The 72089-nt window shown below is 43.4% G+C and overlaps 1 protein-coding gene and 1 non-coding gene across 4 annotated transcripts; one reads left to right on the forward strand and one right to left on the reverse strand.

Annotated features, from left to right (window-relative positions):
* Positions 1-5250: 5250 nt before the first annotated feature.
* On the reverse strand, positions 5251-42892 carry LOC110523962 (inactive tyrosine-protein kinase PRAG1). Of its 3 annotated transcripts, XM_036977695.1 has the most exons (8): positions 42593-42891; positions 39375-39538; positions 36852-37235; positions 34849-36650; positions 22767-22933; positions 10738-11504; positions 8068-8349; positions 5251-7855 (listed from the first exon to the last, which is right to left on the reverse strand). In XM_036977695.1, the coding sequence occupies exons 3-8, from the start codon at positions 37116-37118 to the stop codon at positions 7055-7057; spliced, it is 4086 nt and encodes a 1361-aa protein (XP_036833590.1). In that variant the 5' UTR covers positions 37119-37235; positions 39375-39538; positions 42593-42891; the 3' UTR covers positions 5251-7054. The 3 variants fall into 3 exon arrangements, with proteins under 3 accessions (XP_036833590.1, XP_036833591.1, XP_021458815.2); XM_036977696.1 differs by lacking the exon at positions 39375-39538 and having other exon boundaries at positions 36852-37168; positions 42593-42892; XM_021603140.2 differs by lacking the exon at positions 39375-39538.
* Positions 42893-64101: 21209 nt separating this feature from the next.
* LOC118964751 lies at positions 64102-64154 on the forward strand. Its single transcript, XR_005051944.1, has one exon. It is a non-coding gene; the product is annotated as a U7 small nuclear RNA (small nuclear RNA).
* The last annotated feature ends 7935 nt before the right edge of the window (positions 64155-72089 follow it).

A 72089-nucleotide genomic window follows, 5' to 3' on the forward strand; every position in this document is an offset into this window, starting at 1 on the left:
CACCCTGGCGTTCGGGGTACGCTTGCTTCCATTCGCCAGCGTTTTTGGTGGCCCACCCGGGAGCATGACACGCGTCGTTTCGTGGCTGCTTGTTCGGTCTGCGCGCAGACTAAGTCCGGTAACTCTCCTCCTGCCGGCCGTCTCAGGCCGCTTCCTATTCCCTCTCGACCGTGGTCTCACATCGCCTTAGATTTTGTCACCGGACTGCCTTCGTCAGCGGGGAAGACTGTTATTCTTACGGTTGTCGATAGGTTCTCTAAGGCGGCTCATTTCATTCCCCTTGCTAAGCTTCCTTCTGCTAAAGAGACGGCACAAATCATCATCGAGAATGTTTTCAGAATTCATGGCCTTCCGTCAGACGTCGTTTCGGACAGAGGTCCGCAATTCACGTCTCAATTTTGGAGGGAGTTTTGCCGTTTGATTGGGGCTTCCGTCAGTCTCTCTTCCGGCTTTCACCCCCAGTCTAACGGTCAAGCAGAACGGGCCAATCAGACTATTGGTCGCATCTTACGCAGTCTTTCTTTTCGCAACCCTGCGTCTTGGTCAGAACAGCTCCCCTGGGCAGAATACGCCCACAACTCGCTTCCTTCGTCTGCGACCGGGCTATCTCCTTTTCAGAGTAGCCTCGGGTACCAGCCTCCGCTGTTCTCATCTCAGTTCGCCGAGTCCAGCGTCCCCTCCGCTCAGGCTTTTGTCCAACGTTGCGAGCGCACCTGGAAGAGGGTCAGGTCTGCACTTTGCCGTTATAGGACGCAGACTGTGAGGGCTGCTAATAAGCGTAGAACTAAGAGTCCTAGATATTGTCGCGGTCAGAGAGTTTGGCTCTCCACTCAGAACCTTCCCCTTAAGACGGCTTCTCGCAAGTTGACCCCGCGGTTCATTGGTCCGTTCCGTATTTCTCGGGTCATTAATCCTGTCGCAGTTCGACTTCTTCTTCCGCGATACCTTCGTCGCGTCCACCCGGTCTTCCATGTCTCCTGCATCAAGCCCGTCCTTCGCGCCCCCGCTCGTCTTCCCCCCCCCCCCCCCCCATCCTTGTCGAGGGCGCACCCATCTACAGGGTCCGTAGAATTTTGGACATGCGTCCTCGGGGCCGTGGTCACCAGTACCTCGTAGATTGGGAGGGGTACGGTCCTGAGGAGAGGAGTTGGGTTCCCTCTCGGGACGTGCTGGACCGTGCGCTGATCGAGGATTTCCTCCGTTGCCGCCAGGTTTCCTCCTCGAGTGCGCCAGGAGGCGCTCGGTGAGTGGGGGGGTACTGTCATGTACTGTCATGTTGTGTCTTGTCTCTGTCCTTTCCCTTCACCCTGTCTCCCTCTGCTGGTCGTTGTTAGGTTACCTTTTCTCCCCCGCTTTCCCCCAGCTGTTCCTTGTCTCCTCTTGACTACCTCGTCACCCCTTCTCCCACCTGTTCCCCTTTTCCCTCTGATTAGTCCCCTATATCTCTCTCTGTTTTTGTTCCTGTCCTTGTCGGATTCTTGTTTGTTGTGTTTCATGCCTGAACCAGACTGTCGTCATGTTTGCTGTAACCTTGTCTTGTCCTGTCGGAATCTGCCGGTCCGTCTGAGCCTACCTATGTTTGGTAATTAAAGAAGCTCTGTTTAAGTTAATTCGCTTTTGGGTCCTCATTCACGCACCGTAACACTTAAACCCGATCGAACATCTCTAGAGAGACCTGAAAATAGCTGTGCAGTGGTTTAAAACATTTATTTATTTGTACATTTATTTAATTTGATTTATTATTTTTTTTTTTTAAATCTCCCCCATCCAACCTGACAGCTTTTCAGTGTATCTGCAGAGAACAATGGGAGAAACTCCCCAAAATACTCCCAAAAGTCAGTTAAGAACAAATTCTAATTTACAATGACGGCCAAACCCTAACGTAACAATGTGGAAAAAGTGAAGGGGTCTGAATACTTTCCAAATGCACTGTACATACATTCTACTACTCAATGGGCATTAAAGGCAACATCACTGGGACACAGTGCTCTTTGCTCCCGCTTGACAAGCACTACTGTCTGGCAGTGGGAAATATCCAATATCAGGGTGAAAGTCACAATAAGCATACAACACATGAAGCAACAGTGCACCCATCAATGCTTTTAATGAAAAACAAACAAAAGTCAGTTTCATAACTGAACACTTGATTGTGTAAAACTAACAGTGCGACTCAGACTCATCCTCTGGCTTAAAAACAGAAGTCCAAACTCTTGCAGTATGGTATTTCAATGTATGACAGTTGCCTGGTAATAAACGGAAGAAAAACATCACGGCTCAATCAAAACCGTCTAACATATAGCAGATCGCTTTCGACACACCCACTCCTTTCCACAGCTCTGCACTGTCCCCCTTTGCTGGCTGTAATTAAACTATGACCTACATGTAATGTGTCCTTTGGACCACTAGGCGTCATCCTTGCATTATAAACACCGGTAACAGGTTTGAAGTGTTCTAGCTACATTGTCATTCATGTCAGTTATGTTCAAGGAAGACGTTTGTTTTGTGTTTGAGCAATTGCATGGCTGGGTATCTGAAAGGTTTGGGGTGACAGGACAATTTCAACTTTGGATGGTTTCTCCATGAGTTCATATACTTAAAAATGTCAATTGTGAAAACATGAGTTTGATATGGTGCTGAATTGAAACGTGCAAGGCTGACTAATACAGAAAATAGTAGAAAGTATGAGACACAGGTCCTGTCTCCCCTACACCTTCTGCAGCTAGGTGAAGTCTAAACATGCATTCCAAATGACACCCTTTTTCCTATATAGTGCACTACTTTTGACTAGAGCCATATGAGCCCTGGTCAAAAGTAATGCACGGAATAGGGTGGCATTTCGGGTGTAGGCAGGCCGATGTGGTAAACAACTGTCTCTCGGTATGCCTTCGCTTATTGTCAAAACAGATTCAGTGGAGTGCAGATCTGGCTTGTACAGGCTTGTTGTTTACAGCTGTGGAACCACTCCAAAAATCCCTCTGTACAGCAGTGGAACATTATGATTTAAGGGTATGATGATTACCTGAACAGAGGAGGAATCGTGATAAATTAGCCTAAAAGGAGCATCTATTCTAAACGTTCTAATTATTGCCCAATCTTCTTGTGTTTGACATGCATTGTGTTTCATACTCAGTAGGAACTTATACATATTCGTACATTCAGTCCTCATGAGATCTCATAGATTTGGAAATCAAAGTGAAGTGAATTGAATCGTGACAGGGGGTTGGTTAATGTTAATCTATAGAGACCCAAAACCTCCCAACAGCTTTTCATCCCACGTCCGACCTGAGCTCTCCCACTCCCCCAGGGTAAAAGTGGAGGACTGAAGGTTGCTGTGGTGTGTGTGTGTGTCTCTGTAGCAGTGGCAGATATGTTGGTTCAATTGAACCATAATGAAGGCATTTCATTTGCACGAAGAGTGCCTTGGTCCTTCCTGAAACAGTTTGTTAGATCTCAAATTTGTATCACATTTTTAACCTCCACATTGTGTAATGTTGAATTACAGAGAGATTACAACCAGGAATGTTAAATTGTCGTTTCCTTGCAGAGACTTTCTGCTTGCAGTGGCGGTCAGTGCTGTTTAAGATGAGGGAGGACAATTGATTTTTTCATGAGCATGGCCTTATTTCTATAACAGCATATTGGTTGACTCTCATTCATATTCCATTCACCCAGTTCAATGTAACAGTGATCGGTTTAGGCTACCTCATGATTATCAGATTTTCCCTATACCCATTATGAGGTTGCTGGAACCTAGCCTATGAATGAAAGTTTACAATGTAGTTGCACACAGGCCAGGCCGAGAGACAATTTTGAGGTGACAGACAGTGACATTCAGTACTGCCTTGCACACTCTTGCCTGCATCTAGCTGATATAGGGTGTAATCATTAGTCCAACAGTTGCAAACAATAGTTTCTATTGGACAAATTCCAGTATAATTATCCCCGTTTTGTTCCGTTTGCTTACGCGTAATAAATATTTTCAACAGAATTGGCAGAATGAATACAGCCCTGATCAGGCGTAAACACAGTTCACTTTCATAGCAGCCACATTGTATTCCTTCTCGCATCCATGCACTCTCATCCTCTCACTTCTTCCCTTTGCTTGTGGACTTCAATGCACAACACATCAGCTGTATGTGGCCAGGCGAAAAAAAACTTACCAAACCGCTACACTCTGCCTACATCGTTGTCACCATGTTAGCTAAAGTAAAGTATAGCTAATATAAGTAACGCGTTAGTAAACCCGCTACAATCATGCAGTAACGTTAGTGTGCAGTCAGTAAGCAGTTACACCGGTGGGCCCCGGGTGGCAATAAATGAGTAATGCCAAAAGCTTACCATAAATGAATTGGAAAAGTTCCATCGTTGTTTTGGAAAGTCATAGCCAGCTAGCTAACATAGCATCCCTCTTTCTGAGCACGGTGTTTCAGTAGGCTAAACTAGGTAGTTGCATTTGCCTGCTAAGTAAGTGAAACTGAAAAAAAATAAGGAAATCTCTCTCTTGCTTCTCCTTCGTTTTGGAAAAAATACATTTGTTCAAAACTGTTCAACTATTGTCTTTCTCTCTCTTTGAGTCAACTACTCACCATTTTCTACACTGCAGTGCTAGCTAACTGTAGGTTATGCTTTCAGTACTAGATTCATTATCTGATCCTTTGATTGGGTGGACATGTCACTTCATACTGCAAGAACTCTGATAGGCTGGAGGACGTCCTCCGGAAGTTACAATTACTGTGTAAGTCTATGGAAGGGAGTGAGAACCATGAGCCTCCTAGGTTTTGTATTGATGTCAATGTACCCAGAGGAGGACGGAAGCAAGCTGTCCTCCGGCTACACCATGGTCGCTACCCTACAGAGTGCTCTTAAGGCTACTGTAGACCTTTTTGGCAGAATTGTGTTTTAATCAGTCATTTGGTGGCGTGTTTTATATTTAGTATAGTTTTATTTTAAAAGGATAACTTTCTAAACATTTTACAATTGACATTTTGATGATATTCACTGAGGAGGATGGTCCTCCCCTTCCTCCTCTGAGGAGCCTCCACTGACTGCTTGGTACCACATTTATACAATTTTGTACAAATGGGCTTTCACATTTTCCTTACAGCTCCCTGACTCAGGCATGTCAAGCCTTTTTTTCTCCATTTCATTAGCAGCTAAGGTCTTACAAAGTACCAGGCCATAATCAGCAGCACACTTATATCCATTCACAGGTTCCACCCATTGATTCAAAACAGAAAGACTGAGACGGAGTATGGTGTGAATGTGTGAAAACATTTACAATTTATTAATAGATGCAGGTGAGGCTCACAAATTCTGTTAATAACATCATCAGAGAAGTGTAAATGTTCTAGTCCCATAATGATAACCGCAGTGGAATAGAACAGTATTTGGACTGTTTCCTTTGCAGCCTCAGGCCATATTTCTCATTGGAGAAAAAGCTAAGAAGTTAAAGTGTGTGTGGAAGCAGTCTGCTGCAGTGCACTGGCAAAGGAGAGGAGACACAGCAAGCACAACAGCAGAAGCATTAAAACATCAACCTCTAAAACAAACAAAGTAATAAAAAGGGAAAAACAATCACAGGTAGCTTCTCAAAATGGCACCCTATTCTCTAAATAGTGCACTACTTTGGACCGAAACCCTAGTCAAAAGTAGTGCAGGTAATATAGTGTTATTTTGGACGTAACCAAAAAAACAAAAAGGCATTCCAGTGACTAATTCAGGTTAAACAATTGGATATCATAAATACTTTCACTATGGATCTTATCCATTGCAATTATTAAGACCTGCTTGAGTGGGGCACAACAGTTGATCTACAATCTCTGTATGTACAAGTTATATCTGTCTCCAGACTAGTCTGTGAAATTCCAGTTTCACATATCGAAGAGGGTGTATAGGGGTTACGATTTACAATGAAGTTCTCAGTCACCATAACACATGGAGAACTAAAGGCACTGTAACAATTTTATAATATCGAAAACAACAATTGTAGATGATATTAAGGTAAGTATTGGCGTAAGTGGGGCCATAGTAGTGGTGGTTCTGGCCATCTTAACTAATGCAATACACACCGTATTAAGTGGCATTAGGCAGTACACATTTTGAATTGGTTCAGGTCAGGCTAGTTCCATTCAGTCAAAACAGCTTTGCCTTTAAAATGGCTGCCTCTCTAAAGACCAATACCCTTACTCCCCATATGGATTGACAAGGTGAGATGCAACATCATACCTTTACACTGAATAGTAAGCATCATTCTAGAACCTGTCGACTCCGTGTCAACACTTTTACTATATGTGCCATTGTAATATAGGCAAATGTAAATACTTGTGTGTGACCCTCTATTTACATTTTGTAATAAGCAAATAAAAGTTAAATAGCTGCACAGGCACAATCAAACATTTATGTCAAGACTTGCTGGAGTGGACAGGGATGAAATACCATCGAGAGCTCTTACTATTTCAAAGGGCAATGGGTATCAAGAAGTCCTATTAATTAAGGACAACACAAGACCGTAACAGTTAGAATGTCTTGGCTCGGCTGTTGTTCATTAGTACTTTGCATTATAGTAAGTGTACATCTTTGTCTGATTTGCTCCATTCCGTGCAAGTCTCTTCTCACAGGGGCTGTGTTTGGGGTGGAGAGTGCAAAATGCTCAGTCTGGCCAGAGAGACCATTCCATGTTAGGCTGTTCTGTCCATCCCTGGCCTGGCTGTGCTTTTGGACAATCTCCAGTGGTCTGCCTTAGTCCACACAGTAAACAAAACAGCAGTCTGTAAACTAGAACACATACAGTTGAAGCTGAATGGTCAGTCAGTGATGCCTTGCTTTCATGCATGTCGTTGTAAAGGAGGCAGGCAGGCAGCAGGTTCACATTGTATTTTCGTATATCCTCCGTGACAGATACAGGGAAACCCAAGGCATTGGTTCATTGTCTCTACACATTGTCCACAAACTCGCCCCAATCCTAAAACTATCCAATCTTTTCAGATCTCATGGAGTGCCTAGGGAGCTAGGGGTTGATTTGGGATTCAGACAGTTTGTCCAGTCAGTGTTTCAGTCATTTGAGTGAGTAGAGCAGTTCAGCAGTATGACACAGGGACAGAGGGTGAGCGGCGCTGAAGTACTGACAACACAGCCAGTCTTCCAACTCTGCGTTCCTCTCCGGCTCCAGAGACCTCTCAGCAAACTTCATCATCAGCAGGGCTCTCTTCACGTCCAGCCAGTTGAGGAGGCCCTCGTGGCATGGCCCTTCTCCGGGGCCCAGCCTGTCTCGGTTCCCCCACCGCTGCTGCTCCATCAGGTCCCTCCGGGGGCCCCACAGAAGGCTCTGCAGCACCCGCTTGGCCTCCTGGATGTGGATGCGTTTCATTGGGTCTGGCTGGAGGAGCAGCTGGGTTAGTCTCTGGAGCCCAGTGGAGTAGAGGGAGACTGGAGGAATGGGGGGCAGGTCCTCACAGTTGTAGTCCTGTTCTTTCAGTTTTGGGCTCACCTCGAATGGGTTGGGCTGGTGGAGCAGCTCGTAGATCAGGATTCCCGTTTGGAACTCGTCGAATTTCCGGTACTGGGCGGCCGACACGATTTCCGGGGCCAGGCGGGCGTGGTCGCGTTTAATGCGGGGATCATTGGCAGTGGAATCCTCAGTGTTTCGCTGCTTGGCCTTGGCGAAGCTGGCGATGACCAGGCGGGGGAGGTGCTTCTGGTCGTAGGGGGCATTGGGGTTGGCCTGCAGGGGGCGACGGTGAGGGATCAGGAGAAGGTTCTCCAGACAGAGGTCGCGGTGTGTGACCCCGTGCTCCTTTAGGTGCTCCAGACCGTTGCACAGCTGCAGCAGGAGGAAGCAGACCCGCCGTTCGTACACCTAGAAAACAATACATTTCAATAGTAGAGCGCTATTCATCAGAAATCACCAAGCTCTGTACATCAAAACAAGATTTTTTTTAAAGGCTGAAAGCTTAAAGCAAAAATGAAGAAAGCTATGAGTGTCCCAAAATGGTACCATATTCCCTATATAGTGCACTACTTTTGACCAGGGGCCTAGGGTGCCATTTGAGACGCAGACAGACAACTGACCTCTGGCTGAGCCTGGTGGAAGGACGCCCACTCCTTCACGAAGTCTGCCGTACTCTGCTGTGGCACCTCCTGGGTGATAACCACCACGCGTTCCTTGTCCCCCTGCGTGGGGTTGGGCCCGAGGGGCAGTGAAGCCTCGTCAGGGGGGAGCATGCTCTGGGGGACGCAGGCGATGAAGTGACCACAGTCCTGCTGGAGGTTGAAGTGGGGCGGGAGGGTTTGCTGGACAGACAAGCCGTAGAGGTGACCCTGCTTGGCTTCAGAGGTCTGGCTCTTACAGATCTGGAGGGAGAGAGGGAAACATACTGGTTATAGTTAGGTAGAGAATGGAGGAGGGGAGAGTCAACGCCATGATGTGGAGAGAATTAGGAAAATGTCTGCCTGGCACTTTCAGAGAACAGAGTGGAGGAGGAAGAGACTGCTTAGACCACAATGTGCATAGTGGGGAAAATACTTGAATTACATTGATAGACAAGAGTCAAAGCCCTGATGTGGACAGAATGTGGAAATACTTCAGTTATAATTGAAGCAGTTTTATAACTTAAAACGTATAGTTTTATATACTATCTCTGCATCCAGAATCAAATCTCGCCTGTGTGCTTGCACGCTACTTGAGACTTTGCAAGAGTCTTTCCCCTTATTGTACTACTTCAAGTAGACACATTAACACATTCTCTACTTGCACTTGGTGAGATTTAGTATTCTCACTCGCTGTCACCAAGCTTTAAATCCTGCATTCATTCTGATCTTGTTTTCAAGCAGACAAACACTGGTACACTAATGGCAGCTATGATGAATGAGTTTCATCATGTACCATACGTGCAAAGCCAAACACTGTGTGTTGCATCCCAAATTGCACCTTATTCCCTATATAGTGCACTACTTTTGACCAGAGTCCTATAGACCCTAGTCAAAAGTAGTGCACTATATTGGGAATAGGGTAAGCTCTGATATGACATAGGGTACTTCCCAAATTGCACCCAATTCCCATATATAGTGCAATACTTTTGACCAGGGCCCATAGGGAAATGTAGTAGACTATATAAGGAATAGGGTGTTATTTGGGACAGTCTGATGATTAATATGAAGGCTGGATTATTTCATACACTATGTGTGTGTGTGTGTGTGTGTGTGTGTGAGAGAGAGGGGATCTTTGATGTGTGTGTGTGTGTACAGGCCTTGACAACAGGCGTGTGTATAACTGTAAATCCTGGCTGGCATGAAAAGATTAATGGACACAGAGACATTAGGAAAGACTATGCAGAGCCTCGGCAGCAAACCTCCCTTAACACACAGGGCCCTGCTCTGGATTTACACGTTGCTAATGACTTTGGGACAAAGGTCAGTCAGAATGAATGCAGAGCAGCATACCCTCCTCCCTCCACGGCAGGCTACAGTACATTCCCTGGAGGTACACTAGAATGGTGGGACCTTCCTTCTCTTCCCTCAGAGAACAAACCAAATCTGTCCCAAATGGCACCCTATCTCCTATATGGTCAAAAGTAGTGCACTACGTAGGGAATAACATGCCATTTGGTACATACACAAAGTGAAGGGGCTGTGGCTCCCTCTGGTTCTCTAAACAGTCAAAAAGCTTGTTACTTCATTGGACAGGTTTTATTGTTTAGCGAGCTAGTCTTTAACAAGGTAGGAAGATGACCGTGATTGATGAGTAGAACTTACACAGTCCAATCACAGGGGAGTCTGAACGTACACAATCCAATCAGAGAAGAGTTTGAGGGCCTCCCGAGTGGCGCAGTGGTTAAGGGTGCTGTACTGCAGCGCCAGCTGTGCCACCAGAGACTCACGCCTAGGCTCTGTCGTAACCGGCCGCGACCGGGAGGCCCGTGGGGCGACGCACAATTGGCCTAGTGTCGTCCGGGTTAGGGAGGGTTTGGCCGGTAGGGAAATCCTTGTCTCATCGCGCACCAGCGACTCCTGTGGCGGGCCAGGCGCAGTGCGCGCTACCAAGGTTGCCAAGTGCACAGTGTTTCCTCCGACACATTGGTGCGGCTGGCTTCCGGGTTGGATGGCGCTGTGTTAAGAAGCAGTGCTGCTTGGTTGGGTTGTGTATCGGAGGACGCATGACTTTCAACCTTCGTCTCTTCCGAGCCCGTACGGGAGTTGTAGCGATCAGACAAGATAGTAGCTACTAAAAACAATTGTATACCACGGAATTGGGAAGAAAAAGGGGTAAAATAAAAAAAAATTTTAAAAAGAGAGGAGTTTGAATTTAAACTACAGATTACAAAGAACCTCTTCTCACGGTAATTATGTCTCTCACCCACACACACACATCCTCGCCACATGCTTGTTTATAATTCCACACGTTTCCCCCCCCCTCTAAATGTATTCTCAGCCTTGTTGCTTTGTCTTTCAGACTTATTATAAACATTAAACACCAGAGTCCTTGATAGCAAAACATTTTGATTATCAAGCACCACATGAGAGCCTTGGCCCCCAAAACAATCCCACTTTGAAACTCAAGAACACAGACAGACATATCTCCCTAGGGAAAGCGTTCTTCTGACCTAAAAGGGGCCTAGATAAAGGTTAACTAAGAAAGTTTGTATTCAGTTACCTTGACTGTGTGTGTGTGTGTGTGTGTGTGTAGTGTAAAACTTGAGAACACAGAGAGCTATGGAGATGAAAGGTATCTAAGGTTGTCACCTTGACAGCGTAGGAGTTAGATGGGTCGGAGGCGCAGGCAGCAGAGTAGTACACAGCATCGCCTGCATTACAGCTGGCTTTGTTACAGGTCAGTTTGAACAGGGACCAGTTGCTCTCATCGAAGCGCAGCGTGTTCTTCTGACTGCGGGTGAAGTGGTCCTCACATTTCAGAGCCAGGCGCCGCAACGACTCAGCGTACAGGCCTCCCAGCTTAGAGTAGATGCCCTCTCTACTGTCTATGTTACTGAGCAGGGTCTGCAGCTGCAGGCTAGAGCCGTGGCTGGGCCCGGAGGCTGAGAGGTGAGGGCCGCTGAGCTGGGGGGAGGAGGAGGAGGTGATGCTGCCCCGGCTGTGTCCTCCGAGTCGACCACGTACTTTCAGGGGTTCGTCCAGGGTCCGGGAGTGCAGGGGGCGACTCGGAGGGCCATGACAGCGCTCTAGGGATTCGGAGGAGTAGAGGGGACGGGGGTCGACAGGGGAGGACGGGAGGCTGGACAGGGATGGTACATCTGGACGAGATGCGTTGCTCTCGGAACCACTGGTGAAGGGGAGGCGGGGGATGGCCCAGAACAGGGGTTTCCCAGCTGCGCTGTCAGGGGCGGAGACAGTGCGGTTCACCATCTTCTTCTCGGGGAGAGGCGGTGGCTGCAGCTGGTTGGAAAGGTTGTTGCTAGGGAACGGGTCAGGGTGAGGAGACACTGGAGAGGAGTCCATGGGGCTTCTGGGAAATGGGGAGGCGCACGACAGACGAGGAGCATCGTGGGAACCTGTAGAGAGCGAGAGAGAAGTCATCAGTATTCATGTTGATATTGGATATCACACAGAGACAGGCTACAGGCACTAGATAAAATATTACATTTGAAGCACATTTCCATTTTTTTACATACTGAATTTACTTCAACACTGGAGAACTACTAGTACCAGCAGCATCAACACTTCTCTGATCAAACAGTTGCCGAATCCATATACATATAATAAAAAACATTTGATCAAAACATCTCACACTAGAAAAAAACTCTGAGCTGAGTGTGTGTGTGTGTGTGTGTGTGGTGTGTATGTAAGAACCCAAGCTGAGCCATAAGGGAGACTGGGCATCTATCACACCACTATCAGATTGGGGGTGGGGGGGTTGGGTAGTGCATGTAGGCTTTTTGTCCCCCTACTTTTGATCTGAAATCGCTAGCACCCACTAACGTGTCATTTTTGCAGATTCTAAGTGTTTGCGCTAGTAATGTATCAATATTTGTCTATGAAATGACCAATGAACATATAGCACAACTTTGGATTTCACCCCTGTCTCGAAATCAAATGATGTTGATTGTTTTGAGGTCTTTACTGAGTAAGCTTCTTTTCTCCTCTTGCTTTGGCAAAGCAGTGCTGCTCGCCAAAAGGGTTTGCTGTCCTTGTTATAGAATGATAATTCGGAAAGTATTCGACCCCTTGACCTTTTCCACATTTTGTTATGTTACAGCCTTATTTTATCCCCCTCATCAATCTACACACAATACCCTACAATGACCACGCTTAAACAGGTTTTTAGAGAATTTGGGGGGGAAATATCACATAAGTATTTGTTGAAGCACCTTTTTTTTTACCCCAATTTGTAGTTACAGTCTTGCCCCATCACTGCAACCCCCATATGGACTCGTAAGAGGTGAAGGTCAAGAGCCGTGCGTCCTCCGAAACAAAACCAGCCACACTGCTTTTTGACACAATACCCAGAAGCCAGCCCACCAATGTGTCTGAGGAAACACCGTACACATCGTCGACCGTGTCAGTGTGCAGTATGCCCGGCCCGCCACAGGAGTCGCTAGAGCCTGATTGAACAACACCATCTCTGTCGACCAAACCCTCCCCTAATCTGGACGACACTGGGCCAATTGTGCGCTGCCCCATGGGTCTCCCGGTTGCGGCCGGCTGCGACAGAGCCTGGACTCGAACCAGGATCTCTAGTGGCATAGCTAGCACTGCGGTACAATGCCTTAGACCATCATGCCATCATGCCCTTGTTGAAGCACCTTTGGCAGTGATTAGTCTTCTTGGGTATGATGATACAAGCTTGGCACACCTGTATTTGGGGTGTTTCTCCCATTGTTCTCTGCAGATCCTCTCAAGATCTGTCAGGTTGGATGGGGTGCGTTGCTGCACAGCTATTTTCAGGTCTCTCCAGAGATGTTTGATCGGGTTGTCTTCTATACTGATAACAAGTTCAAACAGGTGCCATTAATACAGGTAACGAGTGGAGGACAGAGAAGCCTCTTAAAGAAGAAGTTACAGGTCTGTGACAGCCAGAAATCTTGTTTGTTTGTAGGTGACCAAATACTTATCTTGTTTGTTTATATATATATATATATATATATACAGTGGGGCAAAAAAGTATTTAGTCAGCCACCAATTGTGCAAGTTCTCCCACTTAAAAAGATGAGAGAGGCCTGTAATTTTCATCATAGGTATACTTCAACTATGACAGACAAAATGAGAAAAAATAATCAGAAAATCACATTGTAGGATTTTTAATGAATTTATTTGCAAATTATGGTGGAAACTAAGTATTTGGTCACCTACAAACAAACAAGATTTCTGGCTGTCACAGACCTGTAACTTCTTCTTTAAGAGGCTCCTCTGTCCTCCACTCGTTACCTGTATTACTGTCACCTGTTTGAACTTGTTATCAGTATAAAAGACACCTGTCCACAACCTCAAACAGTCACACTCCAAACTCCAAACTCCACTATGGCCAAGACCAAAGAGCTGTCAAAGGACACCAGACACAAAATTGTAGACCTGCACCAGGCTGGGAAGACTAAATCTGCATTAGGTAAGCAGCTTGGTTTGAAGAAATCAACTGTGGGAGCAATTATTAGGAAATGGAAGACATACAAAACCACTGATAATCTCCCTCGATCTGAAGCACCACGCAAGATCTCACCCCGTGGTGTCAAAATGATCACAAGAATGGTGAGCAAAAATCCCAGAACCACACGGGGGGACCTAGTGAATGACCTGCAGAGAGCTGGGACCAAAGTAACAAAGCCTACCATCAGTAACACACTACGCCGCCAGGGACTCAAATCCAGACGTGTCGCCCTGCTTAAGCCAGTACATGTCCAGGCCCATCTGAAGTTTGCTAGAGAGCATGTGGATGATCCAGAAGAAGATTGGGAGAATGTCATATGGTCAGATGAAACCAAAATATAACTTTTTGGTAAAAACTCAACTCGTCGTGTTTGGAGGACAAAGAATGTTGAGTTGCATCCAAAGAACACCATACCTCTGTGAAATATGGGGGTGGAAACATCATGCTTTGGGGCTGTTTTTCTGCAAAGGGACCAGGACAACTGATCCGTGTAAAGGAAAGAATGAATGGGGCCATGTATCGTGAGATTTTGAGTGAAAACCGCCTTCCATCAACAAGGGCATTGAAGATGAAATGTGGCTGGGTCTTTCAGCATGACAATGATCCCAAACACACCGCCCGGGCAACGAAGGAGTTGCTTCGTAAGAAGCATTTCAAGGTCCTGGAGTGGCCTAGCCAGTCTCCAGATCTCAACCCCATAGAAAATCTTTGGAGGGAGTTGAAAGTCCGTGTTGCCCAGCAACAGCCCCAAAACATCACTGCTCTACAGGAGATCTGCATGGAGGAATGGGCCAAAATACTAGCAACAGTGTGTGAAAACCTTGTGAAGACTTACAGAAAACGTTTGACCTCTGCCATTGCCAACAAAGGGTATATAACAAAGTATTGAGATAAACTTTTGTTATTGACCAAATACTTATTTTCCACCATAATTTGCAAATAAATTCATAAAAAAATCCTACAATGTGATTTTCTGGATTTTTTTTCTCATTTTGTCTGTCATAGTTGAAGTGTACCTATGATGAAAATTACTCTCTCATCTTTTTAAGTGGGAGAACTTGCACAATTGGTGGTTGACTAAATACTTTTTTGTCCCACTGTATGTATACAGTGCCTTGCGAAAGTATTCGGCCCCCTTGAACTTTGCGACCTTTTGCCACATTTCAGGCTTCAAACATAAAGATATAAACCTGTATTTTTTTGTGAAGAATCAACAACAAGTGGGACACAATCATGAAGTGGAACGACATTTATTGGATATTTCAAACTTTTTTAACAAATCAAAAACTGAAAAATTGGGCATGCAAAATTATTCAGCCCACTTAAGTTAATACTTTGTAGCGCCATCTTTTGCTGCGATTACAGTTGTAAGTCGCTTGGGGTATGTCTCTATCAGTTTTGCACATCGAGAGACTGACATTTTTTCCCATTCCTCCTTGCAAAACAGCTCGAGCTCAGTGAGGTTGGATGGAGAGCATTTGTGAACAGCAGTTTTCAGTTCTTTCCTCAGATTCTCGATTGGATTCAGGTCTGGACTTTGACTTGGCCATTCTAACACCTGGATATGTTTATTTTTGAACCATTCCATTGTAGATTTTGCTTTATGTTTTGGATCATTGTCTTGTTAGAAGACAAATCTCCGTCCCAGTCTCAGGTCTTTTGCAGACTCCATCAGGTTTTCTTCCAGAATGGTCCTGTATTTGGCTCCATCCATCTTCCCATCAATTTTAACCATCTTCCCTGTCCCTGCTGAAGAAAAGCAAGCCCAAACCATGATGCTGCCACCACCATGTTTGACAGTGGGGATGGTGTGTTCAGCTGTGTTGCTTTTACGCCAAACATAACGTTTTGCATTGTTGCCAAAAAGTTCAATTTTGGTTTCATCTGACCAGAGCACCTTCTTCCACATGTTTGGTGTGTCTCCCAGGTGGCTTGTGGCAAACTTTAAACGACACTTTTTATGGATATCTTTAAGAAATGGCTTTCTTCTTGCCACTTTTCCATGAAGGCCAGATTTGTGCAATATACGACTGATTGGTGTCCTATGGACAGAGTCTCCCACCTCAGCTGTAGATCTCTGCAGTTCATCCAGAGTGATCATGGGCCTCTTGGCTGCATCTCTGATCAGTCTTCTCCTTGTATGAGCTGAAAGTTTAGAGGGACGGCCAGGTCTTAGTAGATTTGCAGTGGTCTGATACTCCTTCCATTTCAATATTATCGCTTGCACAGTGCTCCTTGGGATGTTTAAAGCTTGGGAAATCTTTTTGTATCCAAATCCGGCTTTAAACTTCTTCACAACAGTATCTCGGACCTGCCTGGTGTGTTCCTTGTTCTTCATGATGCTCTCTGCGCTTTTAACGGACCTCTGAGACTATCACAGTGCAGGTGCATTTATACGGAGACTTGATTACACACAGGTGGATTGTATTTATCATCATTAGTCATTTAGGTCAACATTGGATCATTCAGAGATCCTCACTGAACTTCTGGAGAGAGTTTGCTGCACTGAAAGTAAAGGGGCTGAATAATTTTGCACGCCCAATTTTTCAGTTTTTGATTTGTTAAAAAAGTTTGAAATATCCAATAAATGTCGTTCCACTTCATGATTGTGTCCCACTTGTTGTTGATTTTTCACAAAAAAATACAGTTTTATATCTTTATGTTTGAAGCCTGAAATGTGGCAAAAGGTCGCAAAGTTCAAGGGGGCCGAATACTTTCGCAAGGCACTGTATATATATATATATATATATATATATATATATACAGGTGTACCTTTCCAATCAATTGAATTTACCAAAGGTGGACTCCAATGAAGTTGTAGAAACATCAAAGATGATCAACGGAAGCAGGATGCACTTGAGCTCAATTCTGAGTCTCATCTGTTTGCTTTTTTCTGTAAAAAAATTATGGAGTATTGTGTGCAGATTGAGTTTAAATTTTTTATTAAATCCATTTTAGAATAAGACTAACGTAACAATGTGGAAAAAGTAAAGTGGTCTGAATACTTTCTGAATACACTGACTGTTTAAAGCAAAACTATCCAAACTATTGCTGATGGTGAACCTGAACAATCAAAATAAAATCGAACGCAAGCCTCGATCCGCAGGTAGGCTATAGCCAGATCAGAGTTGTGTCTCTAGTAGCTTAATTCTATTCTGGTAAAACCCCATTTTCAACAGCACATTTGATAACAATAAGCTTGAAAATGATATTGGTTGTCAATCAACTAATAAAGCCTAATATTGTGCAAGCCATTTTACAAGCATTTGAATGCTGAAGGTGCCCCGCAGCTACAAGATCAGAAATAGACCTCTCTTCGGGCAGTGCGCGAAGCTGGGCACAGTGTGCAGTTTCACTAGGCTGCTGATATTCCCTGGGGTTGTTCGGCACGCAAAGGGACTATCAACGCATTTAAAAGAGCGGTATTTTCAGAAGGTAGAAAGAAAGTTATTTGAGAAAAAAACTAAACAACAAACCAACGATTCGTAACCTTTGAATTGATTTTCTGACTGATGCATGCTAGATCTGGATTGGATTGGGGTCCCGATCTTAAACATCTGAACTAGGAACCAATGCGTATTAGTGAATCGTTACATGCCCAGTATGAGCAATAGGGAGAGTGAGGAGAGCGACTAACTGCCGCTAGTAGTTACTGTTGAACTAGGAGCCTACCGCCTCAGGCGCCTGTATTGATTCTTATAATTGGAGGTTTGTGTCCTTGTGCCTCCCTCACCCAGAATGCTATACATATATAGTACATTACCAATACAGCACATTACCCCTCACCCACAAACCTACAGTACATTAACCCTAACCCATAAACCTATAGTACGTTTTCCATAAACATACCGCACATTATCCATATGTAACAGATTGCATTCTGTTCTGCCCCGAGTGGGGATTAAACTAGCGATCTTCTGCCCAGCAACTCAAAGCCAACCATCTTAGCCAACAGAGCAAGCTACATTATCCCTCACCCATAGACCTAGAGTAAATTACCCGTCACCCATAAACCTACATTAAAGTACATTATCCACAACAGCATCTGCCTGGGTGACTTTGGCTAGCTGTACCCATCCTATCACTGTGTCTAAGTGTCCCTCCCTTATAACGTCTAACATCTTAGTCACATTTCATCTATTCAAAGTTCCCTGAGAGGGTGGAGTGAGGGAGTTCAATATGATGGTCAACATGTCTGCTGTGCTATACCATTAGGAAATGGTGAATTAAAGAGTACAATATAAAGAATGTGAAACTCCACAGTCTAACCCAGAGAGATGGGTAAGTGTGTGCTTGTTGACAGTAAGGCTGCTTCTCAAATGGCACCCTATTCCCTACAAAGTGCACTACTTTTGACCAGACCTTTGGGCTCTGGTCAAAAGTAGTGAACACTGTAGGAAATAGAGTCATAGAGTCACATTTTTAACACCGACTAAATGAGTGAGTTTCCAGAGCGGAAATCTAAAGGAAAGATGGCATGTCTGCATGGAGCAGCAAAAGCCCGTATTTTCCTCCTTATCAAAGTCCCATAATTATCTCTTCAAACACTTCCCAGGAAGTGAGGCAATTACATACTGTCTGGGAGTGTCCCAAATGGCACCATATTCCTTTTGAGTGCATTACTTTTGACAGGAGACCTGTGGTCATAAGTAGTGCACTACATAGAGAACAAGGTGCCATTTGGGTTGCATCCCCTGGGCTTATATGGAGAGACGAAGACAGTGACGCCAGACAAGAGTGATGGTGCGTCAGACCTCAGCCAGCAGTGTGCAGGGTTAGACACACGCACACACTCACTTGCACTCAAACACACACGCACACTGATTCAAATCGGTCTATCTGGGAAAAGTATATTTCAAAACCAAGGCTGGTCACACAGACAGAGAGACAGGCACACACACAAGGACAGAGAAATGAACGCTGGACTTCTGCTACTATAACCTCATATCTGACGTAGCCTTTTCCTCTTCTGATTGTTCTCTCAATCTCAACCTAGTTAGACGGCTTCCTTCTAGTAGAGCCATGTGACTACCACAAATGGAAAACAAGTGAAGACGTTTTTCCTAATCAGGTAACATGGTATAAAGGGCAAGATTTCCACCAGGACCAACACTGGGGCACAATTCTTTTACATTATTGCAAGAGGCTGCAATTTTCTCCTTCCTCCGTTAATACAAAAAAAAAAAAAAACTAGACTACGGTACCTCCTCCAATAAGATGCACTAGACTCTGTTCATTCACTCTCTACAGATGCAGGATCTTAAATGCAGGAAATGAAACATTTGTAGTGGAGTTGAGATTTCCACTTTGAAATTTCAGACTTGATTTTCCCTTACGAAAAATCTATCAACCCCCTAAAAAACATCAATTTAATTATAATCCGCATAATAATTCACATTTCCTTTTGTGGCAGGATTAATTTCCTGCTGTAGCAAACTGTAGATCCTACGTCGGCACATGCAGAGGATGCTGACCAATCACAAGCGAACTCTCTCACTCTCTGCATGGCTTGTGCATACTGGCCAATCACAAGCGTCCCTGTTTAAAGTGTGCAGTTAGACTCTGGTGAGGAAAGAAAGGGCTTTACCTGTGTGTGTGTGTGTGTGTGTATGTGTGTGTGTGTGTGTGTGCCAAAGAAGGGCGCACCTTCAGTGGTATGGCAGTATTTTGGCTACAGGCAAACCGATGTCAACCAAATTGAAGTGTTGTGTAAAAAGTGGCTCAGAGTTGTGGCAACAACAAGAGACAACACGACAAATGTATTAAATCACTTGAAGAATAACCATCCCCTACTTTACGATGATTGCATGGTGGGAAAAAAACATCTGACAGTAGGAAAGCCCCTCAGCCACAACCAGCCGCTGAAACAGGCATTGATTACAGACATAGAAATCACAGAGGCTATCCCCTATCACATAGCTTAAAGAAATGTTCCTATTTACACAGTCAGCAAAGATGGCTTCAAGAAGATGATGAACAAGCCGGACAGGAGATACAAGATTTCCATCTCGCACATATTTCTCCTAAGTCGCCATTCCCAACACCGTATAACAAAATGAAGGGAGAAGTTGAAACGTTGAATGTCGCGTTGAATGACTGGACCAAACTCCAATGTTTTGGACAGAGGCTGCACCTTGCAATCGGAGACCTATGTGTTACATGTTTTTGTTAAGGCACTTTTGTCTTATCATTTCAATTATAATAATGAGTCTACTTATACATAATTACACAATCATAAGCTTCCTATTCCATCTGTAGCCTATGGGTATCTGAATAAATAATTCACTTACGTTAATTAAGAACTCATAATGGTAAAATAGAAATAAGGAACTCATTATGTTATTCATTAATTAATGAAAATTATTTAGATAATAAAAATGTGTTTTAATACAGTTGAAGTCGGAAGTTTACATACACCTCAGCCAAATTCATTTAAACTCCGTTTTTCACAATTCCTGACATTTAATCCTAGTAAAAATTCCCTGTTTTAGTTCAGTTAGGATCACCACTTTATTTTTAGAATGTGAAATGTCAGAATAATAGTAGAGAGAATGATTTATTTGAGCTTTTATTTATTTCATCACATTCCCAGTGGGTCAGAAGTTTACATACACTAAATTAGTATTTGGTAGCATTGCCTTTAAATAGTTTAACTTGGGTCAAATGTTTCGGGTAGCCTTCCACAAGCTTCCCACAATAAGTTGGGTGAATTTGTCCCATTCCTCCTGACAGAGCTGGTGTAACTGAGTCAGGTTTGTAGGCCACCTGGCTCGCACACGCTTTTTCAGTTCTGCCCACACATTTTCTATGGGATTGAGGTCAGGGCTTTGTGATGGCCACTCAAATAACTTGACTTTGTTGTCCTTTTTTATTTTTTAAAAATGTATTTTACCTTTATTTAACTAGGCAAGTCAGTTAAGAACAAATTCTTATTTTCAATGACGGCCTAGGAACAGTGGGTTAACTGCCTGTTCAGGGGCAAAACGACAGATTTGTACCTTGTCAGCTCGGGGGTAACCTTCCGGTTACTAGTCCAACACTCTAACCACTAGGCTACCTTACACGGAACCCAAACCGGCTGCGCACGTGCGCCATCGTGCGCTATCGTGCATACATTTACTTTGTCCCCCTACACCAAACGCGATCACGACATGCAGGTTAAAATATCAAAACAAACTATGATCCAATGACATTAATTTGGGGACAGGTCGAAGAGCATTAAACATGTATGGCAATTTAGCTAGTTAGCTAATTTGTCCTATTTAGCTAGCTTGATGTTATTAGCTCATTTGTCCTGTGATATAAACATTGAGTTGTTATTTTACCTGAAATGCACAAGGTCCTTTACTCCGACAATTTATCCACACATAAAACGGTCACCCGACTCATTTCTAGTCATCTCTCCTCCCAAGCTTTTTCATCTTTGAACTTATATGGTGATTGGCATCTACACTTTCATAGTATTACCACGACAACCGGCAAAACAGTCTTTCAATCACCCACGTGGGTATAACCAAAGACGAGATGGCACATGGGTACCTGCTTCTATAAACCAATGAGGAGATGGGAGAGGCAGGACTTGCAGCGCGATCTGTGTCAGAAATAGGAATGACCTCTGTTTTAGCCCTTGGCAACGCAGACTCTCGTAGGCGCGCGTGAGCGAGCAGTGTGGGTGCAATAATTGAATAACATATATTCCTACATTTATTTTGCAAAGCTTGCGCACGCGAAGCAAGCGGTGTTGTCAGGGTATTAGGACATTTTGACACAACTTTGGAAGTATGCTTGGGGTCATTGTCCATTTGGAAGACACATTTACGACCAAGCTTTAACTTCCTGACTGATGTCTTGAGATGTTGCTTCAATATATCCACATAATTTTCCTTCCACATGATGCCATCTGTTTTGTGAAGTTCACCAGTCCCTCCTGCAGCAAAGCACCCCCACAACATGATGCTGCCACCCCGGTGCTTCACGGTTGGGATGGTGTTCTTTGGCTTGCAAGCCTCCCCCTTTTTCCTCCAAACATAATGCTGGTCATTATGGCCAAATAGTTCTATTTTTGTTTCATCAGACCAGAGGACAATTCTCCAAAAAGTACGATCTTTGACCCCATGTGCAGTTGTAAACCGTAGTCTGGCTTTTTTAAGGCGGTTTTGGAGCAGTGGCTTCTTCCTTGACGAGCGGCCTTTCAGGTTATGTCTATAGAGGACTCGTTTTACTGTGGATATAGATACTTTTGTACCTGTTTCCTCCAGCATCTTCACAAGTTGTCCTTTGCTGTTGTTCTGGGATTGATTTGCACTTTTAGCATCAAAGTACGTTAATCTCTAGGAGACAGAACGCATCTCCTTCCTGGGCGGTATGATGGCTGCATTTTCCCATGGTGTTTATACTTGCGTACTATTGTTTGTACAGATGAATGTGGTACCTTCAGGTGTTTGGAAATTGCTCCCAAGGATGAACCAGACTTGTGGAGGTCTACAATTTTTCTTCTGAGGTCTTTGCTGATTTATTTTGATTTTCCCATGATGTCAAGCAAAGAGGCATTGAGTTTGAAGGTAGGCCTTGACATACATCCACAGGTACACCTCCAATTGACTCAAATGATGTCAATTAGCCTATCAGAAGCTTCTAAAGCCATGACATAATTTTCTGGAATTTTCAAAGCTGTTTAAAGGCACAGTCAACTTAGTGTATGTAAACTTCTGACCCACTGGAATTGTGATACAGTGAATTATAAGTTAAATAATCTGTCTGTAAACAATTGTTGGAAAAATTAATTGTGTCATGCACAAAGTAGATGTTCTAACTGCCTTGCCAAAACTATAGTTTGTTAACAAGAAATTTGTGGAGTGGTTGAAAAACGAGTTTTAATGACTCCAACCTAAGTGTATGTAAACTTCCGACATCAACTGTATATAGGTGTAATAATTATATCTATTATCATATGTAGCCTATAACAATGTTGGAAAATATTTGTTTCATTTGGTATTATATTTAGTTACCACAGTATGTATGTTTAAAAATCGCAACTCATAATCGCAATTGCAATATCTGGCCCCCCCAAAAAATCACACAGCCTTGTGTGTAGCGCTCACTTAATTATTTTTGTTCTGCTCTTGTATCTCTTGTCTCTAGTTTTTGTGTCCCGGCGGGTGGCTGTACTCACCAGAATCAGAGAGGGCTCTGTTGGAACCTCCAGGCAGGCTGTCAATCGAGGCTGAAGGCAGGCTGCTGCTCCCCAGGCCACAGAGACTGTAGGACAGGCTCTCTACGGAGCCCTGCTGGCTACTCCGGTCCAGCTCCACACTGCTCTGACTCATCTTACCAGACACCCTGCAGAGAGAGGAACATAGAGACTGACTGACTGTGTGTGTATGTGTGGGGGGGATTGTTTAGTGCCTTATCTCCATAACCAGGAAGTTAAATGAATAATAACACAACAGCTTCCCACCATTAAAAACAAATGAACACTCACTGTTATCATGTCTGATGCTTGCACTGCTTAAAAACAACTAACAACATGTCTCTACAATTACAGACAGTGTTCTCTATTCTTCCAACCAGTTAAAAAGAACACAGAATCTTAGTACTCCTGTCTAATTTCAGGAAACTGGTCGAGCGTGTGTTGTTTGTGTGCGTTGTGTTGTGTGCTGCTTCCCTGTCAGTTTTGCTTCAGGGAATGAGACGGTTGTTTACGATCTACTTTTGTTTCTCTTTCATCTTATCTAGATATCGCAACCTGTCTGGATGTAAATAAGACAGTATGGCCACTCCATTAGGTAACTTGCCTCAACTCTTCACAAGAACACAGAAAATATCAGTTAGATTATTCTCACTTTCCTGGCTGACTGAGTGTTTGTTGTTGCTGTGTCTCTTTAGATAAAGAATTTTCTAGCACACAATACTTAGAACCAAAATAATGCCAATTCATGAAAGAGAGACAATACAGACTGTGGTTTGCCGAATTGACCGTTCAACAATGCTGTTTTTGAAAATGTTTGCCCCTTTCCACCTCCTAGCCCCATTTTAATAATTTACCTGTTCTCCAAATCAACCGACAAAAGCTCTACTCTAAAACGATAGATAGAAAATCCATTTTTGGTTTCCCCTGCCATGATTGCGTCTATCTGATTATATCTGAATGAAAAGGAGCTCCATCCTCCTGGGGTAGTTTTTCTGATCATGGGACGCAATTAGACTGAGTGAAAAAGCCGGCCACTGCTATTCAGTTGCTTCATTATAGCTGGTTAATGGGATAACAGAGCTTAGGACCGACCGTCTCCTTCATCTCAGATTGACTGGCTCTATTGCTCTATCCACTGGGCCTTTTAACTGCAATCACCTCGTAAATCACCACAACAAAATGTGTGTGTGTGTGTGTGTGTGTGTGAACCCTACTCATTCTTGAGCAGAGCAGGATCCAGTATTATTTTTCACACCAAAGGTTTACAGTGACTTGCGAATGTATTCACCCCCCCTTGGCATTTTTGTTGCCTTACAACCTGGAATTAAAATATATATATATATTTTTTTTTTTTTGGGGGGGGGGGGTTGTATAATTTGATTTACACAACATGCCTACCACTTTGAAGATGCTAAATATTTTTTATTGTGAAACAAACAAGAAATAAGACAAAAAAACTGAAAACATGAGCGTACATAACTATTCACCGCCCCAAAGTCAATGCTTTGTACAGCCACCTTTTGCAGCATTTACAGCCGCAAGTCTCTTGGGGCATGTCTCTATAAGCTTGGCACATCTAGCCACTTGGATTTTTGTCCATTCTTCAAGGCAAAACTGCTCCAGCTCCTTCAAGTTGGATGGGTTCTGCTGGTGTACAGCAATCTTTAAGACATACCACCAATTCTCAATTGGATTGAGGTCTGGGCTTTGACTAGGCCATTCAAAGACATTTAGATGTTTCCCCTTAAACCACTCGAGTGTTGCTTTTGCAGTATGCTTAGGGTCATTGTCCTGCAGGAAGGTGAACCTCCGTCCCAGTCTCAAATCTCTGGAAGACTGAAACAGGTTTCCCCTCAAGAATTTCCCTGTATTTTGCTCCATCCATCATTCCTTCAATTCTGACCAGTTACCCAGTCCCTGCCGATGGAAAAACATCCCCACAGCATGATGCTGCCACCACCATGCTTCACTGTGGGGATGGTGTTCTCGGGGTGATGAAAGGTGTTGAGTTTGCGCCAAACATAGGGTTTTTCTTGATGGCCAAAATGTTTCTTCCATAGGTTTGAGGAGTCTCCCACATACCTTTTGGCGAACACCAAACGTGTTTGCTCATTTATTTCTTTAAGCAATTGCTGTTTTCTGGCCACTCTTCCGTAAAGCCCAGCTCCATTTTTTTAATAATGGATTTAATGGTGCTCCGTGGGATGTTCAAAGTTTCTGATATTTTTTTATAACCCTACCCTGATCTGTACTTCACCACAACGTTGTCCCTGACCTGTTTGGAGAGCTCCTTGGTCTTCATGGTGCCGCTTGCTTGGTAGTTCCCCTTGCTTAGTGGTGTTGCAGATTCTGGGGCCTTTCAGAACAGGTGTATGTATACTGAGATCATGTGACACTTAGATTGCACACTTTATTGAACTAATTATGTGACTTCTGAAGGTAATTGGTTGCACCAGGTCTTATTTAGGGGCTTCATAGAAAAGGGGGTGAATACATATACACACACCACTTTTCCATTTTAATCATTTAAAATTATTTTTAAAATTTCACTTCAACAATTTGGACATTTTTTTTTAATGTCCATTACATGAAATCCAAATAAAAATCTATTTAAAATACAGCTTTTAATGCAACGAAATAGGAAAAACACCAAGGAGGATGAATACTTTTGCAAGGCACTGTATGATGATGGAAGACGGTGGAAATGTTGAGGTGGAGGTAAAAAGTAAAGGACAGAGTGTGTGTGTGTGTGAGAGAGTGTGGTGGGGGTGGGGGTGAGTGAGAGGTTGAGGTACTCTCTCTAAGTTTCAAACTCTGAGATCATTTGTATCCTAAATATCAGATTTCCCTCATCAGATTTCCCCCCCAGCTACCATAGGAATGTAATAGTGTTAATTAGTGTCCTGAGTAAATGTAAAGACAACCTCCTCAGTGACAGTCAAGGATACATTACAGGGAAGGACCTTGAGCCTTTAAGAGAAGACATGCATGGACAGCCTCCCATCATTACGGTCTCATGCAACAGTGCCAATGTCTTATAACTGGACATTTGTTCTGAATCGTAGGGACACTTAGGATGAGATCCAAACAAACGCAGATAAATGTCCTGTGCACTGCGGTAAACTTTCAAAGGCAATTTCCCAGACATTTCCAGTTATCACGTTCCCGGTAAACACTGCTATTGTAGGCTCTAGCATGAAATCACTTCACCTTCATTGCAGTGTACAGGTAATCCATCTGTATTTGTCTGGATCTCAGTACTTATAACTTCAACTAATATGTAGAAAGTAAACAACAGGGCTAAGAAGCCTTGTGGATCTGTTGACACTCACGATATCATTACATGCATGTGGTATTTTTAAAGAAGCATCAGGGTTGAGGGGAGGGCGAGTTATATGGGGTTGAGGAGCGAGTGAGTTATGAGCGGTCAAGTTATAAGGGGACTACAGATGGCAGTGTTGAAAGATGAGCCTCACTTGCCTGTGGGTGATGTTGTGGTAGATTATGTTCTTCAGTACTGAGTCTAACTCTCTCTTCTCTTTCTCTGTTTCTCTGAGTCACCCAGCCCTCCTTTGAGTTACAAAAGAGAATAGCTGCCTAGTAGCGAGGTATCTTTAAAGTAGGCCGCAGCCTCCATCACTTCCCCTGCCTGATGGTCAGTGAACTGTGACTACGTTGTCAGATGATGGTTGGATAAAAAGGTTACCAAAACAATAACAATCTCTGAAACCTTGTTTATCATGGCATGGCTTCCATTAGCTCTTCAGGCATGTGTCTTTCTAATAAATCACCAGTGTCTAAGGGGTTGAGTAATAGTGTACATTGACGCCTACCTGGTGGCCAACCTGCCTATACTGTGCCCCTCTCCGTCCCTCGCTAGCTCGCAATGAAAGATGTGTGTTTGTGTTCTTGGAAGTACGGCAACTAATCAGTCTCCTCCGTGATCTTGACACTCAGAAATGGGAGTTGACACCGGGTATTATTTTGGAGTCGACTCTCCACCACTACATCATCGTTGTTAATAGTTGGAAACATGGCAGAGAAAGGCAAGCGAGAGCAGCAAAGTCCTGTATGGTAATACTTTGAGAGGTTAAATGAGAAGGAAATGCAAACTTTGCAAGGTGGAATTGGGATACAGTAATGGTAGTACAGGTGCAATGCAAGGATCAGACCCTTTCTTTCAATTTTTGCCTAAAATTACATACCCAAATCTAACTGCCTGTAGCTCAGGACCTGAAGCAAGGATATGCATATTCTTGATACTATTTGAAAGGAAACACTTTGAAATTTGCGGAAATGTGAAACTAATGTAGGAGACATTAGATCTGGTAAAAGATAATACAAAGAAAAATGTTTTTTTTATTTGTATTTGTTTTCATCACCTTTGAAATGCAAGAGAAAGGCCAATATATGACTTAGGAATCTAGGCGCAATTTCATTTTTGGCCATTAGATGGCAGCACTGTATGTACAAAGCTTTAGACTGAGCCAATGAACCATTGCATTACTGTTCAATATGTTGTATCAAGACTGCCCAAATGTTTAACCATGTGAAAGGTACACGTTAAGACATTTTTTTAATTTATCATATCCCTAACTTGAAACTCTAAAACTAGATAGAAAGTATGTATAAATAATAATAGACCTATATATTTCAAATAAGTGCCCTTTTCCTGGCCCGCAAATAGATTTTGAGGAACAAATCGGTTGAACAAAATCTCTGCGGCCCTTTGTTGAATTTTGAAATCCAGATGTGGCCCTCGTCACAAAAAGTTTGCCCACCCCTGATCTAAACTATTATGTACTACATCTGTACTATTACTATACAGTAACATATCTAAAAATTATTTATGTTCCAGCCCGGTCATTATGAATATTTCCATTTGAAAAATGGTGGAATAGGGAATCGAGGAGGACAGTTCTGGTTGAAATAGATTACTGCGAACACGATTTCTCTTCACAGAGCCAGCGGGTGACCTTGGCAAGTAGCCTATTTAGCGATCGATACAGAGTGTTAGAGGATGATATGAGGACCATTGATGGGAGTCATGTGCTGCTATGAATAGCAATAGAGAAGCCCACTCTTATGATAATTCATCATAACATTATTATAGAGTACATTATATGTACATATAGGGTCCCTGAATTCATTCATGTGGGTCTTACTCAGAAAATACCATCCAGATCTATAACTGGCTCATTGCTGTTGGACAATATACAGAAAACTGAGTGAATGTTATGATATGAAGTCAAGTGACAGCCTCATCATTTTGTATGCTACCCTATCACCATGGCTGGCTGTGAAAATAGCATTCCTGTAGCCTTCTTCCAGCAACAGCACTGCAGCATCCGCAAGCTAGCCTGTTAATTAAACATGGTGTTAGGCTAGCGAGGTTATAAATACAACATTAACACAGCCTGATGAGGACTACCTGCTGTGAAGAGGCCACACACATACACCATACACCACACACCACACACCACACACACACACACACACACACACACACACACACACACACACACACACACACACACACACACACACACACACACACAATAGTAGCTGTAGCTGCTGTGATTGTAACTGGGAATGGGGATCCATATAAACGAATAAGACACACAGGCAACACAACAGTTTGTATCAGTTCCAATATGAAATTATCCCATCTATAATAAAGGACAGCAGCCAGTGACACACTGTGACACATACTTATAGCACTACAGACATAGAATGACTAGATTCTGTTTCAATGGCTGAACCGTTCATTTCCTTTTTAAGCATTTAGCAGACACTTCCTATCTAGAGCGACTCACTTGAAGTAAGTGTGGAAGAGTTCACACAACTCCAGGACTGATTCACCAGTAACGTTGGTGTGTTGTAATGCTGTTGCAATGCTAATTTTCTTGCCTTGCAATTGCAGGTTAGTTATTATTTTGAGAAGAATAGTGACCATTGTTTCAGCAACAAGGTCATATGAAAAGCAGGCCAGTCATAAACCACTGCCTTGCTGCCAGGGATATTAATGTACAGCCACAGGGCCCTCCCTCCCTCTTTGGGAAGTATATTAATGTACAGCCACAGGGCTCTCCCTCCCTCCCTCCCTCCCTATCTCCTCTCTCTATGGGCAGCAGTCACTGTACCCATAACACGTGCAGAGCAGAACTACAAGCAGCAGCAGCAGCAGCAGCAATGGGACGTGTGGTGTGGTGCAGCAACGCTTCGTTTCACAGTGCTCCGTCTGCCACCGCTGAGAGCTACACCTTCGAGAGCTTTATGTTTTATGAGTCCTCAAGGTCTCTGTCAGTCATGCTCCCAGGATGGATATAACCCATTTAACGTTCAGATATATCCTACATCCGTCTGTCGCCAACCGTCTTTTATGGAAGATGCGTTTCACCCCATCACCTCCTATCCAGATGACTGGGGCTGCATGCCAAATGGCACCGTATTCCCTTCATAGTGCACTCCTTTTGACGAGAGCCCTAGTCTCTGGTCATAAGTAGTGCGTTATAAAGGGAATAGGGTGCCATTTAGGACGCAGCCTGTAACCTCCATCCACATCCCAACCCTGGAGAAATACACCTGGAAGGCATGACATGGGGAGGTTTATGTAATCAGATAGGAGATGCCCGTATCTATCTGGGCAGCAGGCAATGGATTCACACACAGGGCTGGTTTCAGCTCTCAGCTCTGACAAGCAGTGCCAACCTACACCTGACAAGAGATCGCCTCTGACCTCTAACGATCTCGATCCTACTGCAATGTTATTGTTTCAGTCCATAAGTTGTATGGTTTTGGTCTGACAAAAAATAACCTTAATTTGCAGTACTTCCAAAAACACAATACAGAATCTGAATTTTACCAAGATTAGAACCATCTTATTCAACATAGGGCAACAAAGAAAGTTCACTAAATCATACCTACAAGACCATATTGTTTTTGTTCAACAGAGTTTGGCTAAAGGTATGTTTTCAGAAAAGTCTCATACAGTACCTCAGACTGAAGTATCAGCAAAGGTCCAGGCAGGATGGCCATCAGACACATTATGATTCCAGGTCCTTACTCACGTTCAAAAAAAACCACAAACTATGAAGTATTGCAACACTCCCTCAACAAGAGTCATGTGTGTATTTAAAGTCTCTCTCCACAGAAAAAGCAATGGCACCTTTTAAACGCCAAATAAAAACACCCGTATCTCACAACCTCCACAAACCACACAAACACACTTCTTCACTGCAGCGTTTCCCCTGTACTCTTTCAAACCCAGCAACTATGCTATCTATTCTCTGCCATCCGAAAGGATAAAGCTAATCTCGGGGTGAGACGGGGGGGTTGTCGGATCTTGGCTGGGGGTGGCACCTCATGCCATGGACAGTTTGGGAGTTGCCCCGGGCAACAATCTGCTCTTCCACTACTTTAGGCAACCCCTCCAGGTGTCCTGCCCTGACCTAACTGACACACCCACATCCCATAATACACACACAGGACTGATGGGGGTAAGATGGTAGGCCACACACAACGGTTTGGACCAACTGTCACCAGGGTCGTTCCACCTCAAAAAGCACAATGAAGAGCATTTCAACACCCACCATAATGGCATTGTTTAAAAAAATAAAAAATGACCCTGTAAGCAGTCTATTGACAAGGTATGACAGTAACCCATGCTTTGTTTTTGTTGGTACCATTGACTTGCATTGGATTTGTGCCACATATGCTAAAACGTTAGCATTTGAAACAGTGGCCTTGTAAACTAAACCAAAGCATGGATTGCTGTCATACCTTGTCCACAGACACTTACAGGGTAAGGAAACTAATATAACTTTGTAATTTGGGTGAAATATCCCTTTATCGTTGAGGGGGTGGGGGTATTTTTTTTGTAAATCACCTAATAGCAGGAACAGCACCATCGAGTGGTCAGAACCTGGTAATATCAGGATGTAGGTTGGGACACAAACCTAACAACTTCAATTTCTCTGAACACAGGGAAAAAAACATCACCAAATCCACTGAGAATACATGACCTAGGATGAAGATAAATGCTCAGAGCTGCAGCTCCACACTACCAGACACAGAGAACTGATACTCTATACTCGTTGTTGGGATTAGTGTGGTGGGTCCGTGGGTGACTTACACCATTTCTTTGGATTCCTCATGTCTTACTCATTGTTAGTTTGGTCCAAATTGGATGTAAGATACTATATTTACTGAATATTGTGTTAACCCTAGAAATTAAAATGGCCAATTTGGGTGTAATCAATTAGCTTAATTTTCTCAAATATCAAATTGCAACAAAAAATCACGTTTCAGGAATGCTAATCTTTTATGTTTCCATCTACAGAAACAATTGCAGAGCAATCTGAGATGGCGGGTATCATGGCTTGCGGAAATCACATGGAATGACCCACTAAGGATGAAAGGACTGCATCAAAAGTATCACCTCACACAAGGACCTCCCAGTGAGGACGTTTGTTTGGTTCCTCACAGTGATCAAAGAACTGATGATGATGATTCCCGTCGTCAGAAGGACAGACCTCTCAACCATCTGGTTCTTTAATGATTCATTACACAAAAATGCTGCCTCATCAGGGTTTGGTTGGTTTGCCTGTTTTCCTCCTTCTCAGCCTTGTGGGAACACCACTGCATCACTGGATGTGTCTCAAATGGCACCCTATTCCCTATGGGCTCTGGTCAAAGGTGTAGGGAATAAAGGGCCATTTGGGACACACAAACTGTCTGTCTTCCACTTTCCTGTGTTTACACTCTTCTCAAAGGCTTTCTAAGACACTTTGTCTCTGTGGGATTAAAGTCTGATGTTTCCGGAGTTATATTGGGTGAACTGTGAGCTGTGAAGTTGAATCTGTTGTCATCTGGCTGTTTCTTAGCAGAAGACAGAGAGAGGGGAGATCTTGTGAAGCTGACAGAGCTTCATTATTTAGGGAAAGTTGAGTGTAAAGTCTATGTGGGGGTTAACGTGACTCTGAGGCATGTTGTTTAAACACAGGAAGAACTGGCGTGGCAGTTCATGTCTAGTCCTACTGTGCGCTATAACAGTTAAGCTCCCGGAAAACAAATACGAAACGGAATACCCAAAAGCATAACGGTTGCTAGGGCAAGGCATGTTCCCGCATGTGTCTCTAGAAAGTGTATTTGTATCAGTAGCAGCATGCTAGCAATGTCATAATATAATGGGAGAGATGCATCAGCTTACTAGTATTACAACAAAAATAAGGGTCTGGGAAATGCAATCAGCAACAGGGGTTCTAGAGTTCCCTTACAGCCAGCCAAAACAAAAGCCGCTGCTTTGACTCATTTGTTTCATATTGAAAAGTTTCAAATGTCAAACTTTAAGTTGCCAAATCATTAAGAGGAGGAAACGTGTCTGGGATCATCCTGATACCTCAATGACCTTGCTGCCCAATAACGTAGCCCAATGCTGTATGGGTTTGACACCCTTTTAACACACGTTAATATGAATCCACAATTAACACAGCTACAGCTTCCCTGCAGTTTAAAACCTAGAAATTAGATGTCGAAATAGTCACCTACACAGAAAACCAGCAGAGAATCAGCACATTCTTGTTGACCAAACAGCGAAGGCTGCTCTGTTCTGAACTCTGCAAGGACTTGAGGAATTTGCAGTTGTATTCTAAACCTACAGCATGCCCGACAAAAGCAAGGTTTATTTTAAAATGACCACTTGACGTCAACATGGCGGCAAACTATGTCTCCTTCTGCTTTGGGTATATGAGTCAGAAACCTCAGGGTGTATTAATAATCTGAGGTCTAAATAGTACATGGGGAAATGTCACTAGAGTTTAACAGCTAGGTTATTTTATATCGCCATGTGACTATATTTGTTTCATAGGTAGGTCACAACTAGCTATTACCAATGATGGAAACATTGACTCGTTTCATGAACATTTGAATTAGAGCTTAGTTAAATGCATATTCGCATCTTAGACAGATGCACAATAACATATCACCATCTTAGTTAGTTGACAATGTTTTCTTTGTGTGTGCCTCTGTCAGTGTCATTGAGACAAGTGCACAAGGACCCCCCCCCCCCCCCAGTCCCATCTATTGTGTGGTGGCCAAAACAAATGTAGAATATGACATCGAACATTTTTACTGCCCATTTTGTTCTTGACTTTTAGAACAAAAAGTTAGGCTGCAGTTACAGGGCTCGACTTGCACGCAGTTTTAGTTTGCAGCTGCAGGTTGCAAGTGACATCATCTCAAACAACTTTGCTGTTTACATGAAGCGACTCCAACGCGGTTCAAATAGCATGCAACAGCCAAATGAAATTGAAGCTGCTTCTGTCATATTGTTTGAGAATTCTAATCTCACCCCATGCCATCTGCTGCATTAGGCCTTGTACATTGTGACAATGGGGCAGCAATGAAAATGAATGGGCCTTTAGCTTTTGTGATAGCATCAACATCCCAGAACACTGGCTAAACAGACCAAGCAGTCCAGGCTGGGGTTTGAGAAGTCAACGAGAAGTGAAAGATTCGTCCTTAGTTGTACATTTTCTTGTAATCTAAGTTTTGAGATTTGAGCCAATGTCTTAAGTAATTGAACATGTTGTTACTCCAACCTCGTGAAAGTGACAAGCTGACTCGTTTTCATCTTTGTGAAAAACTCCTTTATATCGAAGGAGTGCCTTTTTTGATTTTGACAGGGAAGCCTGCGCAGTTCGGCGCGAGACGACTGTGAGACTCAATTTGTGTTTCTACGCATGAGCTTACAAGTCATGTCATCGCCTACAAGTGTGATCAGGGATTTCTATTGGAGAAGCAGTTTCTGCCTATCTTCATAATGTACTGTCTGTGTTGTTGACATGACAACTGGGCCGGCGTTCCAAACCTTCGAATGTGACAAAAGCATAAGTTCTCATTGGCTGTTTCTTACGACTAGTTGCATAAAGTTGAAAAGCTTTCAACTGGACGTAACAACCTTGCAGATGAGATGCTAATTAGTTGCAAGGGGTGTTTCACTGAGCACTCAAGAAGCAACTCAGTTGCAAGCGACTAAAATTGTGTTCCGAGTTGCGTTGTGCAACCCCAGCCTTAGACTACTACAAATGGAACAAGGAATGCATTGAGACTGGTTCCCGGAACAGTCTGAATGATCCTACGGGTTCTAGAATGAGAATGGAGGCTGATACCGGCTGAGTAATCTCACAATGAAAGTCGAGATCACAGTAGGCCTTGCATCACTGCACAAGACGAGGGAGCGACATTTAACCATCACACGCAGAGAGAGAACCAACCACATGGCTGCTACAACAGACCTCTCTAGTCAGCTGATTAGGTACACCAAAGGGGGGGGGAGGGGGGGGTGAAACTATTCATCTGTTGTGTTGACATTCCCAAAATAGTCTGACAAGTGAATAGTTAATTATCAAACAGCAAAAACCTTTTAGAGTACAAGGGACATTTAAAATGTCTACACTACATAAAGCAAGTGTTAATGCCCTTGCGTTGCTTAATTTATGTACTGCCTAGTGATGAATGAGTTCCATTACTGTAAAGACTTGAACTCGATTCTATGGTCTGTCTGGCATGCTGTACTATACTATGCCTGAACCAGAGCAGTGCATTGGGTAAGTGAGGAGCCTTTAAAAGCTATAAAGAAAATGACAGAGTGGAAATCAAACAAGCACCTAACTGAACTGGTACCTTAAGAATCACGTTTGCCTAAAACGTTGTCTCATCAACATGAAGCAAGCCATCTAATTCCAACTCGAATGACTTACACACGCAACTCAATGACAACACTGTATATTCAACTAGTAAGCTGCAAAGACCAGCCATGGCCTTTGCTCTTTCAGACTCGCCATCGTGCATTCTACACTCTCAGGAACACCATCCGTGGCTCAATGCTCAGTGTGAGGGAAATAATCCAGGTCCGTACAGTACGAAAGAGTGACTCAACGACAAAGATGCGTAAAGATACTTCACCACAGTACAATGACTGCTCTTCATTCTACCCTCTCAGGAATGCCATCCACAGGCCATACAGTGTGTAAAAACAAAAGGCCCAGGCCCAGTTTCTTACCTGTGGTGTTTCTTAGGCGGAGGGGGTGGAGGAGTGGGGCCCTGGCTTGAACTCTTCTCCTCTGCTGAGAGCTGCACCGGACTGGAGACGGACGACGGAGTCAACGGCTGCGTTTTGGCCAACATGCCCCTGCTATGTTTGCCCTCCTCCACGCTGCCGCCGCTGCAGCCTGCCTGCTTCCGTTTCTGACTGGCACCATTGTTGGCCACGGTGCCTGGCAGGGTCTGGGTGCTGCCCTGCAACCCCCCAGCGGGTCTCCAATCCCTGGCCTCCCTCCAGACAGCCGCCCCATTGATGAGCCCCATCACCCTGTTCCGAGAGGAACTCTCCTGGGCATGGCCCTCCTCCCCCTCCTCCTCCTCCTCGATCCGGCCCTCCCAGTTCCAGGCGGTGGTGTGGAGCTTGTGCCTCCGGGCCTCCAATGAGGCTGAGTTGTGGGGCTCCATCTGGGGCTTCACCTGCACCTGGACGTCGCTCTCCCTGGGGGATAGAGACAGAGCCTGGATGCTGAGCTCAGGGAGAGGGACAGGGGAGAGACTAGAGGTCCCGAGGAGTGGTTTGGGGGAACGGTTGTTCCTCTTGGGGGGGATAGGGGGGCTGTTCTGGGGCTTGGGCTGGAGGGAGGCAGGGGAGGCTGGGGATGGTGTGGAGGATGTCTCTGTGACAGAGGAGCTAGAGGGCCACTTGAAGGCTGGACTCCCAGGGTTGCTGAGGGCCGTGGGGCTGAAATGTGACCACTGGGTGCTAACAGCTGAGTCCGGGCTGCTCAGGTAGAAGGTCCGGTTGTTCTCCTCAGTATGGGCGGCCATGACAGTTATCTTTGCCCTATGGTTCTGACCCTCTCCTGTGAGCTCCAGCTCTGAGCATTGCTTTTGGGCCTGGGGGGGGTTGGGCTTCCCGTTCCCCCCAGCGCTCTGAGGCCTCCTCTTCCTCTTGGTGCTCTCAGCATAGATGGGCTCTAAAGACATTGTCTGTCCCTCTGAGGGAGGGCTGGCTGAGGAGGCTGAGAGGTTCTGAGGAGTGGGACTATCTGGCCCCAGCAGTCTGAAGCCATCGGGTCCCGTGAGGGAGTCTGTGCTGCTGCGATAGGAGCAGGAGTCTGACAGAGACAGGCTGGAGACAGGCTCAGAGAGAAAGGAGTTGGTTCTGCCACCTCCACAGGGTTGAAAGTTGGGCACTAGTAGGCCCGGAGAGGCCCCTGAACCCATGGTGGTTAAGGCTGGGACGAAATAAGTGCTGGACGAGTCTGTGGTACCAGACGTGAGCCCGTTACTTGGGGCGGCTGTGGCGGTGATCAGACCGTTACCAATGCTGTTACAGGCTGTTGTGGTTGCCGTGGCGATGATGTTGATAGCAATACCCAAAGGTGCTTGTACATCCTGGACGACCTGGACTTTGGAAGACGCCCTAGTGTCGACACCATTCCCATTGTAAGTGCTCTTGGTGGTTTTGGTAGTCTTGGTGATTTGTTGCCTGTAGGAGAATTCCCCGTTGCTATTCCCATTCTCCTTCAGACTGTGGGCACTATGAGGCCCCCGGCCGTGGCCATCCTCCTGGGTCACAAAGATACTGCTGATGATCATACTAGAGTCCTTCTGCAGGGCAGATGGGGACAGAGGGGACAGGGGGCTTAGAGGTCCAGGGGAGAAGTGGCTGCACGGGTAGTCCATCTTCCCAGGGGTAGTAGCACTGTGCAGTACTGCTTCTCTCAGGGCCTTGTTACAGCCGTTACTGTCTATGTAGATAGGGGACAGGTCCAACATCTTAAGACCCAGTCTGTCCCCTGGACTCTTCTGATTTTCCTGGTGACACATGGAGGGGAAACACAATTCATGGTTATAGAAAACATACAGTCATTTATTGAATCACTTTAATTAAGTGACTCTAAAACCTATGGGTTTCTATTGGGTATTTATTATATATTGACATGGTTATTACATAGGAAGGTAAAATGCAAAGGCGTGCATTGACACAAATCTGTATTTGAGTTGACGAGATCTCACCTGCTCTATGTTCATGTTGACATCTGCCAGCATGTCGCTGGTGTCAGGGTGCATCATGGTAGGGCGGACAGCGATGGTGGGTTTCGAATAGAGCAAGGGCACGGTTACCCCCTGGCCATCCTCCTCCTCTCCACCCAGACTGGCCCTCAGGGCACCACAAGACACGATGCTGCCCCCGCTGGCACAGTGGGCGCTACGCGGGTGGAAGCAGTTCTTACACGATCCGGGTTTCCACACGTGTTCTGCAAACTCGCCGCAGGCTGACATGTTTGTCCGAAAACAAACGTTTAGCGGTCGTCACTGATGGGTTGTGGAGGCTATGGAAAGATCCGACATGGTTGACTGGTACACAGAAGCCTGGTGTCACAAGATTGTACAGAAGATCTGCAGAGAGGAAAGCAGAAATCAGAAATGGATAGTGAACAGATTTGGATTTTACTGTGGCGATTCTCAGTACTGTTTCTTGTCTGATCTTCAAGAGTTAATCAATAACCATTTTAACCGAAAGGAATGCTATTGGGAGCATACATACAGTTCTTGAGCAGAGGTTCAGGGAGCTGAGCATAACAGTGAAGGTTATGAAGATAAGGCGTTGTTGAAAGCATTTCCTACAGCATACTTATTTCAACACCAACTGAATTAAGAAATACAACTTCATTCATATCAACGCAATGAATTACACTTTTTAGGAACAGGCATTTGATAGTGGATTGTGGTGTTGCTCAATGATCATTGAGTCAGGATGAAAATACTTCACACCCACTGGTGAAAACCAAAAGGTGCAATCCTCTCCTCTCCTTTCCTCTCCTCTAACTAACAGAGTTGGCATTATGTCTGGTTCGGGAATCACCAAACTGTCTTGTCTGCAGGATGAACTCGGATAGAAAGACGACAGTAAACACCTCATGATCATGTTGTTCAAGAGTTAATAGGATATATTCCATCCCGTCTATGACACTGTGGGAAGCTACAAGTGTTCCCATCGATTCTAACCCATTACTTAGCTAGACCAGTCTCTGACTGTATGTCAGAGACCAGTCTCTAACTGTATGTGTGGTACCAGGGCCGGAATGGCAAAATGTGTAGAATAGCAGGAACATTTCTTAAAAAGAGCTAAATGTTCTCTTAGCCTCATGGCAACATATAAACAATAGCATGAGATGAGCTATAAAACAGCATCATTTTCTCTCTGACCCACGGCAAAAAGTGTGTGGTACCAGAAAAGGCTTAAGCAATGACAGTAATCAACCTATGTCCCATTGGTTCCACACTAATGCACCATTGATTCCAATCGATTCTAACCCATTAATTTAGGTTAAATCCATCAAGTGTTTGACTGTGTGAGGTGCCAGTAAAAGTTGAAACTATGACAGGCTTCAGGCTCTTAGTGGTAAACTCAACAAGCCCCACCACTATCACTCCACTCCAGTGTTGTCTGTAACTTAAGACGCTCTCAGCTTTGTCCTCGTTCCCAGGGCTCCTAAATTAGAGGATCCTACTTTCTGTTCAGCCCACACGACCCCCGGGAACATAAAGGCGTTTAGAATGCAGTCTCACGTTCTAGAATGTCTGAAACATCACAGAGGTCGGAATGCCTTGAATGTAGAGAGGCGCAAGTCGCACCAGGGTGAATCTCACACCACCACCCCAGCACTAACACCTCTCCCCGTGTAAGTCCTGTTGAAGACTGAAGGACGATGAGAAAATCCACATGACTAGGAGGTTCATTTGTCTTGTTCCTCCTGGGTGTCCTGCCGTCTCTTCACACAGAGCTAAATACCTAGAGACGAACCTTGGAAATGGTTCACAGTAGTACACACACATATCTCCACCCCCTGAATTAATTAGGAAAGCAATACGTAGCGTAATAATATAAGAGGTTACTCATCCAATATCAAACAACACCAGAAACTGGACGATTTATGGTATTGATATTATAGCTTGTGTTTCCCACGTAAATAATACCTAGGAACCAACTAATAGGCTAGACACAGGCTGTAGGAGGGGAGTTTGTTGAGATGCATGTTTACATATACAGTACAAACTGAATTCCTTCCATGTTGTTTTTTTGACACAAGAACTGTCTGGAAAGCAGCGGAAAGAGCACTGATTGTTGTTCCAACTCTTGTTCCAATAGCACGAGTTACAAATGTAGCCTATATTCAAATGTGTGACCAATAGAGCGAATTGGCAATACAGACAGACAGCGTGGTACATGGTCTACTTCTGAATCATCAACTAGCTCTGTCTCATGTCAGAATTAGACGTTCATCCAGTTTTCTCAAACGTCAAATTTCGAAGTTGTTGCAAACGTTGTTGTTGCAAAAGTGTCTACGGTTAAGTTTAGGCATTAGCTCCAAAATCTCAAGGATAGATATTAACTCTGAATGGATAAGGCTTGAGAGGCTTAAAACTAAAATCTCAAAAACAACTTTCTATCGCTAGATTCGAACTTGCAGCCTTTGGAATCAGAGGAAAATGCTTACGCCCATCCACCATCCCCCTAGCAAAAACGAAACCTACTGGAAGGTAACAGTGCTCACTGTTTCCCATAGGGGCCGGTTTCCACATCATCTTCTGACGTCCTCAGACATGGAGGGACGTCCAATACCGACTTGTATTACGGGTGACCTGGCTGGAATCAAACAGTCATAGCTGCTGCTCCATGTTCTCAACAGGGTATCTACCTATCACCCAAAACAGAAAACAAGAATGGATGTGGTAAGGAGGATCCATATGAGGGGGCTGTCCATTTCTTCAGCTCCATCAACTCTAGAGATGAACACAACACAATACTCAGACAGATTCGGAGTGTATCTCTTTTAGAGGTCGACCGATTAGGATTTTTCAACGCCGATACCGATTATTGGAGGACCAAAAAAGCCGATACCGATTAATTGGACTATTTTTTTTATTTTTTTGGGGTATAATGACAATTACAACAATATTGAATGAACACTGATTTTAACTTAATATAATACATCAATAAAATCAATTTAGCCTCAAATAAATAATGAAACATGTTCAATTTGGTTTAAATAATGCAAAAACAAAGTGTTGGAGAAGAAAGAAAAAGTGCAATATTTGCCATGTAAGAAAGCTAATGTTTAAGTTCCTTGTTCAGAACATGAGAACATATGAAAGCTGGTGGTTCCTTTTAACATGAGTCTTCAATATTCTCAGGTAAGAAGTTTTAGGTTGTAGTTATTATAGGAATTATAGGACTATTTCCCTCTATACCATTTGTATTTCATTAACCTTTGACTATTGGATGTTCTTATAAGCACTTTAGTATTGCCAGTGTAACAGTATAGCTTCCATCCCTCCTCCTCGCTCCTCCCTGGGCTCGAACCAGGAACACAACGACAACAGCCACCCTCGAAGCAGCGTTACCCATGCAGAGCAAGGGAAACAACCACTCCAAAGCTCAGAGTGAGTGACGTTTGAAATGCTATTAGCGTGCGCAAACTAGCTAGCCATTTCACTTCGGTTACACCAGCCTCATCTCGGGAGTTGATAGGTTTGAAGTCATAAACAGCGCAATGCTTGACGCACAACGAAGAGCTGCTGGCAAAATGCACGAAAGTGCTGTTTGAATGAATGTTTACGTGCCTGCTTCTGCCTACCACCGCTCAGTCAGATACTTAGATACTTGTATGCTTGTATGCTCAGTCAGATTATATGCAACGCAGGACACGCTAGATAATATCTAGTAATATCATCAACCATGTGTAGTTAACTAGTGATTACGATTGATTGATTGTTTTTATAAGATAAGTTTAATGCTAGCTAGTAACTTACCTTGGTTTACTGCATTCACTCCTTGTGGAGTGCAACGAAACAGAGGCAGGTCGTTAGAGTGTTGGACTAGTTAAAAGATTGGATCCCCGAGCTGACAAGGTGAAAATCTGTCATTCTGCCCCTGAACAAGGCAGTTAACCCACCGTTCCTAGGCCGTCATTGAAAATAAGAATGTGTTCTTAACTGACTTGCCTAGTTAAATAAAGATTAAATAAAGGTGTAAAAAAATAAATAATAATAATAATAATACATTCGGCCAAATCGGTGCCAAAAATACAGATTTCCGATTATTATGAAAACTTGAAATCTGCCCTAATTAATCGGTCATTCCGATTAATCGGTCGACCTCTAATCTCTTTCTTCCTAGAAATGACACTATTCTGCAGTATGTACTCCTGTAGGCGAACATTATCAATGAGTATGGCTGGACAGTTAATACACAAATTCAAGTCTGTTTTATTTTATTTTTTATAAACACCTGAAAGTGAAAATTCTCATATGGCTGTTAAGAATTTCAGAAGTCAAAAGAGAAAAATTAAAAAGCGAATGGCGGGTCTGGGTCAACGTTGTCCTTTCAGACTGAAAATAAAAAGCCATCTCTGTCTGCCTGTCTGTCTGTCTGTCTGTCTGTCTGTGTCTGTCTGTCTGTGTCTGCCTGTGTGTGTGTGTGTGTGGTCAGTAGTGTTGTGTTGTTGGGGCGGCAGCAGTCAGGACAGTTTGGCTTCCTGGCACTGTTCTGTTATTGCATGCTAGGCAGAGACAGCAGGGGGTAGGCTTCAGCAGAGAGGCAGCAGTAGTTAATCACCCCCCCCCCCCCCCCCCCCCCCCCCTCCCCACACACACACTGCATTATTTGCTCAGGGCTAGTGTGGTGCAGTGGGGAATGCAGTCTGTGTCAATGTTAGACTCGGTGGCAACACTTTTGACAGTCATAGTCAGATAAAGACAGAGGCAGAGCAGGGCTTTGTCAAGGACAGAACAGCTGAAAAAACTCTGATGAATTGGTTTACTTTTATACTTAGTCCACATCAAAAAAAGCACATTTCATGTACTGCGAGTGTCCAATACAGTTTACCTGCATTTGGTAATCACGCTAGTGCCTTCACTTTCAAACTGAAAGCAGCTATGAGACAATTATAAAGACAAGTTTGATACTACAGTATGTTAACATGTAAATTCCATGGTGAAAATGCACTCACATGCATGCGCGCATATATCTAAGGGAAGAAGTTTCCCCGCATGGATCGATACTCTGCTCATTCCACGACTGGTGTAATAAACTTAGCAAAAACGTTTTATTAACGAAATAGGGCAATACATTCTCAACTCAATCACGGACGAAATATGGAGTTATCGTGAGGATCTACGGAACATTACGCTGTTTTACGAAGGCAAATAACAATGTGTATGAAGGCAAATAATGAGACTACCGCGCCTGTTTGAACATCGATCCAGAATGTCCCATTCCTTGATTGAGGATTCGAACACTTCACTCTCATTTGATCTTTGTATTGTCTTTTTCTGCAACTTTAAGAATCCTGAAGGTATCATTCATTTTTCTGAAACAAGTAGTATGCTTACAGCCTCCTAGAGCACGTGCCTAGTTCCTGAATATCTATAGATGTTGACATGTTCATGCTCCTTGTCCTTGCTCAGCCATGGTCTTAAATAACATTTCACTTTTAGAATCCGATTGCGCTCTGGACTAGGAATGGTTTTTATGCAGGATCACCTGTGACATTCCTATTGAGGTTTCTTAGCCTGGTTATAAACATGGGGCAAATAGCCTACTAAACAGAGGGACAGCTATATGTTCAACCTAGAGACATTAAACTAACACTGGTTTGAATAAACATAGAGGTGTAATGTGTTGGTCAGAGAGGTGCTATTCGGCTGTCTGCCAAGAAAAACGCATGGCAGAGTCAAATGTTTTTGCTTACCTGCGGACTTGACTTGCCTGGCAACAGCAATTCGCGCCCTCCAAAACAATATAAAATAACTGGGTCCCCAAAACAAGGTGTTTCATTTATGTTATTTGTCCCGCGTCCGACAAAAAACGACAAGGTTCTTTGGGAAGCTTCGAGAAATGAAGCTTGGTGCGGAGTCCCATCAGCTAGCTTTTGATCCGTTGCTCTGGACTCGCAGCGAGGTGAACTGGTAGAGGAACGGGTGAATAGTGAGCTTGAAGCTCCCGCAGCGAGGGGCGGAACTCCCTAAACTATAGGCCTAATAACCTACACGCAGAGTCGCAGACTATAGTCTGGCCACATTCAAGTGGCTGCAAAGTGGTTTTCGGCACCTAAGGTTCACTTTCTCTGCTCGCAACATATCGAGCCGTGCATCAGTGGCTTTCCCAGGGGAAAGGGCATTTCTCTAGAATAGGCTATAGGTGACGCGCGTAATATAATATAGTCTAATTGTTCATTTTACTTGTGAGCTGTTATACAGCTGTTTTGCCCTATTTGTGAAGGGGCGGGAGAAATAAGATGAAATTAGGTATTTTCGTGGTCACCATATCTATAGGCCTGGCCGCCTGCGGATGATGTTTATCACATGCGTATAGCCTATGATAAACAGCATACTTATTATACTAGGAGGGTATGTGGGAGATAATCCAAAAGTAATTAAACACGCATTTTGGGCAGTTCCGGGGGTGGTTTTGAGTCTCCCCCGTCCGGCTCTGACAGGCAGTGCCTTGCTTGGATGAGTGCCCCTCTCGCCCCCCGGAGCTCCTGCTTCTGTACGGAGAGAGAAAGAGAGAGACGGGAGAAGCCCCCTGCTGAGCCTCATTATGACCCGGGCCAAAGGAGGCCAAACTCGGCATTGTCGGTACCATTCAGTACCATCCCATTCCACAACTGAAAGGTGAAACATCACTGTCAGCGAGAAGCTTCGTCAAAACAACAGCCTGACGCGCGATAACGCACACTAGTCTCCACACGCACGTACGCTCGCGCTAACGCACACACATTCACATACACAGTTGAGTTGATATGCCTCCCCTCAGGGCAGACGTGCTTGTCTTTCGCCTGAGCAACCCACGATTAGGCTAATGTGCTGATAAGCGATGAGTCATTTAATTATGAACTTTCAATGGAAATTCAAAACACTTGTCATCTCCCTAGGAGCATCAGCTGTAGATGGGCCTAATTGTATTGTATGCACAGCAGTGGAGGCTGCTGAGGGGAGGACGACTCATAATATCGTCTGGAACAGAGCAAACGGAATGGCATCAAACACATGGAAACCCTGTATTTGATACCACTCCACTAATTCTGCTCCAGCCATTACCAGGAGCCCATCCTCCCCAATTTAGGTACCACCAAGCATCATCGACTGTCAATGTATGAACTGTAGAGAATAATGGGTAAAAAGGAGAGGACATGTACTGGCATACCAATATAGTACTGCTAGGTTTATCTACATAGTCAGGTTAAAGTTTGGGTAAATCAAATTCCATGTTATCTTCCTTTTTTGGGACACAACCTAACAGGCTGACTACACCGCTCCCGTTGCGAGCGCGTGCCTTGTAAAATACATTTAGAAATGTACAGTATATTATTCAATTATTGCACCCACACTGCTTGCGCGTGCCAACGAGCGTCTGCGTTGCCAAGGGCTAAAATAGATGTCAGTTCTCTTTCTGATGCAGATCGCGCTGCAAGTCCTGCCTCTTAGAAGCAGGTACCCAAGTGCCATCTCCTCATTGGTTATACCCACGTGGGTGACTGAAGACGAACGAGGTCAGTGTTGGCAATGCACCTAATTTATGAAATGTCTAAAACCCTGCTTTTGCTTTGTCATTATGGGATATTGTGTGTAGATTGATGAAGGGTAAAAAAAAAAGCATTTAACCAATTTTAGAATAAGGCTGTAACCTAACAAAATGTGGGAAAAATCAAGGGGTCTGAATACTTTCCGAAGGCACTGTATATAGCGGCAGTACATCATGAACTGCAAGGTGAGCTGTCTGTCGGGCCAACACAGAAACAGAAGAGAAGCTCATTCATTATGACCTCTGTACTATAGCCTTACTGCAACAGCATACACCGTCGTCATCATAGGCCCACACTGTGTAGCCAACTACAAGGTAAGCCGGTGTATAGGCAAACTGCAAAAGCATAAGCATTCAGGTATACAAACAGAAGACATGCCATGTTTGGGCATCACATTCAACTATAAAGGATTACAGAAGGGGAATAGACAATTGCAGCAAGAAGAGAACATTGTAAGCCTGCCTTCCAGGAGAGAAGGCTGCCTGCTCTGTCTGGCCTGCCTGCTGCAGTATTTGCAATGTGAGAAGTGAGCTGTGAGTGGACAGTGGGGAGCTTGCCAATCAGTCCCTCGATTACAGACCATCCCCACGATGAGAGAGATGCTGTGTCAGGATGCTGCTGGAAGCTGGACAGGTGTTGCCAAAGGTATATGGACTGTGCAATGGTCAAAAGTAGGGCACTACGTAGAGAATAGGGTGCTATTTTTGACGCAGGCCATGCTGCTCCTTTTCCAACACGCTGTGTAATCTCATGAAGAAGTCCATGCCTGCCAAGCATCTCTCCTGTGGCTAGCTGCTTGAATTATTAAAGACAACATCATCTTGAATTAAAGTCAGCCAAAGGATAAGTGGTTTTAATGCACAAGAAGAAAAAAGTGCAAGGTTCACACTTGACTGGAGGAGTTAGATAGGTCAGTTTGGGCCAATAGGAGTCATATTGTAGCCTCACCCCAGAGTCGTTGGGGTTTGTGTATGTGTGTGAGAGAGGGGTGGCACCTCACCACAAAGTCGTTGCTATTGGGGTGAAGAATGGGGATTGGGTAGAGACTACTGAGCAGGGAGGTGTGTTATGATTATTCTGTCAAAATGAAAACTAAACTGCTGACTAAACTGTAATTCTTCTTACTGGATATCTCTGGCAGACCAATCCCAGAGAATGGTTTAATAATCTGGATTTCCCTCGGTGTCAAAAAAGGCAGCAATCCCCAACTCTGCATGCCGTCTATCTAAGCTCTCATTAGTTTCTCAATCCTTCTTTTCCGATTAGTTTGCAATATTTAAGGTTGGCAAAGTTGACTATTCTGAAGGCATGGATTGTCCACGTTTGTAGTTGTGAGCACACAAACCTTGATTTCTGTCCTTCTCACGAGTCAAAAGAAGACTTGAAAGTGGGGTGTTGGTAACACAATGACTATGAGCACACAAACTGGTTGGACATTACATCATTCCCCAGGGAAGTGTATTTAAAGCTACTGACAAAATATGTAGCCAGTAGCATGGCCACCACCTACGGAGGTGCCCTCTATTCGTTTTCAAATGTTTAGCTGACTGTGGGTGATGCTGCACTTTGTACTCCTAGGACTGCTTACTGCTTAATGTACCACTGTGTAGTGTCGAGCGTACCCGAAGGAATGTTATGTCACGCAGGAAATAGGCTTGGTGCCGCTTCCCCTCATCCCCGACTTCCCCAACTATTATTCGTTCTATCCCACGTGTTTCTCATCTCTCCTGCACGCATTTTCTTTTTTTCCCACTATCACCATGTTGCTTTGTCTTTTCATTTGTTCGCCCCCCAATTCCTAGCTATTAGTCGCAGGTTGACATTTATTGTCATGAGTCTTGTCATCGAGGCAGAACCGAGCGATTTCCCCTTAGATATTCCAGCTGCAAAGTCAAAATTGGCTATATTTTGTGTGCTTTTTGTTCTTAGTTTAAGGTTAGGGTTGTAGATTTTATAACTGTGTGGCTGTGCCAGCTAGTGACCACAATGCAGAGCTGCCTCCAGAGCAAGATTCAAGATGAAAAATGCTAACCTGCTAATGCTAACCTACAAGCCACCCCCACCTCACTTCTGGCCTCACCCCTGACCCCTGGTCTGTCCCAAAATAAGTTCAAAGTTCAACTCACTTCCACTGTTTGTTTGGGATGATTGAAAAAACAGGTTGCCTGGTTGGCTGGTCCCAGTATGACACACATACCATATAACTCTTGTAAAACCCTCCTTTACCACACTAAAAGGCTACCACTGCTACTGTGAAAGAACTTTCACCTACAGTGCCTTCAGAAAATATTTTGGTATTTTATTAGGATCCCCATTAGCTGTTGCGAAAGCAGCTACTCTTCCTGGGGTCCACACAAAACATGAATACACGTAGCCTACATATCAATACATGCACACAAACTATCTAGGTCAAATAGGGGAGAGGTGTTGTGCCATGAGGTGTTGCTTTATCTGCTTTTTAGTCTCTAAGAGCTTTGCACACCTGGATTGTATAATATTTGCCCATTATTATTTAAAACATTATTCAAGCTCTGTCAAGTTGGTTGTTGATCATTGTTAGACATCCATTTTCATAGTCTTTCCATAGATTTTCAATTAAATTTAAGTCCAAACTGGAACTAGGCCGCTCAGGAACATTCAATGTTGTCTTGGTAAGCAATTCCAGTGTATGTTTGGCCTTGTGTTTTAGTCAATTGCCCTGCTGAAAGGTGAATGTGTCTCCCAGTTTCTGTTGGAAAGCAGACTGAACCAGGTTTTCTTCTAGGAATTTGCCTGGGCTTAGCTTTATTAAGTTAATTTTTATCCTAAAAAAAACTCTCTAGTCCTTGCCGATGACAAGCATACCCATAACATGATGCAGCCACCACCATGCCTGAATATATGAAGAGTGGAACTCAGTAATGTTGGATTTGCCCCAAACATAATGGTTGTCCTGTATTACTTTAGTAACCTATTGCAAACAGGATGCATGTTTTGGAATATTTTTATTCTGTACAGGCTTCCTTCTTTTCAATCTGTCATTTATGTTAGTATTGTGGAGTAACTACAATGTTGTTGATCCCTCCTCAGTTATCTCTTATCACAGCCATTAAACTCTGTAACTGTTTTAAAGTCACCATTGGCCTCATGGTGAAATCCCTGAGCGGTTTCCTTCCTCTTTGGCAATAGAATTAGGAAGGGCGCCTGTATCTTTGTGGTGACTGGGTGTATTGATACACCATCCAAAGTGTAATTAATAACTGCACCATGCTCAAAGGGATATTCAATGTCTGCTTTTAAAAATAAAATGTATCCACCAATAGGTGCCCTTTGCGAACCATTGGAAAACCTTGCTCATTTCTAACCATTGCGTGAATTTAACACTAAATATCTGCGTGCGCCATTTCTGAAAAGACTAATCACGCACAAAAATATTGAGATTTATCAACTTGGTGAAAGCCATACATGTTTCCTGTTATAAATCAGACCTGTCATAAAACTGTGCACATAATTCTGCCTGAAAAAAACCCATCAGTCACTTTTTATGGTGACATGAACACCCTGTATACTTTGGAAGTATTGGCATTAGGCCATGAACGTATCTAAAGGAAATAGCAATGCATGACGAACTTTATCAAATGTATTTGGATCTGTTGGTAGAATGTTTTCTATTCCAGTGATGTTTCCTGTATAGTATCTGACCATTACTGAAAAACCAAAACAATTGCACATTTCTGTGGACCTTTAAACAGATCGTTTGAATGCAATATTGTTTTGCATTCACTTTTTCCCGACCCTAAAAATGCTCACTGCTTGAGAATTTTGAAACATTGTCTACTTTGGCATACTTACAGTGGTAGCCAAATACTTCAATGCAAATGATCAACTGTCTATTCACCTGTTATATTCTGTATGTTATGAACAGCGCTCCTTGTCGGATGCATGAAATTGCTTGAAAATATAATAGCTTACATAATAGGCCCAATTAAATGAGAGATGTGCATGGTAATTTGTTGTATGGCTACTTTGGGAATATGAACGCATTATGTAAAGAAAAGGTGAGGAATGTATTCTGCAATGGTTATATATACAGTACCAGTCAAAAGTTTGGACAGACATACTCATTCAAGGGTTTTTCTTTATTTTTTAGTATTTTCTTGTCACACCCTGACCATAGTTTGCTTTGTATGTTTCTATGTTTTGGTTGGTCAGGGTGTGATCTGAGTGGGAATTCTATGTTACATGTCTAGTTTGTCTAGTTCTATGTTTGGCTTGATATGGTTCTCAATCAGAGGCAGGTGTTAGTCATTGTCTCTGATTGGGAACCATATTTAGGTAGCCTGGGTTTCACTGTGTGTTTGTGGGTGATTGTTCCTGTCTCTGTGTTTTGCACCAGATAGGGCTGTTTTGGGTTTTCACATTTCATTGTTTTGTAGTTTATTCATGTATAGTTTTCCTTTCTGTTTTTAACAGCGCTGCCGGAGTCTCCCGCCTGTTTAGCGCTGCCAGAGCCTTCCGCCTCTACAGCGCTGCCGGAGTCTCCCGTCTGTTCAGAGCTGCCAGTCTGCAAGGAGCTGCCAGTCTGCAAGGAGCTGCCAGTCTGCAAGGAGCTGCCAGAGCTGCCAGTCTGCAGGATCCCGCCAGAGCTGCCAGTCTGCAAGGAGCTGCCAGTCTGCAAGGAGCAGCCAGAGCCGCCAGTCAGCATGGAGCAGCCAGAGCCGCCAGTCAGCATGGAGCAGCCAGAGGGGGGGGGGGGGGGGGGGGGGGTACTGTCAAACCCTGACCATAGTTTGCTTTGTATGTTTCTATGTTTTGGTTGGTCAGGGTGTGATCTGAGTGGGCATTCTATGTTACATGTCTAGTTTGTCTAGTTCTATGTTTGGCCTGATATGGTTCTCAATCAGAGGCAGGTGTTAGTCATTGTCTCTGATTGGGAACCATATTTAGGTAGCCTGGTGATTGTTCCTGTCTCTGTGTTTTGCACCAGATAGGGCTGTTTTGGGTTTTCACATTTCATTGTTTTGTAGTTTATTCATGTATAGTTTTCCTTTATTAAAAACATGAATAACCACCACGCCGCATTTTGGTCCGCCTCTACTTCACCCAAAGAAGACCGTTACATTTCTACATTGTAGATAAATAGTGAAGACATCAAAACTATGAAATAACACATGGAATCATGTGGTAACCCACTTTTATTTTAAACAAATCAAAATATATTTTATATTTGAGATTCTTCAAAGTAGCCACCCTTTGCCTTGATGACAGCTTTGCACACTCTTGGCATTCTGTCAACCAGTTTCACCTGAAATGCTTTTCCAATGATCTTGAGCAAAGCACCCCACACCATCACACCTCCTCCTCCATGCTTCACGGTGGGAACAATACATGCGGAGATCCGTTCACCTATTGTGCATCTCACAAAGACACAGTGGTTGGAACCAAAAATCTAACATTTGGACTCATCAGACCTAAGGACAGATTTCCACCAGTCTAATGTCCATTGCTCGTGTTTCTTGGATCAATAACGTCTCTTCTTCTTATTGGTGTCCTTTAGTAGTGGTTTCTTTGCAGCAATTCAACCAGGAAGGCCTGATTTCATGCAGTCTCCTCTGAACAGTCCATGCTGAGATGTGTCTGTTACTTGAACTCTGTGAAGCATTTATTTGGGCTGCAATTTCTGAGGCTGGTAACTCTAATTAACTTATCCTCTGCAGCAGAGGTAACTCTGAGTCTTCCTTTCCTCTGGCAGTCCTCATGAGAGCCAGTTTCATCATAGCGCTTGATGGGTTTTGCGACGGTACTTGAAGAAACTTTCAAAGTTCTTGAAATGTTCTGCATTGACTGACCTTCATGTCTTAAAGTAATGATCGACTGTTATTTCTCTTTGCTTATTTGAGCTGTTCTTGTCATAATATGGACTTGGTCTTTTACCAAATATGGCTATCATCTGTATACCACCCATACCTTGTCACAACACAGCTGATTGGCTCAAACGCATTAAGAAGGAAAGAAATCCCACAAATGAACTTTTAACCACCCGAGCCACTGCCTGTTCACCCCGCTATCATACAGAAGGCAAGGTCAGTACAGGTGCATCAAACCTGGGACTGAGAGACTGAAAAACAGCTTCTATCTCAAGGCCATCAGACTCTTAAACAGTCATCACTAGCATATTAAAGGCTGCTGCCTATAGGCATAGACTAGGAATCACTGGCCACTTTAAGAAATGGAACACTAGTCACTTTAATAATGTTTACGTATCTGGCATTACTCATCTCGTATGTATATACTATTCTACTGTATCTTAGTCGCTCGTCCATATGTATATAGTCTTAATTTCTTCCTACTTAGATTTGTGTGTATTGGGTACATGTTGTGTAATTTGTTAGATATTACTTGTTAGATATTACTGCACTGTCGGAGCTAGAAACACAAGCATTTCGCTACACCCGCAATAACATTGAATGCCAATGACGTGTATGTGACCAATAACATTTAGTTTGATTTGAATGGTCTGTTCTACTGTTAAATGGCGCTTTGGATTGGATTGCATAGAGCAAAATACTTGAAATAGCTTATCTATATTTACTACTGTGAAGTGGGTCCAAATGAATGAGAGATGGAACAGATGATCGCTTAACCTAACTTGTTGTAGGCCTAGGCTATTTTGCGAGTACCCTGTGAAACCACCACAGTCAGAAAAGGTGAGGAATTTATTCTGCAATGATAATGGAAATTAGAATGTATTATTATTTTAGAATGCAAAGATAAAATAAAGTGATTTTCATTCTTCTCACTAAAGGCAAATTATTGCATCTTGTTATTATACACAAAAAAAAATATATATGAACACAACATGTAAAGTGTTGGTCCTATGCTTCCATCAGATTTTGTGCACAAATTTGTTTACTTCCCTGTTACTGAGCATTTCTCCTTTGCCAAGATAATCCATCCACCTGAAAGGTGTGGCATATCAAGAAGCTGATTAAACAGCAACATCATTACACAGGTAACCATAAGCCACCACCAACGTCGTTTTAGAGAATTTGGCAGTACGTCATACCGGCCTCACAACCGCAGACCACGTGTAACCATGCCAGCACAGGACCTCCCCATCCGGCTTCTTCACCTGCGGGATCGTCTGAGACCAGCCACCCAGACAGCTGATGAAACTGTGGGTTTGTACCGAAGAACTTCCGCACAAACTGTCAGAAACTTTCTCAGGGAAGCTGGTCTGCGTACTCGTTGTTCTCACCAGGGTCTTGACCTGACTACTGTTCGGCTTCGTAACCGACTTCAGTGGGCAAATGCTCACCTTTGATGGTCACTGGCACGCTGGATAAGTGTACTCTTCACGGATGAATCCCAGTTTCAACTGTACTGGACAGATGGCAGACGTCGTGTGGGCGAGCAGTTTGCTGATGTCAACGTTGTGAACGGAGTGCCCCGTGGTGGCGGTGGGGTTATGGTATGGGCAGGTATAAGCTACGGACAATGAACACAATTGCATTTTATCGATGGCAATTTGAATGCGCAGATATACCATGACGAGATCCTGAGGCTCATTGTGGTGCCGTTCATTCACCGCCATCACCTCATGTTTCAGCATGATAATGCACAGCCCCATGTCGCAAGGATCTGTACACAATTCTTGTAAACTGAAATGTCCTAATCCTTCCATGGCCTGCACACTCACCAGACATGTCACCCACTGAGCATGTTTGGGATGCTCTGGATCGACGTGTATGACAGCTTTCCAGTTCCCGCCAATATCCAGCAACTTTGCACAGCCATTGAAGAGGAGTGTGACAACATTCCACAGGCCACATGAACAGCCTGATCAACTATATGAGAAGGAGATAGTGGCAAGAAAAAGTATGTGAACTCTTTGGAATTACCTGGATTTCTGCATAAATTGGTCATCAAATTTGATCTGATCTTCGTCTAAGTCACAACAATAGACAAACATTGTGTGCTTAAACTAGTAACACACACATTATTGTATTTTCTTGTCTATATTGAATACATCATTTAAATATTGACAGTTTCACAGGTTGTAAAAAGTATGTGAACCCCTAGGCTAATGACTTCTCCAAAAGCTAATTGGAGTCAGTGTAACAGTATAACTTTAGACCGTCCCCTCGCCCGGGCGCAAACCAGGGACCCTCTGCACACATCAACAACAGTCACCCTCGAAGCATCGTTACCCATCGCTCCACAAAAGCCGCGGCCCTTGCAGAGCAAGGGGAACCACTACTTCAAGGTCTCAGAGCAAGTGACGTCACCGATTGAAACGCTATTTAGCGCGCACCGCTAACTAAGCTAGCCGTTTCACATCCGTTACACTCACCCCCCTTTTGACCTTCCTCCTTTTCCGCAGCAACCAGTGATCCGGGTCAACAGCATCAATGTAACAGTATAACTTTAGACCGTCCCCTCGCCCATACCCGGGCGCGAACCAGGGACCCTCTGCACACATCAACAACAGTCACCCTCGAAGCATTGTTACCCATCGCTCCACAAAAGCCGCGGCCCTTGCAGAGCAAGGGGAACCACTACTTCAAGGTCTCAGAGCAAGTGACGTCACCGATTGAAACGCTATTTAGCGCACACCGCTAACTAAGCTAGCCGTTTCACATCCGTTACATCAGGAGTCAGGTAACCGGGAGTCCAATCAATGAGACGAGATTGGAGATGTTGGTTAGAGCTGCCTTGCCCTATAAAAAATACTCACAAAATTTGAGCTTGCTATTCACAAGAAGCATTGCCTGATGTGAACCATGCCTTGAGCAAAAGAGATTTCAGATGAAAAATTGATGATTTGCATAAAGCTGGAAAGGGTTACAAAAGTATCCCTAAACGCCTTGATGTTCATCAGTCCACGATAAGACAAATCATCTATAAATGTAGAAAGTTCAGCACTGTAGCTACTGTCCCTAGGTGTGGCCGTCCTGCAAAGATGACTGCAAGAACACAGCGCAGAATGAACAATGAGGTTAAGAAGATTCCTAGAGTGTCAGCTAAAGACTTACAGAAATCTCTGGAACATGCTAACATCTCTGTTGACGAGTCTACAATACGTAAAACACCAAACAAGAATAGTGTTCATGGGAGGACACCACGGAAGAAGCCACTAATGTCAACAACAAAAAAACATTACTGCATGCCGGAAGTTTGCAAAAGTACACCTGGAGGTTCCGCATCGCTACTGGCAAAATATTCTGTGGGCAGATGAAACTACAGTTGAGTTGTTAGGAAGGAACACACAACACTATGTGTGGAGAAAAAAGGCACAGCACACCAACAACAAAACCTCATCCCAACTGTAAAGTATGGTGGAGGGAGCATCCTGGTTTGGGGCTGCTTTGCTGCCTCAGGGCCTGGACAGCTTGCTGTCATTGACAGAAAAATGAATTCCCAAGTTTATCAAGACATTTTACAGGAAAATGTTAGGCTCTCTGTCCGCCAATTGAAGCTCAACAGAAGTTGGGTGATGCAGCAGGACAACGACCCAAAACACAGAAGTAAACCAACAACAGAATGGCTTCAACAGAAGAAAATATGCCTTCTGGAGTGGCCCAGTCAGAGTCCTGACCTCAACCCGATTGAGATGCTGTGGCATGACCCCGAGAGCAGTTCACAACCAGACATCCCAAGAATATTGCTGAACTGAAACCCTTTTACGTTGTGAAGGTCTGATCCGCAACAACAGAAAATGTTTGGTTGAGGTTATTGCTGCCAAAGGAGGATCAACCAGTTATTAAATCCAAGGGTTCACATACTTTTCCCACCCTGCACTGTGAATGTTTACACAGTGGGTTCAATAAAGACATGAACACTTAATTGTTTGTGTGTTATTAGTTTTAGCAGACTGTGTTTGTCTATTGTTGTGACTTAGATGAAGACCAGATCAAATTTTATGACCAATTTATGCAGAAATCCAGGTAATTCCAAAGGGTTTACATACTTTTTCTTGCCACTGTATGTCGTGCTGTATAAGGCAAATGGTGGTCACTCACACCAGATACTGACTGGTTTTCTGTGACCAACAGATGCATATATGTATTCCCAGTCATGTGAAACCCATAGATTAGCACCATATGAATTTATGCAAATTCACTGCTCGACTAAGGGAACTTACAATCATCTGTATGTGTGGGGTACAGAGATGTGGTAGTAATTTAAAAATCATTTTAAACACTATTATTGCACACAGAGTGAGTCCATGCAACTTGTTATGTGACTTGTTAAGCACATTTTTATTCCTGAAATTATTTAGGCTTTCCATTACAAAAGGTTTGAGTACTTATTGACTCAAGACATTTCAGTTTGTCATTTTTTATTCATTTGTAAAAATGTCTAAAAACATAATTCCACTTTGATATTATGGGGTAGTGTGTGTAGTAGATAAGTGACACAAAATCTCAATTTAATCAATTTAAAATGCAGGCTAACACAGAAAAGTGTGGAAAAAGTCAAGGGGTGTGAATACTTTCTGAAGGCACTGTAGTACTTGTATACAAAGCATTTTTTGTTCAATTCAGCCATTATCCTTCTGGAATGTGTTTTTGATTGGGGCTCCAACATTTACGAAACTGAGATGGTTGAATGAACAAGAATGATCCAACAATAGGTTTCAGGAAGTGCCCATCTGGGTCAGGGTAGTGTCTTGTGACAGACTGTTAACATAAATGTCATGGTGGGTTCTGAGATTATGGTCATGGTATTGTATTGCATTCACCCAGGCTGCTTCCCAAAGTAAAATGTACTACTTTTGACTAGGGCCGAGAGGAGCTCTGGTCAAAAGTAGTGCACTATGCAGGGAAAGGGTGCCATTTGGGACGTACCCCCAGTGTGAGAAAAGCCTAATCAGCAAACAAACCTCAATTCTCAGGTACCTCGTAAACCGTGTTCATTCAAAGGATTCAAAGGTACCCTCTCTGTGTAACTGTACGCCTTTGGGAGTCCAGGAGCTAAAACAGAAATGAAAGACCGGTGTGAGCGCATGTGTGTTTTTTGTGTGTGTGTAGGTCTTGTGTAGGTCTGTGTAGATCTTTGTGTAGGTCTTTGTGTGTCCTTGTCTGGCAGGAAGTTAGAGACAGAGAGGTGGGTGTCCATTTCAACAGTGCCTTTTTCCAGCTGTGTTGCTGTGGAGGGTAGGTGTAGTTTGGAATGCAGAGATAACGTGGCCAGCGCTGCCTCTCTGTATGTGTGTGTGTGTGTGTGTGTGTGTGTGTGTGTGTGTGTGTGTGTGTGTGTGTGTGTGGTGCCGCACCTTGCCGCCCATGGTTAAACACTGTACACAAGCCCACCAAGAGCACTTTATTGTGTAGCCTCTGTCACTCACTGTCGAGATTTCTCCACTGCCATTCATTGACGCGTTCCTCAACATGTTTCTACAAATCCTCAGCCTCTGTTGGTTATGAAACTAAATCACAGAACATGGAGACATACTGTATGAATCACACTCAGTTTGTCACGGATCTGGCAGAGTTCTTATGTTTCTACTCACAGAGCTTATAGATATGAAAACAATAAGTCCTACTGTAAAAACTAGATTTCATACTTAAGTAGAGCATTTCCCACATTGTTTTGTAGTGTACATTTAGCAACGAATGTTAGTTTATTCCTTTTCAGAAGAGTATTTTCATTTGAAGTCATTCTAGAAGAACATTTCATGCCCCATTGCAAATCTACTCAGCTTAAATCAATACGTAAAGTCACCAGACAACATTGTGAGCATCAGCTGGTAAGAGTTCGGTGGCCGTGTGTTTGAGTGACTTGTCCTCTCTCTCCATCCAAACTAATGTACCTTCCACACTCGGTCTCTTCCCTATGTTTGCAATGTATCTCTGCTCTTGCACTTAAGCCACACAAGGCCATCTGCCAGAGGCATTAGCTGTCCAGGCTTCAGGCTACAAGGGACCAAACCTGGGTTCAAATAGTATTTGTTATCTTTCAAATACTTTGAGTGTTTTATTGACACTGCCTGGGGTTACATATGGGTAGGGTTTTGATTCCTTTGCAGAAAGTAAGCTCAATATAGTGCAGATAAAGTAATTGAAAGACAATGAATGCTGTTTGAACCCAGGTCTGCAGTGGAGTCATGTGAGTTTGATGTTTCACAAGGCGTGTTAATGGCTTCTGCATGGTAGGTAGCCAGAGAGTCAGTCCTCTCACCCAGGAAGGGGGCTCTCACACACCCAGCATCGTCCTCGGGGGCTGTTTCATTGTGGGGTAAAAAGTTCTTCAATTACCCCTGGCTACCACTGCCCCACCCTGTTCTACCAGCATGGGCTTAGTTAGAATCCATTTTGACATGAAGCTGGCCAACATTTACATCAGTAATGGTCTTTTCCCCCAGGGGCCATTTCATCGTGCTGTAAAAAACATTTCCTTAACTCCCTTCTAGCTACCACTGCCCCACCCGGCGCTAGTCTGGCTTTACCTCCACCGTCTTAGCTGGAATACATTTTGACATAGTGTGTTTCTCCATCTAAATCTGTAATGGTTTCTCCCCAGGGTCTATTTCACTGTGGGGGAAACACTTCCTGAACTCCCCACTAGCTACCACTGACCTTATCTTGCTTTACCTCCATGGGCTTAGCTATACATGTAGCCAAAATGTTGAGTGTGCCCCTTCTAAATCAGTAATGATCTCTCTCTCTCTGTGCTAAGTGGTTTTAGAGGGCTGTGGGCATCTGAAGAAAAGCTGTTGTGAGGGAATATGACATCTGACCTTCCCCTGAGCTCTGTCCCTGTAGACTGGTCATAAGGAGTTCTTGGGAATCTGAAAATGTGCAAGAGAGGGTTATGTCCCAGGAAAAGGCATGGGGTGAGATTGATTTTAGTCCTGGACTAAAAAGCTTGCTCAATGGAGAGTCTCCCTTGAAATGGCTTTTTAGTCCAGGGACTAGGTTTATCTGTCCAGGAAAGCAGAGCTGCATGATACATATTGGAGGAATTGTACATTTATTTGTGCTAGTTCATTCATACCTATGAGATCTCATCCCTAGTGACAGAATAGACTAATCGGTTGATGAAATAAAGATAACCAATTTTGTTATTTTAAACATGATTTATTAATCCTGTGACTGATTGTGTTGTACGGCATGAGAAAAGCCGTTGTTATTTCAGTGGAGGCTATGGTATTTTATAGTTTACAACCAATTATTCATAATCAAGAATCAATAGAAACGACGATAGTCTATCCTTACAAAGCCTATTAATTCAGTGTTACACGAAATTGAACTGATTGGGGCATTAAATAAATAAAATGGAAATTCCTCCAAATGACATAAAGACATGAGACAGAAAATCAATGATTGCAGATGCAGCCAAACCCCTAAAGCAGGGGTGTCAAACCAATTTTGGTCTTCAACGAGGTCCCGAAGGACGCACTGAATTTTAAAGTTATTTCCTCACTGTCAAAATCAGCCCAAAATAGTCCTCTATCCAGCGTTTTGGGAATTTCTGACGATCCCTGACTGTCTAGCTTTCATTTTAGTGATTATTAGTGAGCTGGACACAGTAAAGAAACTGTATAAATATAGGTCCATTATCATTTCTACACCGAGTCCTTTTAATGTATATCGAGGCTCTATGTTTGACACCCCCTGCGAGAGAGCGAGAATATTCACACACAGGCCTTTAACCTCTCATTAACCCTGTCTTCTCCCCTCTGTCTCACTGTACAGCTGCCTCATCAGATATATGACGCACAGCCCCGTCACTGTAATTACACAAATTGACAAGACAATCCCTGTGTCAATCTTACTGTTCCCTGTCGGCAGACTGGGCTGGACTCCGCTGTATATCTCAGATAGAAAACCAAGAGTGGATATCTGTCAGTCGGTCTTAAATAGTTCATTACCACAGGGATGTTTGATTGGAAAGAAAAGGCATGGGTGGTTGTCTGTCAGGTTGTGGAATAATGAGAGAGCTTGGAAAGAAGGGGAAATGAAATACAATACTAATACGCCAATTGTCTTGGGTCTCTATTACAGGAGTCTGTAGCCTGCTTTACTGTGAGGTACTAAAGAAAGAGACTGACTAGAGCAGACATTTCTATTCGAGTCTAATTGTCTTCATCCTGATTGGCCAAAGCTGTCATTACCATGCAGTAGGGCACTGTGTTGTTTGAACCAGAACGGCTCCTCAGTGGCTCCTCAGTGTTTAATGACATCCTTTAGCCTCTTGCTACTATTGCCACTTAATCACAGACAGACAATCAGGAGAGAAGAGAAGAGGAAGAGAGGAAATGAAAGGAGTGGAGAGGGGGCGGTTGAAGAGAGGAGACAAGAGGACTGTAGAGGGGGAGAGAGAAGACAGTCTAGTCTGTGTATCCACTTATCTGCCACTCAAGTATGCAGATTCTAGTCACGAAGTGGATGCAATCATAATCACATGAGTTCTTCTGTTGAGAGCTTATTGGTTCCCTGGCTGGTTTAGGCTACAGAAGACTCAGTTAGAGGATTGGGGGATGAATATAAATGCAAGAAGATAATGATAATCATCTAGACTAGTCGTCTGAAGGGGACGGGATGAGAAGTGGGACTTACATTTTATCCCCCCAAAAATTCTGACTTCCACATTTCATCATATTATTAAATAAAGAAACATGTTCTGGAAAGAAATGATGGTTCAGGATTCCCAATGAGAGTGCTGTAATACATTTTCTTTACCAGCTTGATTCATTATATTTGAGAAATATTTTGTCACTTCAGCTTCTTTAAAGGGGAACTGCACCTGCTGATTTAGCCACATTTTTTGGCTTGCTCTTCAAGAAATGCTGGTGGCTAACAGCATTTCTACAACCGACTGGAGTGTGGACGTCAGTTCATCTTTCAATCAACCACGTGGGTATATACTCCTAAACACCAATGAGAAGATGGCACGTGGGTATATGCTCTTAAAAACCAATGAGGAGAAAGAAGAGGCCGGACTTGCAGCGCGTTGAGCTTCACAAATGGAACCTATGCCTGGCCACGCAGACGCTCGGTGAGGAGAGCGAGCAGTGTGGGTGCAATGATTGAATAACATGTACAGTTGAAGTCGGAAGTTTACACACAGTGGGGAAAAAAGTATTTAGTCAGCCACCAAGTGTGCAAGTTCTCCCACTTAAAAAGATGAGAGAGGCCTGTAATTTTTGGTGCTCTTTGGCTTGCAAGCCTCCCCATTTTTCCTCCAAACATAATGATGGTCATTATGGCCAAATAGTTATATTTTTGTTTCATCAGACCAGAGGACAATTCTCCAAAAAGTACGATCTTTGTCCCCATGTGCAGTTGTAAACCGTAGTCTGTCTTTTTTTATGGCGGTTTTGGAGCAGTGTCTTCTTCCTTGACGAGCGGCCTTTCAGGGTATGTCTATAGAGGACTCGTTTTACTGTGGATATAGATACTTTTGTACCTGTTTCCTCCAGCATCTTCACAAGGTCCTTTGCTGTTGTTCTGGGATTGATTTGCACTTTTCGCACCAAAGCATGTTCATCTCTAGGAGACAGAACGCATCTCCTTCCTGAGCGGTATGATGGCTGCGTGGTCCCATGGTGTTTATACTTGCATACTATTGTTTGTACAGATGAACGTGGTACCTTTAGGCGTTTGGAAATTGCTCCCAAGGATGAACAACACTTGTGGAGGTCTACAACTTTCTGAGGTCTTGGCTGATTTCTTTTGATTTTCCCATGATGTCAAACAAAGAGGCACTGAGTTTGAAGGTAGGCCTTGAAATACATCCACATGTACACCTCCAATTGACTCAAATGATGTGATTTAGCCTATCAGAAGTTTCTAAAGACATGACTTAACTTTCTGGAATTTTCCAAGCTGTTGAAAGGCACAGTCAACTTAGTGTATGTAAACTTTTGACACACTGGAATTGTTATACAATTAATTATAAGTGAAATAATCTGTCTGTAAACAATTGTTGGAAAATGACTTGTGTCATGCACAAAGTAGATGTCCTAACCGACTTGCCAAAACTATAGTTTGTTTCACAAAAAATTTGTGGAAGGGTTGAAAAACGAGTTTTAATTACTCCAACCTAAGTGTATGTAATCTTCCGACTTCAACTGTATATGCATATATATATATATATATTTATGTACTCATTTATTAATTTCAGGGTTTTTCTTTTTTTTTATAAGTCAAAACATGCATGTAGCAACTACAGATTGCCCCTTTATGTCTATCAATAATGTGCAAGTTTTGTGTGTCCATTTTATCAGCATGAATTAGATTGAGCAATAAAAGCCACACTTTTACTCCATAGGCTTGGAGCCGCACTATGCAGCTGTTGCAAGAGCACATTTTTCTCTGTCTGTCCACTGGTTTCAAAAACAATGATTGATAGGCAGCTTCAACTTCTTGAATTGAACCACTATCACAACAGCCACAATCCGTAAGGCGCGAATAGCTAAATGAGAGAGCAGCAGTGTGATTCACATCAATGCGCCATGTAGATATCAATAATAAGTGATATCTGTATCGCTGTAGACGACACCACTGCTGTCATCCTTACCTCCAAGTGTTTATTCAAGTTGGATAATCTTTGGATGCCGACAGCAGTCGCACCATTGGAAGACATAGCTTGGACTGTAGCCTACAAAAGCCTATTCCTGCTCTTTTCCCGCGATCCATCAAACACATATGGTTTGATTACAGTTACCGTTTCTTTGTTATCCCTGTATTCCGTTACTCCCCAACCCTACCGACCGCATACTTAGGTTCTTTGGCAGGGCATGGAAACCATAGAACGTTGGCCGTGGAGGCACGGTCAATCCATATAGGTCCTGTGATCTTTTGAAGGCGTTGGGGGCGATGAAACAACAAGAGCCCCATTCAACAAGAGCCCCATTCAATGAAGGGAAGCGAAGTGGGTGGAGGGGCGATTTGCACGTGGAGCTTGTCAAAAGGGGGCAGGATTTGTTGACCTAATTGAAATCCAAACACAATCTTAATTTATTTTGTGTGATGCACTGAGGTTCCAAACTCAGTTTCAGAGGAGACTGACATTATGACCAAAATGATCCTATTTACACTTTGTAGTCAATTTTGACACTAGAATAAGTGTTTTTGACTCATATCGATGCCACATAGGCTGTTTTCAAAGGGATTAGTTGCATTTTAGGGGCAGTCACTCTAATTTGTCAGTGAACACATGGGAATGCACATGTGGGTGTGACATGGAACAGCATGCTTGTCAGTCAGTAGGGTCTCATACTCTTTTATTTGTGTCATTCTTTAACACATCGTTTTTATACCCCAAATTAACATTTTATTTTCAGATTTCATGACATTGTTAAAGACCAGTATGTTCCAGCCAACTTTGATTTACACATGTGACGAATGCGATGAATGAATGTGATGAATGCAGCAAAAGAGGCTGAGCGAAACAAACACAAAGGTTTAATTGAATTAATTCTAGAGTGTGGTGTTTATGGGGTGTCACCCACTCCCTAACACCCTTAACACTAAACAGTGTCTGGTGGATGGATAATGGGAGAGTGGATGGCTTTAGCAGACAGAGTGCCAGAACAGGGAAACATGGCCATTTGTGGAACACTGTTGTAATAGCCTACAAAATGAGCACACGTTTTTCTATATTTCTCCTAGCCTGGAAATCACACCTGAATTCAGCTCCGTTTCAAATTTGTTTCAAAACAATAGTGAACCATAACATAATTCAGTCTGGATTTCGAGGGAGTATTAAAACTATTTTGGCATATTCTCTGAGTAAACAGTATTTTATAGTAGGCTACAGAACCATGTTGTTGGTTATCATTGAGAACAAAATTAGACTTGGTTAGTTTTCAACATCTGCCTCTCAGACACATACAATGCTGGTTGGTTGGGATGTCTTACTTGTACTGTAACTCCCCTCACTTCACCTAAGCGCTCCTCTCCCACCTCAGCTTTGACTCAGGTAGCCAGGGGAATGATTTAAGTGTCTGACTGCTTTAAAACTGGTTTGGGTTTCCTGAAAGTATCCTTCGTAACAGTTACCTGGAGACATGACTGAGCTCTTGCTTTTGAGTGTTCGGAGAGGTTCAGCACATTGCAGGGTGATTGTGACTAGTAGCTCCCCTTAGCTCTGTCTATGATTTAAGTGTCTGACTGCTTTAAAACTAGTTTGGGTTTCCTGTAGACAAGCTACCTGAGCTGTTGCTCCTGGCTGTTTTGGAGACTTTCATCACTGCAGCGAGAAAAGAAAAGGAAATAAAGAAGAGACTTGATGAGTAAGGAGGATTAATGAAATATATCTCTCGTGATTCCCCCAGGCAAGTTTGTCTCACAGATATTAGATAAAGTTAGACAAAGACCCTTCTCATAGTCTCAGTGAAGAACCAAAGGAGCCCATAACAACTAGGCATTTATAAGAGAGCTCTATGAGGGGAATGGGCGTGTGAATCATCTAGTGTCCCAAATGGCACCCTATTCCCTTTTTAGTGCAGGTCTGGGCTCTGGTCAAAAGTAATGCACTAAATAGGGAATAGGGTGCCATTTGGGACGCAAGAGGAATGTTGTGCTCCAGACTTCACCTCCCCTTTTATGACCTCCTAGGGGTCAACATGTTCCTAAATCATGTTCCTACACCAAAGAGTTCCTTACAGTTCATGACTAGCTAGAGTTATAGTTACTGGGGTCACGTGTGGTGCAGCATTCTCAGTCAGCATTCTCAGTACGGATCCTCTTAAACACTGAAGGATCTGAAGGTTTTCGGGTTCCATGATGACTATGCGTTTGTCCATAGAAACAGAATGTGTATGTGTGAAGTGGATGGATAGACTAAAGAAGATGGCACTGAATAATGGTGGGTGTAGAGAACTCCTTTCAAAAAAAGTTATTGAAAACCTCGGCGCTTGGAACTTGTGGTGCATGGATCAAAATGAAACCATTAGATGTAGTGGAGATAGAATAAACTCCTGAAATGCTTAACATGTGAGCATGGTCTGTTCTGCTAATGTGAATATGGTATCAGGATTGTGGAGCTTACCTTCCCATCCCCCTGCATGTTCATCTGTGTAACTGGGAATTGACTAAAGAAGCCCACATGAAAAATGACAGTTTACTATAGAATACTAGAATACTTACTATAGAATTCTATAGTAAACTGTAGTATACTGTATAATACTATACTACACACTTTCGTATCCCTCGATAATGTGTAGTACTTACGATGGAACGTTTTGGTATACTATAGTACTAAATACTATGGTATTATCTGCAAAAAAAACACTGTAGTAAATATTACAGTAATGTCCACAAAACAATACAGTCTGCAAAAATACTACACTTTTTTAACTGGTATATACTACAATATTACATTTGCATATAACCTGACCATTCCCCTACCCCATATCCCAATTTGTGCCACCCATAAGTGAGAAACCTACGTGCTAAGTATAGATCAAAAATTGTGTTACCTACAGGTTATAGAAAAGAGCAGAAGGTCTGAACTATCTGTTCAGACCCCAGTCCTAACTACCTACAGGTTATAGAAAAGAGCAGAAGGTCTGAACTATCTGTTCAGACCCCAGTCCTACCTACCTACAGGTTATAGAAAAGAGCAGAAGGTCTGAACTATCTGTTCAGACCCCAGTCCTACCTACCTACAGGTTATAGAAAAGAGCAGAAGGTCTGAACTATCTGTTCAGACCCCAGTCCTACCTACCTACAGGTTATGGAAAATGTGCTCTTTTAATATTTCTCTAGTAGGTTTTCTGAAGGAGAAAGCCTCCACTTCTATGTCAAAGATAGTAAAACAAAAACACTATATTAAATACCGCAGTAATGTCCACAAAAACATTACAGTAAATACTACAGTATACTACAGTGAATACTACAGTAAAGTCAGAAAAAACACTACAGAGAATACTATAGTATTTATACCATAGTATACTATGGTATTTTTTAATGTGGGAGATGGCACTGAAGAGTGATGGGTGAAGAAAAAATCCTTTCAGAACATATGCGTGGACTAAGTTGATACAGTGAATTTAATAGATATTGAAAAACTGCTGAAATATGTCAGATGTGAGCGTGGTTTATAATGTGCATATGATAGCAGGATTGTGGAGCTGATCTCCCCACCCCCCACCATTCGAGCCAGCTGTGGCGATGACTGCTGTGGAGTAATGCTGTGGAAGCAGGTAAGAATTATGATGACGGATCAATGCCAGATCTCAGGTGTAATTATCCTTCCCTACCCTCTACCCTGAGCTGAACGACTGCACATCATGGGAGAGGGAGAGGAAAAGGGAAGGAGAGAGGGTGAAGAGAGAAAGGAAAAGAAGAGCCAGGCGGTGTTTGGGAGAGAGAGAAGACTGGGTGTGTGAGAGAGAGAGAGATAAAGAGAGGGGTTAGAAAGAAAGAGAAAGAGAGATGTTGGAGACGCGACTGAGAGTCATTTTAAATCAGGAGACCTTGTCACGACAGTTTCCAAGTAAAAATAATCATGTTTAAGCTTCAGAAATAACCCAGTCTCCCTGGGGGCAGAGCAGAAAAAAGCAGAAATTCACAGGGTCTATTTTTAAGAGGAACTGATATGACTGTAGATTATGTCCCAAATGGCATCCTATTCCCTACATGGCACCCTATGGACACCGGTCAAAAGTAGTGCACTATATAGGGAATAGGGTGCCATTTGGGATGTAACCAGTGACTGAGGTAAAGGCTAGAGCTGCTTCAGGCCTATTATTTTTAGGTCCTGTGATCTGCTGAGCTGTTTATATAGAAACGGTCTACCTGCCTCTTAACCTGTCTAGCTACAGAGTGGTTTTCTATGTTTAGCTGTGGGGCAAATTATTTTATTTATTTAACTACCATAACCATTACATAGCTTTGCCAGAATGGAAAAGTGGCCTAGTTAAAGATGTGTCTGAAAATCCCTAGAAAGCAACCCGACTGGAAATGTCAATCAATCTGAGAACCATATGGTGTGTCATAGAATATTGGCCAATCACACGATATAACTAAACATAAGGCTATGTGATATGAAGGATACTCAAATGCAACCCGATCTAAGAGACACCGCCCCAGCCCTCCCCCCACCACCACACACACACACTCTTGCCCCCAGTAGCAGCTCACTCACAGATGAAATAAACACATGAGGTGCATGCTGTTAAAATGTTCCAGTGTTGGTCTCACTGTATTATACCGGACAAGAATTTGGCAGCAAGTCCCAACAGTTTTTTCCTTTTAAGGAAAAGTTGCAGCACGGACGTTTGCTAATCCTCTCAAGCTACGGTATATTGCAACACAAAGCAAAAACAAACCTGTTTAAAGTACACTTGGATAAAGAAAGTTGTCTGTGTGTGTATTTGTTGTTTGCCTCGGGCCCAAGACACATCAATCACAACAGAAAGCAATATCTCCCAACCTCCCAAATTCAAACAAATTAATGTCAAAGGTTATTTCAGTATGTTGGTGTGGTGAGGGCTTAATCACTTTTAAATTGGTTTTTAATGTTGTGGAGAGAAGAGAGGGAAAGAGAGAGAGAGAGAGAGAGAGAGAGAGAACCCATTAAGCTCTGCTCCCAACACCTGCTCTATCATCTCAGACTGAGAGAGGGAGGAGAAGAGTGGAGGAGGGGAGGAGAGGGAACAGGGGAGGAAACCAGACCTGGCTGCAGCTGACCAAACATTTCCCTGACTTACCCTGGATCCTGCAGAGAGACGGTTAGCCGCGTGGGTTAGAACAGTGACTACACAGCAGGAAGCATGGGGCAGGCCCGAGCTAATGAGTAGCTTCAATGGCTCAGTGGGTTAGTAAGAGAATGGTGCAGGGTTGTGGGTTTGATTCCCATATGGGCCAGCTATACTGAATATACAGTATGTCACTGTCAATTTTACAGTTCTGTCGCTTTCGATATGTGGTTTTGGTCTGCTAAATGACCATATAAAATAGGGGGTTTCAGGATCTCAGCGAGACAGGGTGTGCGTGTGTGTGTGTGGCAGGGAGGTGGGACGCCAATGCACCCCATGTATTATTTAGGTCTGGGCTGGTCTGGACGCCTGGCTGATGATTCATTCTCTGCCTTGGCAGGGGTGCCCCTTTGCCCCTCCAACCAGGCATCTTCCAACTAATCAACACGTCTGGCAAGGGCACCAACACCCTTCGCCCCTCTTCGCCTCCTCAGACACATACTGGGCTGCCCCCCTCGCCCTCGCCCAGGCCTCATCCGAACCACCAAGAACCACCAAGGGGAGAAAAACAGCAGTAGTTAAAGCATCAAACGCTATTGCCACAGCATGTCTCAGAACAACATCTTCTGTACCTGGTGTTGGTGCTGAGCTGACCCTGTGCTGATGATCAAATGGTTCATGAGCTTCGCCTCAGCACAATTGTCTAACTCGATCGTCACCTGACCACCTCTGGAGGATCTGAGGCGAAGATACATGAGCAAATAGGAAGAGAAATAGAGATTAGGGAGAGAAAAGATGTGCTTTTACAGTACATACACTAGTGACACTTTAAATACATGTACAACATAATGCATTACATGAGGCAGTCATAATGGGTTATAAGACCTGCGATAATTATCTTTCACCAGGCTCATAGTTTCGATATTTGCATGTCTCTTATTGGACAGATCAGCAGATCCTTTCTTTGGCCACGTTAACGTAGACTGACAGGTGAATGAAGACTGAAGACTTGAAGAAGTATTAAACAGGATTAGACAGGTGCATGATGTTTTACGAAAGCCTGACATGAAGAACGACTGATGAAAGATTTTGAGCACAAGACTTTTGATCATTTGTGCGTGTTATGATGTTACACGTCTTCCCCTTGGGCTTTATACACTCGGTGGGAGCGTGTTAGCAGGTAGCCTAGCGGCTAGGAGCGTTGCTGGTTCGAATCTCCGGGCCGGCAAGGTGGAGAAATGTGTGTGTGTGTGTGTGTGTGTGTGTGGTGGGTGGGGGTTGTTCTTTTTGTATCTGCAACTTTAAATAATTTCAATAATTCAGGGTACTGCGAAATCGCTCAAAAGGTAGAACAGGGAATAATGGACTGAGAAACAGTGTATTCGTCAATAGGAAGAGGAGAGTAAGATAGAGAGGGAGAGAGTGATTCAGAGAGAGAGAGAGAGAGAGCGAGAGATAAAATAGAGGAGGAAAGAAAATAGAGGGGGAGAGAAGGAGGGAGGTAGGGAGAGAGACAGAAACACATAGACACAGAGAGAGATACATAGAAAGAAAGCGAGGGAGAGAGAAGGAGAGAGGTAGGGAGAGAGACAGAGAGAGACAGAAACACATAGACACAGAGAGAGATACATAGAAAGAAAGCGAGGGAGAGAGAAGGAGGGAGGTAGGGAGAGAGACAGAGAGAGACAGAAACACATAGACACAGAGAGAGATACATAGAAAGAAAGCGAGGGGGAGAGAAGGAGGGAGGTAGGGAGAGAGACAGAGAGAGACAGAAACACATAGACACAGAGAGAGATACATAGAAAGAAAGTGAGGGAGAGAGAGACAGACACAAACAGAGAGAGAGAGAGAGAGAGAGAGAGAGAGAGAGAGAGAGAGAGAGAGAGGATACCCTAAAGACACAGTGTCACATAGTTTCCCCTTCACAAAGCCAAGCCACTGAGACCTTCAGCCCTAGTACACACAAACACCAATTTAGCTCCTGTGTCTCACTTCCAAACATACCCCGATGACTCACACGTCATTGTTTTTAGCAGCTTCTCATGTCAAACACTTTGTCTTTATACAAACCGTTTTTGCTCCTCAATAAATGGAAAACAGGATCGGACCACAAAACGCTGAGGAGACCAGACTGAGACGATGATCCTATCCGCCCACGGAGGAAGACTGAGGTTGTCTGAAATGGTACCCTATTCCCTATTCAGGGCTATGGGCCTTGGTCAAAAGTAGTGCACTATAAACTAAATATGGTGGCATTTGAGATACAACCATAGCTATCTTCCCCAATTCTCGTGTTTAAACGTTTTTAAATCTTACAACATTCAGAGTTGGCAACCAGTTCTGCTAGAAACAACATAACATAAAAGCTACAAGAATAGCAGTTATATTAAGAGAAGAATTTTGAGGGATGAACCTTATTATTTGTAATTTTCCTTTCCCAAAAAATGCTGTGTACAGCACAACTGAAGATAATCTAAACTCATTATCTTTCTGAATGGACTGGAGCACATTTGATAATTTGCTTTGTGTGTGAATACGGTGAGAGAAAGGGCTGAGAGAGGACAATAGAAATGCAAACGCTGCAACTACGAGAGGAGATGAGAGACAGTCGTTTGCCTTTTTTTTTTTTTATATCGACTAACTTCTTGGAGCCCAGAGTACTTATTTGAGCTTTCATGGAACTGTGAATTTTCTTGATCTTTTTAGAAATGTTCAATGCAACATTTTAAGGTGTCTTTGAGACTTGACCAATGATTCTGTTGTGATTGTTCTTGTTCTTGTTGTCTCCATTCCAATTTGTAAATAGAGACCGATCATTTTTTATTTACCAAGGAAATTACACTCCTAAACAGACACTTTCTAGTTTACCCAGGAGAATAAATATAATGTATTAGTGCTTTTTAAATAAAAAAAATTAGAGATGCTAGAGGGTACATTTGTGATTTTCGTGTCTCTCTCCAATGCCCTGTAGACCTGACCTGGTCAGACAACCATACACTCTCTCTCTTCCTATCTCAGTGGAGAAGGTTAAGGAAATCCTATCTACATCTGAAATGTCTTGTGCCCTATTTCAAAAAGGGGTCGTTCCACCAATTCGGTGGCTTTTGAGAAGTGTAACTTGGTAAAAAAAAACTAATTTCTGTCATAAAGAGCACTTGTTCAAATTCATAAAAAAAAAAAACATTTTACCATCTCAAGAGGTTAAATGGCAAAAAATACTATAGTCTGTGCCTAGTAAGTGTGAAATAAAGTGACTGAGTTGACCGTCACATGATTTCATCTTAAATCAGCCAAAAAATCCCCTCGTGACACAGGGAATGGAAGCTTGTTGTGTGCAACAAGGAGTGGCAATTGAATAAAATAAAAGAAAATTGCTAAAATGTTTCTAGCCTGAGTATTTATAATTTTTGTATTTTTTTGTATTGTATTTCACCTTTATTTAACTAGGCAAGTCAGTTAAGAACAAATTCTTGTTTACAATGACGGCCTACCCCGGCCAAAACCTAACCCGGAAGATGCTGGGCCAATTGTGCGCTGCAGTATGGGATTCCCAATCACGGCCGGTTGTAATACAGCCTGGAATCAAACCAGTGTCTGTAGTGATGCCTCTAGCACTGAGATGCAGTGCCTTAGACCGCTGTGCCACTCGGGAGCCCAGATGTCTTAGATGTAAAGTCCCATGTTTTTGGGGACCTGCGTGGTTCTGCAACTGATTCCGACCGACATTTTGGCTTATAAATCTATGTGGACACCATAAATCTAAATGGCTTGCATTAAGTGGTAGCCCTGAATCTCATGGACAAAGAAGTATGTATAGTCTGCGTGTGTGAAGCAGGATGTGAAATCTGACAGCACTTAAAGCCGGGATGTCCCTCCTACCATTTCATTGGCTCCTCTGACTGTCCATCAACTCTTGGCTGAACCCTACATCAAAGCCACTAATAACGTGCCTGGAATTCTTACATCTTAACGTGGCAGGAGAGCGTGGTTTTGTCACTGTAGCACATTCAGGGATCGATCTATTACCAGTAATCTAAAAATAATTAATAGATTTTAAACTAAAAATACTTTCTGTTTGTCATAGACAGAGTTGAGTTGAGTTTATTTTATTTTTCAGGGAAAGTGCATTAATCAAAGTTTCAGTAAAAGTGCCGGTTTTAGCCAGCCGGCTAATTTTCAACCGCCATCCCTGGGCAGGTTATTGCCAGCAGCATACCACCCTGCATACCACTGCTGGCTTGCTTCTGAAGCTAAGCAAGGTTGGTCCTGGTCAGTTCCTGGATGGGAGACCAGATTCTGCTGGAAGTGGTGTTGGAGGGCCAGTAGGAGGCACTCTTTCCTCTGGTCAAAAAAATATTATCCCAATGCCCCAGGGCAGTGATTGGGACACTGCCCTGTGTAGGGTGCCGTCTTAAGGATGGGATGTTAAACGGGTGTCCTGACTCTCTGAGGTCATTAAAGATCCCATGGCACTTATCGTAAGAGTAGGGGTGTTAACCCTGGTGTCCTGGCTAAATTCCCAATCTTTCCCTCAAACCATCACGGTCACCTAATAATCCCCAGTTTACAATTGGCTCATTAATCCTCCTCCTCTCCCCTGTAACCATTCCCCAGGTTGTTGCTACAAATGAGAACGTGTTCTCAGTCAACTTACCTGGTAAAATAACAGATAGATATTTCAAAACTATTACAATATAGACACTCATTGAGCAGAGCAACATAGGACAAGCAAGACATGGCATACAGACAGAGCAACATAGAACAAAAAGCAGCAGAGATGAAAGGTGAGTTCATAACGAGTTCCGGAAACCAAGCTAGAGCTCTGTGAGACATTCACAATCACAGCGATGCTGATCAAGATAGACCTTTAGAAAATATACACGTTTTCTCTAACACTAAATGTACAAATATGTATTTTACAGTTATAAGGAAGGTGAAATCTTATAGGTAGTCGTTTATTTATTATGCTATATTTAGAAAAATGTTAAGTCATTTCAAGCCTTATTCAGTTTTGTTGAATAAGATATACATCATGTAAATCATGTCATATTTCCTCATATGTGTACTGCACTTGTGTCCTCAAAAGTAACTACACCTCAACAATTTATATATTTTTTTTACTAGAAAGGTGAGATTTGAACCTCTCTTGGACTATGCAGCATTACTAGTTATTGTTTATGGTCCTCTCATGATAGATAATTACTTTTGGGGATTACGTAGATTACATTTAGTTACATTTAAGAGGTTTTAACACTGTTGACGTGTTATGCTCGACCCAAATAGTTTCCCACCACAAAACAACAGAAAATGGCCAAAAACAGTAGAACCAGCTCACCTGCTTTTACACTATGATTTGACTATTAAATGTTCAATGTTTCTTTGGCAAAAAATATTTAAAAAGGAATAGATTCACCATATTGAAACAATTGTTCAGTTCATGCAACGGGGTTCACCTTAAAATGAGGGACAGACATAAATTAATCACTAAAAGTCACAAACTTTTTAAATATACATATACACTATACGTTTTTCAAATGTATCATCTTATCACAGCACTGGCAGACCATGGTTGGACAACTCCCTGACCAAAATGGCTGACCTTTATCCCCTCAAAAGATGGTTCAAGTCCATTCTAGTATTCTTACTCCTAATTCGTTGGAAGTGTACTACTTTTGGCCAGGCCTTGTGCTTGATTTCCCAGCCCTAGGGTGGTCCAGTCAGAGGCATCAGGAGGAGATATCCCCACATCCCTGCTCAGTATTCAGTGTTCATCACTGTCTGTCAGATATTGACTGAGTCCCAAATAGCACCCTATTTCTTATGTAGGGCCCTTAGGGTTCTGGTCAAAAGTAGTGTATAGGTTGCCATTCGGCATACCGACATTGAAACTGCCCAGAGGAAAGGAAACGATGGACTTTCTGACCCCAACGTTAGGCAGGAGGACATGAGCGTTGCCAACAGAATAGATTTGTGCTTCTTGTCTGCATCCTAAATGACACCCTATTCCTTACATAGTGCACTACT

The sequence above is a fragment of the Oncorhynchus mykiss genome, chromosome 5, assembly GCF_013265735.2.
Source record: "Oncorhynchus mykiss isolate Arlee chromosome 5, USDA_OmykA_1.1, whole genome shotgun sequence".
Lineage (NCBI taxonomy): Eukaryota > Metazoa > Chordata > Actinopteri > Salmoniformes > Salmonidae > Oncorhynchus > Oncorhynchus mykiss.

Coding starts and splice junctions, on each gene's coding strand:
- LOC110523962 (XM_036977696.1), bottom strand. CDS start 37,118: ATGTCAGCCTGCGGCGAGTTTGCAGAACACGTGTGGAAACCCGGATCG. Junction 36,651..36,851: donor TCAACATGAACATAGAGCAG/GTGAGATCTCGT, acceptor ATGTGTCACCAG/GAAAATCAGAAGAGTCCAGG. Junction 11,505..22,766: donor CAGAGCCCTCTCTGATTCTG/GTGAGTACAGCC, acceptor CGCTCTCTACAG/GTTCCCACGATGCTCCTCGT.